Source organism: Phyllobates terribilis, unplaced genomic scaffold (assembly GCF_046119375.1).
Source record: "Phyllobates terribilis strain yellow unplaced genomic scaffold, ASM4611937v1 Scaffold_12__6_contigs__length_324123572, whole genome shotgun sequence".
In the NCBI taxonomy this organism is placed as follows: domain Eukaryota; kingdom Metazoa; phylum Chordata; class Amphibia; order Anura; family Dendrobatidae; genus Phyllobates; species Phyllobates terribilis.
The window spans coordinates 155,879,365-155,951,453 of NW_027362772.1; the positions used below are offsets into that span (position 1 = coordinate 155,879,365).

The window sequence follows — 72,089 nt, forward strand, 5'->3', positions numbered from 1 at the left end:
ACGTCTTTAAAGGGAACTCAGCTGACAGGTTCCCTTTAAAGGGAGTCTTGTCAGCACCAGGGCTGTGGAGTCGGTAAGCCAAACCTGCGACTCCCGACTCCTCAATTTCCCTTACACCGACTCCGACTCCCACATATATTGCTTATATTTAAGTGAAAAATTTATTGTAGTACAATGTGAACATCAGTCATTTAATCATTTTTGATACAATAATCAAGATATTTAGATAGAATATAATATATATTTATTGGAATACAACTTTAGAACACAAAAAACTGTAATAAATTGTAAATATTTAATACACTATGTAATATCGATTATATATTCACTGTGTTCCAAATTATTATGCAAATAATATTTTCTCAGATTTTCCCAAATTACCTATATGAATTGCAGTCATTGTAATTTTCCAGTCAAATAACTATTAGAGTACAATTGAAAGGTTTTTGTACAAACTGCCTATGATAACAGTATATTTTAAAAAAACTCAAACTGCACTCAAAATGCATGTTCCAAATTATTATGCACAGCAGAGTTTTCAACCTTTTCATTTTAATAAAGAACAAAAAATGGTCATTTTTGAAATTCTAAGCATTAGCAGGTTATTACAAACTGAAATCAAACAGTTTTCCACTCAAAATGTTATTCTAGATGATCTTACATTTGCACATAGGACAGCTTGTTCGAAAGGAGCTTCTGAACTCTCTCGTTCATTGAATTTGTCAGGTTTTGGATGGTTTCTGCTTCAATTGTTTTGCATGAGGACAGAATACCCTCCCAGAGCTGTTGCTTAGATGTGAACTGCCTCCCGCCATCATAGACACTCCTTTTGATGATGCTCCAGAGGTTCTCAATGGGGTTGAGGTCAGGGGAGCATGGGTGCCACACCATAAGTTTGTCCCCTTTTATGTCCATAGCAGCCAGAGATGCAGATGTGTTATGTGCAGCATGAGACGGGGCATTATCATGCATGAAATGATCTCGATGGTCCAGATGGATGGAGTGGAGGATGGCTGGTTGATGGACACCCCATGCAAACACGGCTACGGCGCTAACAAAGAGGAGGTGGAGTAATGTTTTGGGCTGGAATCATGGGGAGAGAGATTGTCGGCCCCTTTAGGATCTCTGAAGGGGTAAAGATGAATTCCATAATGTATGTTGAGTTTCTCAAACAGCACTTCCTTCCATGGTTCAAGAAGAAGAACCGTGCATTCCACAGCAAGATCATTTTCATGCATGATAATGCCCCGTCTCATGCTGCACATAACACATCTGCATCTCTGGCTGCTATGGGCATAAAAGGGGACAAACTTATGGTGTGGCCCCCATGCTCCCCTGACCTCAACTCCATTGAGAACCTCTGGAGCATCATCAAAAGGAGTGTCTATGATGGCAGGAGGCAGTTCACATCTAAGCAACAGCTCTGGGAGGGTGTTCTGTCCTCATGCAAAACAATTGAAGCAGAAACCATCCAAAACCTGACAAATTCAATGGACGAGAGAGTTCAGAAGCTCCTTTCGAACAAGGGGTCCTATCTGCAAATGTAACATCACCTAGAATAAAGTTTTGAGTTGAAAACTGTTTGATTTCAGTTTGTAATAACCTGCTAATGCTTATAATTTCAAAAATGACCATTTTTTTGTTCTTTATTAACATGAAAAGGTTGAAAACTCTGCTGTGCATAATAATTTGGAACATGCATTTTGAGTGCAGTTTGAGTGTTTTATTTTTTTAAAAATATACTGTTATCATAGGCAGTTTGTACAAAAACCTTTCAATTGTACTCTAATAGTTATTTGACTGGAAAATTACAATGACTGCAATTCATATAGGTAATTTGGGAAAATCTAAGAAAATATTATTTGCATAATAATTTGGAACACAGTGTATATATATATATATATATATATATATATATATATATATATATATATATTGTATGTGTATATATATATATATATATATATATACAGTGCCTACAAGTAGTATTCAACCCCCTGCAGATTTAGCTGGTTGACACATGCGGAATTAACTTGGCATTGTGACATTTGTACTGTAGATCAGCCTGGAAGTGGGAAATGCACTGCAGCAAATATTGTTTTTTTTTTTTTTTTTTTTTTTAAAACGTTAAAAGTTAATTCAGAGTGTCATTTATTATTCAACCCCTCAAACCACAAGAATTCTGTTTGGTCCCCCTAAAGTATTAAGAAGTAGTTCAGGCACCAAGAATAATGAGCTTCACATGTGTGGATTAAAGATCTCTTTTGCCAGCCTTTTCTGACTATTTAAGACCCTCCCCAAACTTGTGAACAGCACTCAGACATGGTCAACATGGGAAAGACAAAGGAGCATTCCAAGGCCATCAGAGACAAGATCGTGGAGGGTCACAAGGCTGGCAAGGGGTACAAAACCCTTTCCAAGGAGTTGGGCCTACCTGTCTCCACTGTTGGGAGCATCATCCGTAAGTGGAAGGCTTATGGAACTACTGTTAGCCTTCCACGGCCTGGACAGCCTTTGAAAGTGTCCTCCCGTGCCGAGGCCAGGCTTGTCCGAAGAGTCAAGGCTAACTCAAGGACAACAAGGAAGGAGCTCCGGGAAGATCTCATGGCAGTGGGGACATTGGTTTCAGTCAATACCATAAGTAACGTACTCCACCGCAATGATCTCCGTTCCAGACGAGCCTGTATGGTACCTTTACTTTCAAAGAATCATGTCAAGGCTCGTCTACAGTTTGCTCATGATCACTTGGAGGACTCTGAGACAGACTGGTTCAAGGTTCTATGGTCTGATGAGACCAAGATCGAGATCGTTGGTGCCAACCACACACGTGACGTTTGGAGACTGGATGGCACTGCATACGACCCCAAGAATACCATCCCTACAGTCAAGCATGGTGGTGGCAGCATCATGCTGTGGGGCTGTTTCTCAGCCAAGGGGCCTGGCCATCTGGTCCGCATCCATGGGAAAATGGATAGCACGGCCTACCTGGAGATTTTGGCCAAGAACCTCCGCTCCTCCATCAAGGATCTTAAGATGGGTCGTAATTTCATCTTCCAACAAGACAACGACCCAAAGCACACAGCCAAGAAAACCAAGGCCTGGTTCAAGAGGGAAAAAGTCAAGGTGTTGGAGTGGCCTAGTCAGTCTCCTGACCTTAACCCAATTGAAAACTTGTGGAAGGAGCTCAAGAATAAAGTCCACATGAGACACCCAAAGAACCTAGATAACTTGGAGAAGATCTGCATGGAGGAGTGGGCCAAGATAACTCCACAGACCTGTGCCGGCCTGATCAGGTCTTATAAAAGACGATTATTAGCTGTAATTGCAAACAAGGGTTATTCCACAAAATATTAAACATAGGGGTTGTATAATAATTGACCCACACTTTTATGTTTAAAATTTAATAAAATTCAACTGAGCAACATTACTTTTTGGTTTGTAAGATTTATGCTTCTGTTCATGAATCCTACTCTCGTTTGCAGTTTGAAGGCTCTAACTTATTTGCATCTTATCAAACCAGCTAAATCTGCAGGGGGTTGAATACTACTTGTAGGCACTGTATATATATAAACACTGTGTAATAAACTATGTAAGTGGCAAAAAACAGTTTTCAACAAAAACATACTAAATAACATTTGTGCAGTCTATGAAATTGTTCTAAGAAATAGTATCGCCTCCATCAGATCCTCCTTCATAGATGACCTCAAATCTGACCTAATAATTTTAAGGCTAGAGAACAACCTCTCTACACTAACTTGGGTTGGAGGCAAAGCCGTAACCACATGGGCAACATCTCTAACAATTTCCGGGTATAAAGGAATTGCCTCATGCACAGTCAGTTTTGATGAATGGTTGAATTTTTCTATTTCTTTGAGAGCAAGTGAAATATTTTGCTGAAATATGGTCAATCTGCTTGCTATAGGAAACGGAGTGAAATCTTTTTCCTTGCGGCAACGCTTTGCCTGCTCCATGTCATCCAAATACTTGTCAAAGTCAAACTCCTCATCTGATGAGGATGAAGATATGGCAGCAGTAGCACTGTCAGGACCCAAGTCCTCTTGCGCCTGGCAGTCCTCCTGTAGGCCACTCATCCTACCTGCTACCTCAGTCAGAGCTTCTTTTCCTTTAGTAAGCTGTTGATCGTCAAGCAGTATACGATGACTTGGGTCCACATAAACAGCTGCCAGAAAAATGTTATTTTCCAATAGCTGTCTCTCTCTCCGTTTCATTGAAGCAGAAATGCCCTCTGCGATTAAACCTCCTCTTTGGGACAGGCAAAATAGCAAGTTCTTCCACTCCCTTATGAAAATGCCAGGAGTTAAATCCTCAGCTTGTAATTTTTTAGTCACGGTAAATGGGTGATGAAGCAATTCCTTCAATTCAGCCACCTGTGTCCATTGACCTTCATTTAGGGTTACCTGAGGGTCCGCCATATCTATAAGAAACGGTTTTAGTTCAAGCAATCACTCAATCATTAAATAAGTGCTGCCCCACCGAGTGGCTTGATCGACAATTGCCCCTTTCCCAGCACGTCTCTTCAAGATGGAATCAATTTTAGGGGTTCTGGCGGCAATAACCAATTTCCTCACTTTTCCAATCAGATTTCCAGCATGTCTCTCTTCTCTTGCAGACTATCTCTTATTGCCAGCTGCAGCGTGTGCACAACACAGCGCATGTGATGAATAGGAAAGAGGTGTGAAGCAGCATCAACAAGATCATCTATTTCTAAAGTATAATTTTGCTGTTCTTCTGTTGTAATATCAGTTTGTTCCTCAGTTACATGAACAGCACTGTCGCCTTCCATCTCAAACATACTGAATCCTACATTTTCTTCTAGCTGTTGTTCATTACTCTCGTTCATCAGTAATTGTACTTATCATGTTTGAAGCATTGTCCGTTACAATAGCAAGAACCTGTTCTTTTTGAGTTTGTAATCTTGCAGAACTTTTTCCACTAAGGCCTGGAGAAACTGGCTGCTGTGATGAGCTTTAGGATCTTTTACTGCCAGTGTCTTCCTATCTATCTAAATGATGGTGCATTGCAATTATTAATGATCGCTGGGGGTCCAACCTCTGAGACCTCTCGGAAAATCTGAGAATGAGTTTTTTATTTTCTCTGCACAGGGGCACTTTCAGCAACAGTTTCACACACATAGGTACCCATTCATGAAAGCTTTTTTTTTGCCAAATTCTAGATTAAAAAGCTTTGAAAAGTTGCAAACTTGAGGTTGCAAATTTTTTTTGCCACTTTTAGAGTTTTTCGACAAGTTCTGACAAAGTGGGCGTAGCAGAGACATTACGAGGTGCATCGTTTGCCACAAATCTTACTCCAGCAGGGATCGGAGTAAGATTTGTGGCAAGGTGCACGTCACTTTGTGCCTAAGCCTGGAACTAGCGGACATCTGTCAGACTCCCCAAGAACAGCATTTATCAGGACGGGTGAGGATGGGAGTCTGACCGCTGAGAACATCATTTTACATGAGAACAGTGATTCCCATGTGCACATTGTAAAAGGAACGATTGTGCACATGTAAGGTCCCATGAACAGAGCAGTAATCCTACACGGACACCTCTACTTCGTTCACAGGGAACTTCGGGAATCCCACTCTCTGGGGGTCCTTGCGGTCAGACCCGATCATATATCACCTATTCTGTTTGCCCCCCTTAGGCCATGTGCCCAAGTAACGTTTTTGTAGCGTTTTTACAGCTGCGAAAACACTTGTAAAACCGTCTGCTATGCAAAGCAATGTGAATTTGGATGTGCTGTGCACATGATGCACTAATTAGCGTGCCGAATTTGCATTTCGTTCCAAAACGCAGCATGACCATTTCTACCGCGATTACGCAGCAAATTTGCGGCCATTGAGGAACATTGAAACGCAGCAAACCCGCAGGTATATGTGGATTTGCTGCGTTTCAATTAAATTCAATGGCCGCGAATTTGCAGCGTAATCGCGGTGCGTGTGGTACCCAGGATGAAGAGGAGACTACAACTCCTCTTCATCCCGGCTACCACGCGGTGAAAAAAAGAAATAAAGTTAAAAATAAAAAAAAACCTGTATACTCACCTCTCCAGTCTGCTCCCAGCGGCGTTCTCTCTCCTCGACGTCCCGCGGTGTACTGCCAGGACCTGCGGTGACGTCATTTAGTCAGCTGATGGTCACGCGACAGCTGACGTCAGCGGTCAGGTGATGGTCGCGTGACCATCAGCTGACTAAATGACGTCACCGCAGGTCCTGGCAGTACACCGCGGGACGTCGAGGAGAGAGAACGCCGCTGGGAGCAGACTGGAGAGGTGAGTATACAGGTTTTTTTTTATTTTTAACTTTTTTTTTACTATAGATGCAGCATTTAAAGCATCTAAGTTGGTCACACAATATAAAGCCACGCCGATTGCATGGATTTATATTGTGTGACCTACTTGTCAAGCACTTTCCAAGTGATGCTCAAAATCACTTGGATAGCTGCTTGAAAAAACGCATGCGGAAACGCATGTAAAAATGCTGAAAAACGCTTCTCTCTGGCAGAAAAAACGCATGTAAATCTGCATGTAAATCTGCATACGTTTTTTTCTGCCAGAGAGAGGCAAAAACGCTCTGCATCAAATCTGCTATGTGGGCACATAGCCTTAAGGAAGTTGCAGGAGATGCATACCGCCCCCTCCCTCCATCCCGTAGCCTAAAACCCAGTCTTCTTGATATTCCTGATGACGGCACATTGTCAATGTGTTCCATTAGGAATCTGTGAAAAATTCAGGTTTTTTTTCTAATCTGCCGAGAAAATGTTCCAATGTTTATTAAGTGCCTGCATTAAGGGGGAACATATTTGAGCGATCTCAAAAGCTTGTGCGCGAGCCAAGGAATGAATCATGTCAAGAAGACATAAGGTGTCATTCAGTGCTGTAATTGAGGGTCAGTCCCGGTAATGGCTATAATCACTTCCATATTAATAATAACAGCGATTCTTTTTGGATTGGATCATTATATTTATTCATCAATAAGAACAATGAGGATTAGAAAAAAAAACAAACATCAAATTCTGCAAATCAACGGCGCCGCCCAGTGGTAAGACAGTGCAATCACGTGGCCCTGATTATCCAAGGAGCAAATAAGGGTGCTTACATGTAAACTAAAAACGACGGCTGCTCCCGTATTGTGGGAGACGAATCTCAGCCCTCTGAGAACTGATGATACAGCGCTTTGAGATCCGGATCCTTGAAATTTGGCACAAAATTGATTTTGAGAATTTCACTGAAACCTTCGGTCGGAGAGGGAGCCACAAATTTACTTCTGTGCGGACATAAAAAAACAAACAAAAAGAAATATGGAGTAAATAAAAAATAAAAGTTTTATACGGCTTATTTAAAGTGCGAAAACGGAAAGTCTACCTATAAAGGGGTTGTTCGGTAAAAGTGGATTTTTGGTACTCACTGTTTTTCGTAGTCTTCATTGGGGGACGCAGACTATCCCATGGTTTCTGTGTCCACCAATGAATATATTTGGTATTTCAACTGAGCCCCATCACTCGGCTACAATATCATAAAATATGGAAATTACTGGCACAGTTACTAGTGTTCTTATTATTAACTTACTTGTAGCTATTCATGACCATGTCGTTTACTGACACGTGTCCTTTACTGGTCATCTCCCGGAACTGTGAAGAGATAAAAGAATTGCTATGTCGAGCCTTAAAGACAACCCATCGCCAGGTCAAAAGTGAACAGAGGTTGCTTTTTATTTTATTCCCGCTGTTCCTCTGAGTAATTCCCTTTTTTCTTTTTTAAAATCCGCCATACAGTCCCAGAGATATGAGCCTCCTTTTATTTATTGCTACCAGAGGGGCGGGGCTCAATAGCAGAGGAGCCAATAGACACGCCCCTGAGGATTCTGAGCCACACCCCTTGGTAAATACCGTAAAAATTGGAATTGAATAAAAAGGCCCATATCTCAGGAACCGTAAAGCGGATTTAAAAAAAACAAAAAATGGAATAATCAGGGGAGAAGCAGAAATAAAATAAGATTAAAATACTGGCCACTTAAGACCAGGTGACAGGCTCTCTTTAAGATATCTGTGAGACTAAGTACTCACACCTACCCGATTGTTGTGCTTAGCCAACTCGATGGGTGCTACGAAGAAGAAGCAACGGACCGGAACGCCTGCATTCTTTGCACAGTTGATGTACCTGAGAGATTATAGGGGTAGATCACCTTACCAATCTGCATGCAGGCAATTGCATCTTGTAACTTAAAAATCACAGCTTTACTCTCCTGACATGTATCTTTCGGTAAAAAACTTTTTATTCTTATGGTAAAACAATGCTGAAGCATCTCTTTTAACACTTCTGGGCAGTACTGTTCCTCTGTTATACCTCCTGGAAATGTAAGCAAGGATTTTATAGTTTTCCTTATCAATATGTCGGCAAGAACTGTACAGTATCTGAACGTGCCTCGTGAACCAGGGTTGTCACTCATTTCCAGGAGGAACAGCAGAGGGATAACATAACGCAAAGTTTTAAGAAAATGAATAAATATACATACTAAAAGAGTGAAAATGCATTACTAACCGGCCGCGAGATTCCAGGTCAGGGTTGGTGTTATCTATTACTATACTCTTTTTGTTTTTCAGAGCTTCCTCACAGGCCGCGACACACTTCTGCCACGTTCCAAGGGTGTCCTAAAACAGACATAAGCCAGTCAGGAAAATCAGTGAATGAATTTCTACTTTCTCCTACAACATAGCAAGCGATATACTCATTATTACACAATTTCCTGTCTACTCACCCTGTTGGCATAGACATAACCTTTGGGCACCAGGTTTTCTTTAATAAAAGTCGATTTTCCAGCTAGGTAAAAAATAAAAGTTTTTTGACTTGTCTTGCCAAGAGTTAATCTTTTAACGTCATTTTTAGGATAAAAAATTCTGTGTCGATGCAGTTCCGCACCATGAAAAAACTGCAACTCCTACACTATATGAGTAGTCAGGACCCAATATATTTTAGCCCCTTAAAGGGGTTGTCCAGCTCTATTTTTTTCTACTTAAATGCATGTGTTTGTGACTACAAATTAGTTTTGCAACTGGGTTTCATTACAAATTTTGCACCATTTTGCTTTGTTTTGATGCAGATTTAACTTTGATGTGGTCTGTGGTCATCAATCAGATGCGAGGCACTCAAAAAAAAAGTTTTTAACTCTCCCATTGGACCTTCAGATTGAGTTCACTGATGGATTCTCAGTTAACCCATTCTGCAGCCAGCAATATAGTGCCAATTTTTTCTTCAAAAGTATTAGAGTGGAGTCCTAATTGTGCACCCTCATAGTGAGGGCCACATAGCATTTTTGTCTCAGCAATATACAGTGCAACACGGGAGCTATAGAAGGCTGAATGTGCAACATTTTTAACATAACCCAATTACAAAAATGATTTTTAGCAAAAAATACATAATACAAACAAAAAAAAAAAATAGTCCCCAAAAGGTGGACAGCTCTAATAACCGGACCTGAAAAAGTCTCAATGACAGGCGTTTTTTTTATTTTTGCCTGTATACTTTTCAGCGGTCATAACTTTTATAATTAGACATTATGTAGAAAGGCTCAGACAGCAAGAACAACTCATTTAAAGGGGTGATTCAGCACTTAAAATGTATTTTCTAATTATCTATCTTTACACCCAGGTGGCAGCACTGCTGTCATTAACCATGCTCCCATCACTGCGCCTGATGACATCTTCTTTAACAGAAGCTACTGCGGTGGCAAAGATAGAAGCAGAGAGCCAGCGCTGCACTCATCTCTCACACAGCGTCCATCATCCTTGATGTCTTAAGAGGGGGCAAGAGACTAGTGGGTAACAGATAATTTTGTGACAAAAATGTATAATTAGTGGAGAAAGGTTAAACTTGATAGACCTAGGTCTTTTTCAACCTATGTAACTGTAGAACTGCCCCATGTCTTGTTCTAGGAGGGGTGGTGGATGCTGCAGGGAGTGAGTGCAGCCCCAGCTTCCTGTGACAACATGTTTGAGACTCCTCGCAAACAAAATGTCACAGAAAGTACAGTAAAAAAACACACATTTAGAGATTAGATAGATATTGGAAAAGCATATGGTGTTATGTAATAAAAGAAATTACAAAAGTGGTTAAGGATAGTTAGAGATGCCGGACCATCCCTTTAACTCTGTCTTCGCAGGGAACTTGGAGCTCTGTCTGCTGAATAGATATATAAACCCTGTTCTTCCAAGAACCCCACTGACTGCTTCTTAGCTGGACCACAGCAGATGACCTCTGTCCTGCCGTGTCATACAGCTGTACTAGTGTGTGCACTACTACTCACACATCGCACCCTACAGTCTATTGAAAATATACAAAATGCATAAACAACATATTGCAGAAAATAATACTGTTCTGCCAGATGGAATTTCATCATTACCACTTCAATTAAAGTTGTCAGTATTTTCTGAAATATAATTTGCTCATAGTATACCTCATCGCTGGCCGGCGGCCCAGAAAGTGTCTCCATATTTAATTTGGAATTACATCACGGGTCCGTCCTGCAGGAGCATGGCCCCTGATGTCCCATGATCTCATTACATCCACACTCATGATAGCCACTATTAGCCAACTCTATACACCCCACCAGTCCTCCTAATGTATGTGCAAATCACCTCTACAGAGAGAAAGAAAACAGGCACTCTAGCGCCATCTACTGGAAAGTTCATAGCTACACTTTAACGAGCTTTGCCACATGATTTAGGATAAAAAGCACACCAGACACGGGTTTCAGGTTTCTTGCTCCTCATCAGTGCAAAGCAAGAGATCTAACTTGGCTACAAGAGCAGCCTCTTGCTTTGTACTGATGAGGGGCAAACATACTCGAAACATGTATCTACAAATGGCAGTGTCTGGTTTGGCTTCTTATCCTAAGGCATGTTGCAAGGCTCGTTAAAGGGTCGACATTGACTTTTAGGACTTCTACTTCCAGTAGGTGACACTAGAGTTCAAGTCCTTTTAATTAAAAGTCTCCTTACAAATCGTTCTCAACAAGGAGACACGAACCTCCTTAGACCCTAATGTATAGCAACGGCACCTCCGCTTCTCCATGAGGCGCAGTAGTGCTGGTGTGACATGCAGAATGGTTTTGTGATCTTATTTCACTAAAAACAAAAAGTCCTACAAACTTATGCAACCATGACCCTTCTCTGCAGAGGACATAATATAATAATTACCTGCAGGAAAGCCAACTGTTACTACAACTTCTACAGATGATGACACCAGCGAGGAAGATGCCGGCTCGTAGGGCGGACCATTGGGATCCAGAGCTTTCTGTAGGCAGAACAGGAGACGATCAACATATAGCAAGAACAGAAAATGCAGTTCCAATGAACACCTGACCTGTCAAATCATGGATGGATACTAATGTCTCTCCACTTATAGGGGGCTCCCGGCCATCTATATACCCCAATAAGGAACATGTACAGAGGTTGGATGCTGATAAAAGTGACTTTATGATTTGTGATCACTATTAACTGACCCAGCGATTTATTCCTAGGCCAGATGAGGTGGAATTGCTGAGGATTTGCAGTACGCATTATGCACCACAAATCCTCTGTAATTCACAGTACAATATATGTAGATAAGGATTTCAAAGCACTGTCCCTACCCATTGAAAAAAAAAATAGGAGCATATGTTGTAGATTTTCACCACAGATTTCAGTCTGGGCAGTTTTATTTAGTTATTATTTTTTGTAGCTGCAGATAGACAGTATGTAGAAAGGCTCAGCCGGCCAGAATTAATCATTTAAATGGGTGATCCAGCACTTAAAATGTATTTTCTAACTATCTAGCTTTACATCCAGGGAGAAGTGCTGCTGTCACTCACCCTGATTCTATCACCGCCCTTGATAACCTCTTGAACAGAAGCTACTGCAGCGGCAGAGATAGAGGCAGAAAGCCAGCGCTGCACTCACCTCTCACAGAGTGCACAGGGTGAAATCCACATGTAACACATATAGATTTTGTTGGGCACTTACGCAGATTTTCAGTGAATTCAGGGGCAGACAATGACATTGAAAATTGAATTATGGAAAAAAAATACATACTCCCCCCTCACCCAACTTACAGGATCAAAGGTCAGTTGTTGAAATGTAGCTTTTTTCCAACCAAGGAAAAACTCTTCTGGAGTGTAGAAGTTTATGCCGATGTTCACTGCGAACTATAGAATATTACACGTTACTATACACACACAACACGTCAGCTTACCCGTGATATCTATGTCATTAATCTCAAGGAATTAGAACGTTGATCCATTAAACAACATTAAAAGGGTTTATCCGGTGCTAATGACGTTACGCCCCACACACCTACCGAGACACATCAGGTATCATCCTATCCTAATGAACAGGACATGAACAAGCATCTCGGTAAGTGTGTTTGGTAGCAACATCATTAGCCCCCCTCAGATCTGATGAGGAAGTGAGCAGCACTCGATATGAAGATTTTTGGTACTCACTGTAAAATCCAACCATGGGTTATTTTGCTGAATCCTGGAGGCTGACACTAAAAATATATCTTAGAAAAAAAATAAATCTGACTCTTCGCTACCAGGCTACACCTTGGTGGCAAACACAAAATCAAAAAAGTAAAACAAAGGAGGATTCTATATCCCCCAATGAAGTGACGGAGAAAGAGATTTTACGGTGAGTATCAAAAATCATTATTTTTCGGTTGCTACATTGGAGGACACAGGAACCATGGAACATTGTAAAGCTGTCCATGCGGTGGGAAAACTAAGAAAGGAGAATAGCCATCACTCTGCTAAGACTTGCATCCATAGACGCAAAGGTAAGAGCTCCACAAAGAGAGAAGGTTAACTCCTAATCAAAGCTATGACAGTTCTGAGACTAAGGCTATGTGCCCACGATGCAGAAATGAAGCAGAAAATTTCTGCAGCATTTCTGCATCTCCCTGGCAGAAAAAAACGCATGCAGATTGTGCATGCATTTTTCCAGCAGAATATATGCGGATCCACATGCGGGTTCACATGCGTTTCCGCATGCAGATTGACAAGCGCTTTCCAGGCGATAGCATCACTTGGAAAGTGCTTGACAACTAGGTCACACTGTATAAATCCATGCAAACAGCATGGATTTATACAGTGTGAACCGTAAAAATGAAAACAAATAAAGCTATACTCACCCCCGATGCCCCGGCGTGGCTGCAGCAGCGCTCGTTCCTGTCTGGTTCCCGGCTGCCGGCATATCGCGAGACAGAGCGGTGAAGGGCCTGCGGTCACATGACTGTGACGTCACCGCAGGTCCTCAAGCGATGCCGGCATTCAGAGAGAAACCTTCGGACAGGTGAGTATAAACTTTATTTGTTATTTTATTCTTTTTTTACAGGTACAATGGTACCCAGGTCTCGATGAGAGTCTCCTCTCCTCCAGAACTGGGTACCATCCGCACAGAGACGCATAGAAGCCGCTTGTAAAAATGTACAGTCGCGGTTTCTATGTGTCTCAATGCAAGTCAATGGCGGGAGTTCCGCTGCGCTTCCGCAAAATTAAATGACATGCTGCGGATTTTTGTACGCTGCATAAACGCTGCGGAAAAATCCGCAGCATGTGCATAGAACATGCGGAATCCCCTTGGGGACCATGGGGTGCGGATTACCTAGCGTTTCACAAGCGTTTATGCTGCGGAAATTCCGCAGCATAAACGCTTGAAAAACGCTACGTGGGCACACAGCCTTAGACCTATTTCTGCCTCCGAATGACACTAAACTGAATAACTGGGGGCGAGCTTCCAAGGAGTAGTGTAGGGCGCATTTTCTAAGATGTATTTTTACTGTCAGCCTCAAGGTGGCAGGATATTAACCCGTAGCTCCTGTATCCCCCAATGAAGCAACCGAGAAAAATACATAACTGTTGCTAGATGTGGATGTCCTGAGGAAGGAGTCAGATGGACTCTGAAACGCGTTGACATTAAATTACTGTTTCTTGAGATCTCTCGGATCGTGTTTAACCCCTTAATAACATCTGACGTACTAATACGCATCTGTGCCCTGTGACTTAAGAGCCAGACCCGTATTAGTACGTCATCGCGATCGCGCGCGCACACAGGCTGTGCGGGCGCGATCGCCGCCGGGTGTCAGCTGATTGTCACAGCTGACACCCGGTACTATGTGCAGGGAACGGTCCTGCACCGCTCCCAGCACATTAACCCCTGCGATCGAAGTCGATCGCGACATTGCGGGGGCAAGGGGAGGTGATCGCCGATACTCACATCCTCTTCCGGCTTCCAGCGCAGTCTGCAAAGGCTTCCTGGGTGTTGCCATGACGACCCGATGTCGTCATGACAACATCCGGGTCACCAGACAGCAGGAAGATTGTTTGGACATGCGCAGTGCATCTCCAAACAATCTTCACACTGTGCACCGCTGATAGCCTGCATGGCATAGGGATGGTGCTGCATTCCTGTGCCATGCAGGCGATCAGAAAAAAAAAAAGTGAAAGTCCCAGAGTGGGACAAAGTAATAGAGTGTATAAACTGTCTGAAAGTGGAAAAAAATAAAAAAAAAATTGCAAAAATATAAAAAAAAAATAAAAAAAATAATCCACCAAAAATAAAAATATAAAGTACCCATCAATAAATATTATTATAAAAAAAAAAAAAAAAAAAAAAAAAAAAAAACAATAAAAGTACACATATTTGGTATCGCCGCGTCCGGAACAACCTGACCTATAAAACTGTCCCACTAGTTAACCCCTTCAGTGAACACGGTAAAAAAAAAAAAAAAAAAAAAACGAAGCAAAAAACAATGCTTTATCACCATACCGCCAAACAAAAAGTGGAATAACACGCGATCAAAAAGACGCGTATAAATAAAAATGGTACCGCTGAAAACGTCATCTCGTCCCGCAAAAAACAAGCCGCCATACAGCTCCATCAGCCGAAAAATAAAAAAGTTATAGCTCTCAGAATAAAGCGATGCTAAAAAATATTTTTTTCTATAAAATAGCTTTTATTGTGTATAAGCGCCAAAACATAGAAAAATGATACAAATGTGGTACCGCTGTAAACGTACTGACCCGAAGAATAAAGCTACCTCATCAATTTTACCACACGCGGAACAGAATAAAAAAAAAAACAAACAAACAATTCCTGAATTGTTGGTTTTCGTTTATTCTGCCTCCCAAAAATCGGAATAGAAAGCGATCAAAAAATGTCACGTGCCTGAAAATGGCACCAATAACAACGTCAAGTCATCCCGCAAAAAACGAGCCGCCACATGACTGTCTGCCAAAATCTGGAAAAATTATAGCTCTCAAAATATGGCGATGCAAAAACTAGATTTTACAAAAAATGCGTCTTTTAGTGTGTGACAGCTGTCAGTCATAAAAACCCCATATGATTCTGGTATTGCTGTAATCACACCGACCTGAAGAATAAAGTCGTCTAATCACTTATACCGCACAAGGAACGGCGTCAAAAATAAACTCTTGGGTTAGGATTGGGCTAGGGTTAGGGCTGGGTTTGGGGCTAGGGTTGTGCTGGGGCTAGGGTTGTGCTAGAGCTAGGGTTGTGCTATGGTTAGGGTTGTGCTAGGGTTAGGGCTGGGGCTAGGGTTGTGCTGGGGCTAGGGTTGTGCTGGGGCTAGGGTTGTGCTGGGGCTAGGGTTGTGCTGGGGCTAGGGTTGTGCTGGGGCTAGGGTTGTGCTAGGGCTAGGGTTGTGCTAGGGCTAGGGCTGGGGTTGGGATTTTTTTCAAAAGTAAGAAAAAAAGATGACGATATGGCGACTAGTGTTGAGCGCAAGTGCTCGCTACTTGAGTTTGCATCGGGTGCTCTGGTATGCATTGAGTATCATGGGTATTTGAGTGACATGCTCGAGTCTCTGCCCCATATGCTTCGCGGCCAAAAAAACTTTACGGGGATTGCCTGCCATGCACGAGCGATCCCCGCATGTTTTTTTTTGGGTGTCTAATAACCGTGAAATATGCGGAGCAGGGACTCGAGCATGTCACTCGAGCACACGCTGTACATGGTGCATACCTGAGTACCTGATGCAAACTCAAGTAGCGAGCACTTGCGCTCAAGAATAATGCAACTTATTCAATATGATGACCAAATGTAAACAAATTCTGTGCCGTACCTCTGGGTTCAAAATGTTCACTATACACCTTAATAAAATCCTTGAGGGGTATAGTTTCCAAAAGGGGGACACTTGTGGGGGAGCTCCACTGTTTAGGCACATCACGGGCTCTCCAAATGCAACATGATATCCGCTAACAAATTGTCGGCTCAAATTGTTAGCGGACACCATGTTGCGTTTGGAGAGCCCCTGTGTGCCCAAACTTTGGAGCTCCCCCACAAGTGACCCCATTTTGGAAACTAGACCCCCCAAGGCACCTATCTAGATTCATAGTGAGCACTTGGAACCCCAGGTGCTTCACAAATTGATTCATAAAAATGAAAAAGTGTTTTTTTTTTCACTTTTTCATTTTTACGAATCAATTTGTGAAGCACCTGGGGGTTCCAAGTGCTCACTATACATCTAGAAAGGTGCCTTGGGGGGTCTAGTTTCCAAAATGGGGTCACTTGTGGGGGAGCTCCAAAGTTTGGGCACAGAGGGGCTCTCCAAACGCAACGTGGTGTCCGCTAACAATTTGAGCCGATTTTCCATTCAAATTTGTTAGCGGATACCATGTTGCATTTGGAGAGTCCCTGTGTGCCCAAACATTGGAGCTCCCCCACAAGTGACCCCATTTTGGAAACTAGACCCCCCAAGGCACCTATCTAGATGCATAGTGAGCTCTTGGAACCCCCAGGTGCTTCACAAATTGATTCGTAAAAATGAAAAAGTGTTTTTTTTTTCACTTTTTACGAATCAATTTGTGAAGCACCTGGGGGTTCCAAGTGCTCACTATGCATCTAGAAAGGTGCCTTGGGGGGTCTAGTTTCCAAAATGGGGTCACTTGTGGGGGAGCTCCAAAGTTTGGGCACACAGGGGCTCTCCAAACACAACATGGCGTCCGCTAATTATTCAAGCAAATTTTACAATCAAAAAGTCAAATGGCGCTCCTTCCCTTCCGAGCCCTGCCGTGCGCCCAAACAGTGTTTTTTCCCCAAATATTGGGTATCTGCGTGCCCAGGGGAAATTGCACAACAAATTTTGGGGTCCATTTTTTCTTGTTACCCCTGTGAAAATAAAAAAAATTGGGTCTAAAGTAACATTTTTGTGAAAAAAGTTAAATGTTCATTTTTTTTCTTCCACATTCAAAAAATTCCTGTGAAGCACCTGAAGGGTTAATAAAGTTCTTGAATGTGGTTTTGAGCACCTTGAGGGGTGCAGTTTTTAGAATGGTGTCACTTTTGGGTATTTTCTGTCATAAAGACCTCTCAAAGTGACTTCAAATGTGATGTGGTCCCTAAAAAAATGGTTTTGTAAATTTTGTTGGAAAAATGAGAAATCGCTGGTCAACTTTTAACCCTTATAGCTCCCTAACAAAAAAAAATTTTGGTTCCAAAATTGTGCTGATGTAAAGTAGACATGTGGGAAATGTTATTTATTAACTCTTTTGTGTGACAGATCTCTCTGATTTCAGGGCTTAAAAATTCAAATTTTGAAAATTGCTAAATTTTCAAAATTTTCGCCAAATTTCCGTTTTTTCACAAATAAACGCAAGTGATATCGAAGAAATTTTTCCACAATCATGAAGTACAATATGTCACGAAAAAACAATCTCAGAATCAGGGGGATCCGTTGAAGCGTTCCAGAGTAATTACCTCATAAAGTGACAGTGGTCAGAATTGTAAAAATTGGCCTGGTCATTAACGTGCAAACCACCCTCGGGGCTTAAGGGGTTAAATCAGGAGCGCATATCAAAAATCCACCCTAGCCTGGTATAACAATTAGTAGGACACCCATGTACTATTAACTCTGGCTATATTGGTTAAAAATAAAATATATATACATATATATATATATATCCTTAAAGGAATTTCTGACTAATTTGTCAAAGTGGATAAAGTGTGATAATCTACTAAAAAGGCTGTGTATCCATTGTTCACCATCTTTTGCCTATCCATCCCTGCCGATTCGGTGTTCAGCGTTTCCCGGAGGCCAGTGACTGACTGCAGCGGTCATGTAAGCGTGTTATTGCTGCAGTAATGGGAAGGGAAGACCAGAATGAGAGCGCTGGAGCTGCAGGTTAATTAAAACAGGGTGTAAATTTTCTTTTATTAGTTTTTTCACATTTCATTCATTCTTTTGTGAGGAATTGTAGCAAAATATAGTGAAATGCTGGTTGGATAAAAAAAAAGGCAAATTGACCTGCGATGACTTACCAAGCGGTCGCTGCAGGAGAAATCTTTCTTTTTGCGGTCTGGAGCCCAGTTTGCAGGTCTTCCAGCAGCGTCTGTGCGGATGTAATAAAGTTATTAATAAAAACATATTAACGACCTCTTAATTGTGGGAAAAACTCAGTATGGGCTTAATATATCTAATCGCACCATGAACGCACTAATACAATGGTATAAAAGAATATGTTCCCGGTCCTGACATCCAGTATTGGTATATGTTTACCAAAAGAATTTGTAAGTAACATTTATTAAAAAAAATAGATGAAATTACATTTTTACATTGGTTGCAAATGTAACCAACCACGAGTCACATTACATTACTGAAGTATGAGACCCCTTGCTTCTAAATAACTTTAGTGAATAAATGTTTGAGATCTTGACGATGCTCGAGTAAAATACTGCCGATCATTACCTCCGATGTAGACACAATCTTCTTTCTTAACTTCAATCCCATCATTGGCCTATTAAAAAAAAAGCAGAAAAACAAGCCGACATTATAAAACACATAACGGGTATTTGTTGCAATAGTCCCCCCTCCCCACATGGACTGGTAATAAACCAGATAGACGTGCCTCACCTTATCACACAGGTAATCCCACATTCCTGTAACAGGTTTACGATAGATGCCCATACCGGTCGCCACAAAAATCTGCAATGAAATACAATATAAGAGGGTTAAGGAAGGTTAAACAGCAACCTAAAAATGTATTCTTAAAGGGAATCTGTCAGCAGGTTTTTGAGAGCAGCATGATGTAGGGGCAGAGACCCTGATTCCAGCGATGTGTCACTTACTGGGCTGCTTGCTGCAGTTTTTATAAAATCAGAAGGAATTTTCACTAGAGGACTAGTAAACCTGCAGCCAGGTAGTCCAGCCACACCCCCCACCACTGATTGGCTTCTTTCTGTGTACACTGTACATAAACTACCAATCAGTGGTGTGGGCGGGGTTATACAGAGCTCAGCATTCCGAGCTCTGCTAGATCTGCAGCAGAGAAAACTGTGATTTTATCAAAACTGCAGCAAGCAACCCAGTAAGTGACACATCGCTGGAATCAGGGTCTCAGCCACTACATCATGCTGCCCTCCACAGCAGTGCTTGTAATTACTAGCAGGGCAGAACTGAGTTTGTAGACAGATGAGTGATGTGCAACTGTAAACGCTGCTCCATTGATGCATATGGCAGAAGATTGTCCTTGCCCACTGTGGATAGAGTAACACATCCTAGAAGGAAAACTTGCTGTTTCTGGATCTAGTAGATTAGTTTGCCTGCATGGGTGCCAGGAAGGAGTTGGCTTAAAAGTCATTCTTTTCTTGAGGAGCATGTGAACTGAGCTGTCCAAAGCAGACAATCCCTTTAAAGCAGACGGGTCTACACTAACCTGAACGGGTATTCCCAACTCATCCAATATGGCTTCCGCTTTGGCTTTGAAAACTTCAGGCCTCAGCTTGCCGCGGCTAATTCCCAACTGATTTGTGAAGAAGATGACCTGACAGAGCATAAAAAAAATTAGAAAAATACACTACCACCTTCACATTAATAAAAGCAGCTGAAAATGATCCGATTTTATTTTTATTCTTCACCACGTTCATCTTTTATGATAACTCCATATTGTGCCCATACTATACTACACTCTATGTATATATATCTATCAATATATTATATATATAAAAAATATATATAATAATATAATTTGATAGATAGATAGATAGATGATAGATAGATATGGGATAGATAGATGATAGATAGATAGATAGATAGATGATAGGTAGATGATAGATGGATAGATAGATATGGGATAGATAGATGATAGATAGATGATAGATGGATAGATAGATAGATATGGGATAGATAGATGATAGATAGATAGATACAGTGGCGGAAATAAGTATTTGCTGTTTTTGTAAGTTTGCCCACTGACAGAGACATGAACAGTCTATAATTTTAAGGGAAGGTTAATTTTAACATTGAGAGATAGAATATCCCCCCAAAAAATCAAGAAAATCACATTGTATAAATTAGGTATATTTATTTGCATTTTGCTGTGAGAAATAAGTATTTGATCCCCTACAAACCATTATGAGTTCTGGCTCCTACCGACCAGTTAGACTCTCCTAATCAACTTGTTACCTGTATTAAAGACAGCTGTCTTACATAGTCACCTGTATAAAAGACTCCTGTCCACAGACTCAATCAGTCAGACTCTAACCTCTACAACATGGGCAAGACCAAAGAGCTTTCTAAGGATGTCAGGGACAAGATCATAGACCTGCACAAAGCTGGAATGGGCTACAAAACCATAAATAAGACACTGGTGAGAAGGAGACAACTGTTGGTGCAATAGTAAGAAAATGGAAGAAATACAAAATGACTGTCAATCGACATCGATCTGGGGCACCATGCAAAATCTCACCTCGTGGGGTATCCTTGATCATGAGGAAGGTGAGAGATCAGCTTAAAACTACATGGGGGGAACTTGTTAATGATCTCAAGGCAGCTGGGACCACAGTCACCAAGAAAACCATTGGTAACACATTACGCCTTAAAGGTTTAAAATCCTGCAGTGCCCGCAAGGTCCCCCTGCTCAAAAAGGCACATGTGCAGGTCCGTCTGAAGTTTGCCAATGAACACCTGGATGATTTTGTGAGTTATTGGGAGAAGGTGCTGTGGTCAGATGAGAAAAAAACTGAGCTCTTTGGCATTAACTCAACTCGCCGTGTTTGGAGGAAGAAGAAGGATGAGTACAACCCTAAAAACATCGTCCCAACCGTGAAGCATGGTGGGGGAAACATTATACTTTGGGGGTGCTTTTCAGCAAAGGGGACAAGACGACTGCACCGTAATAAATAAATATATACATATAACTATACCATAATATTAACGCCATATTCACCCGCATCAAGGGCACACAACGCATTTCACTAGAGCTTTTCTGTGGGAAATCAGTAGTGTAAACTGTGATTTACCTACCGGTCAGCATGAGACTAGCAGCCTAACTCACCTTATATCCATCTGACAAAAGCGCTTTCAATTTTTTGGGAATTTCAGGAAATAAAATTCTGCAGGAGAGAAAAAAGAAAAAAAAGGAAATTTTAGGCAAGAAGAGAATCATCTTAATGGTAATATAAAGAGCACTGAGAAGATTAAACCAATTTGAATAATTCACTTCATTATTCTAGAATATAAAAAATACAATATAATATCAAATAAAAAAAAATAGGGAAATGAACACTATGTGGATACGTTATATTTGTGCTTAGCAGACTCAGAAATAAGGGAGCAGCACAAACCGATTTGATGAATTAGGGATAACTTGCTATTTTGGGATTAACCCTTTAACTCCAGTCCCCAACAGAATCACAAAAAAAATGGAAAAATAAAAGCAGCACTCTGGTTCTGTTTTCATTTTTCCCCATCCTTTTGTGATTATATCATATGTTGATTTTAATAAATATTTAAAAGAGCTGTCTTATTAGATACCACTCCCTTCAGAGTGCAGTCACACTGGCTTTTCGGTGGCATTACATGTCAGCCATTAAAATAAATGCTTCATCGATGGATACTTTCGGATAGAGCTTGTAAAAACAAACAATTTAGCAATTTACTGCTTATTAAAATTTGCAGCCGTTCTCGAGATATTAACACTTTTCTTTTGTTTACTGCTCGTTACCTAGGAGACCGACCACCTTTTTCTGTCTAGCTTGGAAGGGCTGCACTGAAGATGGCCCAGGATTAGGAGGTAACAGCGATCCTGGCCAGGGTTAAAACAGTGTGTACTAGTCTAATAGGAAAGAGCTCGTAAGAAGTGCATATGTTCTGCTTATTAGCATATTAGCAGTGGTGGTCGGTGTCCAAGGCAACGAGATATAAACAAAAGAAAAAAGCGTTAATATCTCAAGAACGGCTGAAAATGTTAACAATCAGCAAATTGCAAAATTGCTCGTATTTACAAGCTCTATCTGATGATGCACATTTGTGAAGATGGAAATATTCCCTTTAAGAAACAGAGGATCTGTTTTAGCGTCAAAATAAGAAGCAGGATAAGCACTTTACGTAAAAGACATAATATGTCCCTTACCTCCAGTCATCTGCACTGGTCGGGAAGACCTTCCCTGACTTAGTGGTTATAATAGTTCCATCAATGTCAAACCCGGCGATCTGCAATCAATACAATATTGGTGACAGTTTCTTGACTGATCGCGGGCGTTTAATCCAAAAATTACATATATTTATGTAAAAACAAAAATAAATCAATAAAGCACACACACATTTGGTATCACCACCTCCGGAATGACCAGATCTATAAAACTGTCCCACTAGTTAACCCCTTCAGTGAATACCGTAAAAAAAAAAAAAAAAAAAAGTGTCAAAAAAGGATGCTTTTTCATCATAAAGCCAAACAAAAAGTGGACTAAAATGAGACGAAAAATACGAGTGTAAATAAAAATGGTATCTCTGAAAACGTCATCTTGTCCCGCGAAAAAAACAAGCCACCATACAGCTCCGTCAGCGGAGAAATAAAATAGTTATAGCTCTCAGAATAAAGCGATGCAAAAATAATTATTTTTTCTAGAAAATAGTTTTTATTGTGTAAAAGCGCCAAAACATAAAAAATGATATAAATGTGGTAAAAAGAAATGAGGCAGATGGAGGCACCATGGATGCCGTCTGGCCTGTGATCAGGCGGTGTCCACAGAGAAGAACAACACTGAACAAAGGACAGACGGAGTCCAGAGTAACTCTGCTTCCTCATTATAGTGAATGGATCCACTGGGGGTTTCATCTGAATCACGTCACTCAGAGATTTAGATAGAAACCCTAATGAAAGTGCTCAGCATAGAGCACAGGATAAATGTTATGTAAAATCTTCCCAATAAAAACTTCAACTTAATCCACAAAAAAGCCCCAACTCAGGTCTGTCATCTGTCAATGGAAATATAGGGGGCTTCCACGTTACGGGTAGCACAAAGGCTCTGGAAAAGCGAAATGGCTCCTCGCCCCCCCCAAAAGAAATTCAGCAAATTCTGTTCTCCCAAATCCAAATGCCCCCCTCCCTACTGAGCCCCACAGTGTGCCTAAACTGCAGTTAGCATCCACATGTTTGGCATTTCTGTAGCGATGAGAGCCTGCCTAATTTACAGGTGCGTGTCTCCAGAAGCACGAGCTGGGCACAATGTTTGGTCACTACAGCGTACTGGTGACTACAGGATACTGGTCACTACAGGATACTGGTCACTACAGCGTACTGGTCACTACAGCGTACTGGTCACTACAGCAGCAGTTTGCAATTTTCACTCAGCAACATCCACTGCTGCTAGTTTCTGAAAAACACCCATGGAGTCAAAATCCTCACCACACTTGTAGATAAATTCCCAAAGGGGTATAATTTCCAAAATGGGGTCACATGAGGGGGGATTCTGCTCTTCTAGCACTTAGGGGCTCTGTATGTGGAGTCCACAAACTATTCTAGGAAAATCTGCGCTCCAGGAGGCAAATAGCTTTCTGTCCCTCCCGAGTCTCGCCGTGTGGCTAAGCAGTACTGTACAGACACATATGGGCTATTTCTACAATCAGCAGAAATTGTGGGACACATTTTGGTGCCATTTTTACCCATTTACTTATGTGAAAATGTAAAATCTGGGGCTAAAACTAAATTTTTGTGGTAAAAATGTAATTATTTTTTTTTTACTGCCCAATGGTATAAAATTTTGTGACACACCTGTGGTGTCAATATGATCACTTAACCCATAGATGAATTCATTGAGAGGTATAGTTTGTAAAATGGGGTCTCTTATGGGGGATTCTGCTGTTCTGGCATCTCAGGGGCTCTGCCAATGTGACATGGCACCCGCAAACTATAACAGTAAAATCTGCCCTATATTATGGCGTTTCTTCCCTTCTGAGCTTTCCACGGTTTCCTGTGTCCCCCAATGAAGCGATAGAGAAAAGTAGTTTTCAACCACATATTGGCGTACTCAGGAGAAATTGTGCAACATATTTTGACAGTCAATGCATAGGCAGAGAAGGAAGTTGGCTTAGCGATTGATATAAGCAGCACGGTGGCTCAGTGGTTAGCACTGCAGTCTTGCAGCGCTGGGGTCCTGGGTTCAAATCCCACCAAGGACATGTTGTATGTTCTCCCCGTGTTTGCTGGGTTTCCTCCGGGTTCTCCGATTTCCTCTCACACTCCAAAGACATACTGATAGGGAATCTAGATTGTGAGCCCCAATGGAGACAGTGCCCATAATGTCTGTAAATTGTTTGAATTGTAAAGCGCTGCGGAATATGTTGGCAATTTATAAATAAAAAGATTATTAAGCAGCCAATCAGGCCTTTTTACAGATAGGTCTAGTCACGTGCCGACACAGAAAACGGTGTCCTGTGTGGGACAAAAACAAGAAACTCTGCAAACCGCATACAAATCAATTGAGTACTTTTTGATCAAAATGCATGAGCCCAACTGCCAGTGACAAGGCCACCTCTAAACCTAACAGCCTAACCCCTCTCTGCACCTAGACCTTAGCTATACCACGCTCTGATTAATACGTTTTGGAAAGATGGGTGGATAGGGAGCACGAACCATGGAGGTAGCCACTCCGGCCTTGCTGCTGGCAGATGGGCTCACACACTTTGATCAATATGTGAACTAAAAACCTCATTTCAATGATAACCCTTCGATGTCATGACACTAGCACGCAGAGGTAAATTATGCACTGCTGTACCTTAGAAGACGCCTGCACCCCCTTCTTGTTAAACACCAGAAGCTTGCCATGCTCTTCCCAGCTATCTCTGCTGCAGGCAGCGCCTCTCTGGGAGTCATTGGATGCTTGAGTACTCATTTTACTCCCTTTTGCTGCCGTTTCCTGTAACTCTCTAAGTTTATGAGAAATATCTTCCTCCTCTGAATCCTCGCTGTTTTCTTCAGGTTTGGGCGCAGACGCTTGAAGCTTTGTCCTCTTGCTGCTCGGCTCGGCCTTGCCGTCTTCCTCCCGTTTGGTCCTTTTGCTGCTTTCTGATGTTGATGCATTAAAAAAGTCAGTAATAGTTTTCTTTGGGGAGGCGGTGGCAGCCACGGGCTTTCTGTTCCCCGGTCTTGCGGCTTTGGGTTTTCCAGTGCTTCTTGGACTTACATTACTGAACACGACGGTGTAAGGATGCAAGGAATTCACCACATAGAGGGTCTGATTCTCATTCATCAACGTGCTCTCTCCCTGCTTCAGCTTCACCTCGCCGACTGAGGTGGGATTAGAACCCAGCTATAAAAAAATAAATAAAAACCAGGTAATTAATGAGAGCGATCTAATATAAATATTCTCATCCACCGCAGGCTTGGACACTAAGTAAATGGAAGTAGCCACGACACGGTGTGGTCTCCCAGCTTCGTGTAGTGTGGTCTACCTTCGATTCGTTGGGTTACCACCAATCTGATGACCAATCCTAAGTATCTAAGTCCTGGACAACCCCTTTAATTATTAGCCTTTCAGAATAATTATCTCTGGAGCTGTTCTTAGATTACGAATACATCAACCAATATCATTTCTTGGTGGATTTCCGGTCTTGTGAGTTCCTTACCTGAGTGACACGTACAACTTTCTTCTCGACGTTGGCCACAAGCTCCACTGTAAGACAAGGAGTTCACATTAGATTCATGTTCATTATAATGAATTTTATCAGCCATTATAGAAAAGGAAATTTGCACAGACAGAAATTATATGGCTTATTTGACCTCCTTCCTCACATGTGACATGCACCACACAACTGGGTTCAGGTGTATGGAGCCCGTACCAAACTTGTCAGATGCCGACTGTAGCATGTAGCAAGCATCTGCATGTAAAAACAGCCTTAACTCTGTGACAGCATCATTCAAGATGAGCAGTCAAGGGGAGTATGAGCAGTCCCGGAGCGACTGCGACCGAGCAGTCCCGGGGCGACTGTGACGTCCTGGGGAAACTGCGACTGAGCAGTCCCGGGGCGACTGCGACGTCCTGGGGAAACTGCGACTGAGCAGTCCCGGGGCGACTGCGACGTCCTGGGGCAACTGCGACTGAGCAGTCCCGGGGCGACTGCGACGTCCTGGGGAAACTGAGCAGTCCCGGGTAGGCCCCCGTTCCCCAATGACGCAAGGTGTCGATGATTTGCTGGTTCCTGCCCCTTAGCTGCCATGTTAGTACTCCTATGAAGCCAAGTCATAGGTTGGTATTCATAGGAGACTGGTAAACAAAACAAGTGATCAGATTATCACAGGCTCATGTTCCTAAAAAGACAACAAAAAATTTTTTTTACAATTATTAAAAAAAAAAAATAATAATAATAATAAAAAAATGGAATTGAATGCCCCCATTTTCCTGCATTAAAAATAGACACTGAAGAGAAAAAAACAAACAAATCACATTCGATAACACCATAAAAGTCTGCTGTATAAAAATGTACAAGTATTTAATACATCTGATAAACACTGTAAAACAGAGAAAAGAATTAAAAGTGCCAGAATTACAGGTTTTCAGTCACCCAAAACATCAAAATAATGAAAAGCGATGTAAACACTGTTTGTACCCCAAAATGGTATCGATAAAAACTACACCATGACATGAAAAAAACAAGCTTCATTGATGGAGAAATGAAACAGTTACCGGTCTCCAAAAAAATGGCGACGCAAACCTCAATGTTTTATTTTTATTGCAAATATGTAAATTATTTTCTTTTTCTTTTCGGCACCAATTCACAGCACTTTGAATTTTTTTCCTGGCTTCCAGTACATTATATCAAAATTCCAACTTGTTCCACAAAAAAAACAAGCCCTTATATGTGAACAAAAAAAATAAAAAAGTTATGGCTCTTGGCCATAAATGAAAGATGTCTGGTTGCTTAAGGGGCTAATGACTACCTATGTTCATGAATCATGCATTGCCCCCAACATGAGGATAGAAGATGGAGGAGACGGACCTTGCTGCTTGGAACATTTTCGGTCTTTGATCCCGGTTTCTGGTCCTCTTCCCAGGAAGACTCCTTCTCCATCTGGAAGCTCGATCGGACTGTGTTTGCCGCCTGTGCTGTGAATGTGGCACTTCATCTCTGCGCAATCATGAAAGAGAGAAAAGGCTATTAATCCAGAGACTGCTACATATTCCAAACCTGCACTTTGCACATCTCCTTTAAAGGGGTTGTCCGAGCTTATGATATCGATGACCTAAAGGGCAGATCAATAATATCACATTAGTAGGAGTCCCCACCTCCACAGGACGTAATGTGTAGTGGCCGCTGCTGCGTACTGAGGATCAGCTTCAATTTTCTTGAATAATAGCTGATCTGCAGTACTTGGCAGTGGGCACTACACATTGAACAGAATTGTGCAGTCAGTAACAGCTGATTGGTGGGTTGTGCAGTGTCAGACATCAGCACCCATACAAGAGAACAGGAGCAGATCTGCAGTACTTGGCAGTGACAGTGCTGTGCTGTACAGCATTCAATGTTTTCATCTGGCAGCCGGCAGAGCTGAAAACATCTATCTGGGGGCTTCTATCCCTGGTCAGGACGTGCTCATACTTGGAATCGTTACAGAAATTGGTGCATTTCGCCCTCTTAAAGGAAACACTTTCTACTGGAGGACAAGAGTTGACCATATCTCTTAATTTAAAGTAATGGTTAGAGTCCGGGTACGAACATTCAGTTTCATCCCATTCCTTCTAGTCTTTCTTTGTGCAAATGAGAATAAAGCTGATCCCTCTACAGTGTGACAGCCCTTGAGATATTTGTAGGCAGCTAAAAAGAAGACAGAGGTCTACAAATATCTCCAGGGCTGTCACACTGTAGAGCAATCAGCTGTATTCTCATTTGCACAAAGAATGACTAGAAGCAATGGGAGAAGATACAGATTAGATATTAGAAAACACTTTTTGACAGTGAGGGTGATCAATGAGTGGAACAGGCTTCCATGAGAGGTGATGAGTTCTCCTTCAATGGAAGTCTTCAGAGGCTGGACAGACATCTGTCTGAGATGGTTTAGTGAATCCTGCATTGAGCAGGGGGTTGGACACAAGGACCCTGGAGGTCCCCTCCAACTCTAACATTCTATGAATAAGTAAATACATCTCTCAGGAGTGAGCATCAGGAAGAGAAGAGCAAGAAGAGGGGATTTGGGGAGAAGAGGGCACTGAAGGGGACACGTGTGTGTGTGTGTGTGCGGAGGGGAAAGGGGTACTAAAGCACAGCAGCCTAGTTCCCTTCTGTGATCTACTGATGGGTCTGACAAACTCCAAAGTAGAATATCGGGGGTGGTCGTGGTAAGAGGCAAGCATATCTGTGTCTGCCTCCTCCGTGACACTAAGCTAGACTGGGTTAATATTGGTGTCTGCCTCCTTTGCGACACTAAGCTAGACTAGGTTAATATCTGTGTCTATGCCTCCTCCGTGACACTAAGCTAGACTGGGTTAATATCTGTGTCTGTGCTTGCTCCGTGACACTAAGCTAGACTGAGCTAATATCTGTGTCTGCCTCCTTCGCGACACTAAGCTAGACTAGGTTAATATCTGTGTCTGTGCCTCCTCCGTGACACTAAGCTAGACTGGGTTAATATCTGTGTCTCCTCCGTGACACTAAGCTAGACTGGGTTAATATCTGTGTCTGCCTCCTCCGTGACACTAAGCTAGACTTGGTTAATATCTGTGTCTGCCTCCTCCGTGACACTAAGCTAGACTTGGTTAATATCTGTGTCTGCCTCCTCCGTGACACTAAGCTAGACTGGGTTAATATCTGTGTCTGCCTCCTCCGTGACACTAAGCTAGACTTGGTTAATATCTGTGTCTGCCTCCTCCGTGACACTAAGCTAGACTGGGTTAATATCTGTGTCTGTGCCTCCTTCGTGACACTAAGCTAGACTGGGTTAATATCTGAGTCTGTGCCTCCTCCGTGACACTAAGCTAGACTGGGTTAATATCTGAGTCTGTGCCTCCTCCGTGACACTAAGCTAGACTAGGTTAATATCTGTGTCTGTGCTGCTGGTAGGTGGCTGTAGCCTGCGGAGGACCCGACTTTTTTGTTATATTAGTGTCATTATCTTGGTGGTTTCTGACCGCTGGGAACTGCGCCAGTCTGCAGAACGGCACACTTTTATCCCAAGCAGAAAGTAGTGTTGTGGGCATGCCTCTATTCATTCTCTTTGGGGCTGAAAGAAAAAGTCCAGGGCAGCCAATAAAGAATGGATGCAGCTGCAGTTTAAAGGACAAACTCTTTAAACTTATCGGGATTAATTTTAGCTAAAACAAAGGAAAAATAAATAAATTAAATTTATATATATATATATATATATATATATAAATTTAAAAAAGAGATTAAAATTGAAAGTAGTTCATACTAAAAAAAAAAAAAAAATCAGATTTTATTTTTGAGCAAAACTGTCACCTGAGTCACCTGACCTAGCCTGCAGCCAATCAGTGGCCTCAGCATTTAGGTGATTGGGGGGGGTGGGATTATCATCACTTGCAGGAGAGACCATCAGTAACTCGTAGAGGTAACATTGGATTCCTTACTTCCCCACCTACTCTTCTCAAGTGAAGTAAATTTGCAAGTTTTTAACAAAATTTTGGGAATTTTTAATGCAGAAAAACTGGCAAAAAATAAAGCTTTGATTGATCACCCCCCCCCTCCCCCCCTCCCCCCCTTGTGTACATTCACACTAAGGGGGATTGTTTGCAAGTTTTTTTTTCCTAATGGGGTGGGGGAACTTTTGGTGCATTTTTCTTTTTTGGGGTGGTATATATGCAAAAAAAAGAAAATCTCACTACAAACACATTCTAAAAAAAAATAAAAAAAATTAAAACTTTAATGCAAAACAAACAAAAAAAAGACATAAAAAGTGTATTAGGAGGAAACCTTACACCCTGGAGGATGATGGGAGTTATGTGCAGTTGCTGCAGGGGGTTATGAAGCCAATCTGCAGTGAAGCAGGACATGTCAGGACTTACTACTTTCAGGTTCCACAACTTTCTAACACATCGCTGTGAACTACATTTCCCGGAATGCACCGCAGTCTGACAGACAACAGCGCTATATAAGGCGGTCTGTGAGCAGATATCGCACAGACCGAGCCCGACCGAGCTCCCCAGATACTGACCTGAGCGACGCCGACCTCTGCAGCCCGGCGCTTCTCTTCACTTCTGCGTCTGGCCGCTGTGTGGCGCTTAGGGTGCAGCATAGTAAACATTCCGCCACAACTGAGGCGACGCGCGATGGTTCCAGGGTAGAAGCAGCGCACGGGTCCATTCTCTTCACAATTATTATTTCTACTAATGCGACTTCCCGTGGTATTTTCTCCATAGTAATTACTGGTTACCGTCTTCTTTGAGCGTTTTTTTTCTACATTTCTAAAGTTAGCTAAAAACCAACATGGCGGCCGTCATGGTTGTCACCCAGCTTTCCAAGAAGTCTGAGTGACGATTATGCCTTTGTGAGGGGAAAAATAATCCAGTGTCCTTTTTTTGGTGTTTAGAAGTATGGGAAACTGAACAGCAAAAAGGTGCTTCAAAGACGGCCATTCCTAGGAAGGTATTGGCTGTAAGACAGGAAAGAGGGAGAAAAAAAAGCAGCGCACAGATTTGTTTACACACTTCTAATCCCGCTCATTTTAGGCACCCACATAGAAATAGTGCTTTTAGTGAAGCCCCTTAAGCCGTGTTAACACAGCGTTTGTTTCCGGTGCAGAAATTATGCAATAACAACAAAAAAAAAGCCTGAAAAAAAGGTCCTATTCCTTTTTATCGCAAAACGACTTGCTAAGCGTATGTTCAGTCTTTTGACCACCGTTTAACCACTTAGGTGTTTTCCGCTAGGAAGATGCTTTGTACTATACAGTACAAATCATGGGACAGCTAAAAAGACGTCAGGGATGAGCCTGGACGTCTTACCGAGCATTTTAACAGGGTTTTCGCTTTAAAAAAAAAAAAAAAAGAAATGCTAGCGTTTTATTCATTGGATGTCAAAAGGCATCTGAAAACCACCCGAAAAAAAGCAAAAAAATGTTCAAAAAACACCAAGAAAAAATGTTAAAAAATGCATTAGCAAATATTACAGAAACACGTCAGGCCACATTCACACATGGCGTAAATGATGCATTTTTGATTTTTTTTTTTGTGTAAAAACCTTTAATGGTACAAGTAAAGTGGATGTGAGTTCATGAAAACTATGACTGTGCGTCTAAAGACGTTGCTGAAATGTTCAGTTGTTGCTGTTTTTTTTTTTTTTAGTCATTGGCTTCTCTGAGAAGCGTGGAAACAAAATGCATTGGGATTTTTAAAGTTCTTCAGTACTGAAATCACTGCTTCAAATCTGCACCCAAATAAAGGGAAAAATGCAATAACCAGATAAGATTGTTATAGCGTAGTTTGGCGCAGACACCTGCAGAGACCACCCCACTCTCCACGCAGCATTTACGTTATGTGTGAACACGGCCTAAGAGTAAAAAAGTGGTTTCTGCTTGAAAACCTCGTCATTTTCACCTACATGAAAAAACGTAGTGTGCACAAGCGCTTAGTATTATCGGGTCCCTGACCAGCGCTGAGCTCAGAGAGTGACAGGACTCCACTGCAGCGAGTCATTCTCCCCTGCTCCTCTACGTGAGCGGTCAGGTGGATTACATCGGGGGACATCTTCGGACTGGTGAGTATAAGGATTTTTTATTTTATCCATATTTTTACACCAGGACACAGCGGAAACAGAATACTACTCTCATCATTGTCCCTTGCTCGCGCTGATTGCAGTTCAAGCAGGGGACAATGATGAGGTCAGCTTTCAGCACCCGGCACTTGGGAACAGCTCTAACTGTACCGCTGATTCCCAAGTGCCGGTACGTGTCACACTGATGACACACGGATGTCATCTGTATGTTATCAGTGTGCATGTGTGGGGACGTTTTGCGGACATGTCAGTGTGTTTTGCCCACGGACACACGTTCTGTGGAAGCACACTGACATGTGCACATCTAGGTGTGTCAGTGTCTCCGGTACGTGTGGAAACATTCACCCCACGTACTGGACACTAACGCGTGAAAGAGCCGTCAGACAGCACAAGTAAATGATGGAGAGAGGAGCTGACGGCTCCCGGCTCCACCATTATATTTAACTGTATCTGCATCCTAATCGTTGACTACTGGACAGTTTCCCAAATCAGGGACTGTCCCGCTGGATCCAGGACATTTGGGAGGCATTCTTGTGTACAGTCATATGTTCCAACTCTCCGGTAGTGTGCGGTATGCTCTGGGAATAGTTAGCATGTCTCCAGGGGGGCACACTGAGGTCTCCCGAACCCCCCCAAGGTCTTTTGTGTGTAATGCTTAGTTGCTCCATCTAGTAATTAAGCCCAAAGGTACATCAGGAACTTAGGAAAAGTCATGGAGTGGGCAATAAAGGTGTTTGGAGGATGCGGAGGTATAGAAAAAGTGGAATGGCTATGGCTGCAGTGTGTATGTGAGACCGCCGCTCCATTCATTTTCTGTGGGGCTGCACTGCTTTTTCCAGCATACCCATAGAGCATGAATTGAGTAGAAGTCATTTAGTAACGGAGGTAAAAGTGCCTTATCAAGGGTAAAAATTCCTCATTCTGCCTGTCGGTGCAGGATGCACCGAAATGTGTGTCGGGGTGAGCGCCAAGCCAGCGGGAGGATCACTCAGCCCAGGGCATGTGTAATACGTCTGTGTCTCACCAAATAGGTACGAACTACTACTATATTATACAGATACATATATAGGTATAGTCAGCCCACAGTATGATTAGTGACCAACTCTGGACGGTACTGCCACACTGATTTATAATCTCTTTGATAAATTGAAAGTTTAAAATCGGCCTAGGGATATGTGCATGTATTTACACTTACCATTCTTTTACTCATAAACTTATATATGGCCTCTTTCTTTACCTGATGCTTCTTTACAACTTTAGATTGATGTTTAAGTCTATTGTGTGTATACTAGTTTGAATCTATTTATTGACATCCACACTAATATTACACTTATCTGACTTACTTATCGGATATTTTTTATTGGGTGTTGCTTCTTTCCGATTGGATAGACCAATCTAATTAACAGATATACATTTTCACTATGTGGGTGATTCCTACTAACAACATTGTGTATAGATTGAAATGTATATCATCTGCTGGTCCTCTGCATTCTTTGTTTAACTATCGGTGCAGGTTGCAGCGGTCGCACCGCCACCAATCCGAGGGATAGGTGATAACTTGTTTTTACAAAACAACCCCTTTAAGCTCCATGCAATGGTTTAATAAGTGAGTGACTAATCCATTTGGTTTTCAATGCAGAACCTGTATGACAATTAGCAGCATAAGGGAAGAGTCAGACGGCTGTATAATTCAGATGTGGATCGCAACACACTGCTCGGACTGGCCGTCATCTCTCCCAGCCAGAATGTGACAGTATGTATTTCTAGGCAGCTGTAGAGAGACCCACCACCCAGTCCCAGCATTATGTTGCGATCCTCGTCTGAGTTATACGGCCGTCTGACTCTTCCTTGAGGCCACAGCCCCACTATCAGTATTCGGTCAGTATTTTTTCTCAGGAGTGGGAGCCTAAACCAGGTGAGGAACAATCAGAGAAAAGGTATAAGGCTATGTGCCCACGATGCAGAAATGAAGCAGAAAATTTCTGCAGCATTTCTGCATCTCCCTGGCAGAAAAAACGCATGCAGATTGTGCATGCGTTTTTCCTGCAGAATACATGCGGATTCACATGCGTACCCACATGCGTTAACGCATGTGTTTCCGCATGAGGACTGACAAGCACTTTCCAAGCGATTTTAGCATCACTTGGAAAGTGCTTGACAACTAGGTCACAATATATAAATCCATGCAAACGGCATGGATTTATATAGTGTGACCGTAAAAATGAAAAAATAAAGCTATACTTACCCCCGATCCCCCGCCTCGTGTGCTGTCGCGCTCGTCCTGGCTTCTTCCGGGTTGCCGGCATCTCGCGAGACAGCCTGCGGTCACATGACCGCGACGTCATCTCAGGTCCTGGAAGGAGAAGCGCTGCAGGGGCCGCCGGACAGGTGAATATAAACTTTATTTATTATTTTATTCTTTTTTTTTACAGGTACAGTGGTACCCAGGTCTGGATGAGAGTCTTCTCTCCTCCAGAACTGGGTACCATCCGCACATAGAGACGCATGATATCCGCTTGTACAAATGTACAGACACGGATTCTATGCGTCTCAATGCAAGTCAATGTCGGCGCTTCCGCAAAATTAATGAACATGCTGCGGATTTATTTGCGCTGCAGAAACGCTGCGGAAAAATCCGCAGCATGTGCATTGACATTGCGGAATGCCATTGGGGACCATGGGGTGCGGATTACCATGCGTTTTTGATGTGGTTCCGCTGCGGATATTCCGCAGCATAAACGCATGAAAAACGCATCGTGTGCACGCAGCCTAATAGATACAAGTCACCAATTCTGCATTTATCACCCACTCCTGGTTATGGCTCCCACTCCTGAGAAAAAATACTGACCAAATACTGATAGTGGGGCTGTGGCCTTTATTCTTGTGGATTTTTTTTTTTTGGACGACATAGGGCAAAAATATGTTAAAAATTGTTCCACAGAGTATGAAAGATACAAAGATACAAAGGCAGGAAATCTGGACCAAAATCTACATGAAATCCTGAATTTATTGTATGGTAATGTGCCCAGAAGTTTTTTTGATGCAGTCAAAAATGAGGAATTTACTAATGGAAATCACTTCAGAAAATCCAAATTTTTTGGGCTATGTGCATACAGCTTCTTTTTTAGGCAGATTCCGCCTGAAAAAACACTGCAAAAAATGACCATAGTGCACAGTAATGTCAAATCGACATTGCTGTGCACATGTTCTGTCTTTTGTTACTTCTTTTAACCGCTTCACGGTGCAGAAACCCAGGAGTGGTTAAAAGAAGTAACATGTTCACACTTTGGGCGTCTTCGTTTGGAAGCCGCTCGTTCTCTATCATAGAAAAAATTAGAAAAAGACTTTGGGAGAACAACTGCAAAACCGCCGCTGCTGCTTGTCCAGGAAAAAAGACACCGGCTTTTTCCTGAAGCGGATTTGCTCCGCTAACTGATTAAGGACCTCAAGTGCACTTACCCTTGGTGAGTTTTTGGAGGAGTCTTTTGATTCCTGAAGAAGTTTTAGGGTATGTGCACATGGCATTTTTTTCAGGCGGAATCCGACTCGAATTTGTATGTAAAAGCGCCACAAACCCGCTTCAAAAATTAACATAATTGCACAGCAATGTCAAAACGACATTGCTGTGCACATGTTCTGTCTTTTGTTTCTTCTTTTAACCGCTTCTCGGAGCAGAAACCCTGGAGTCTTTAAAAGAAGTAACATGTTCACTCTTTGGGCATCTTACTTTGGAAGCCGCTCGTTCTCTATCATAAAAGAAATTGTCAAAACAACATTGCTGTGCACATGTTCCATCTCACAATATCTGTTACTTATTTTAACCTTTCCGTTCTTTATACACTGTGTGCCGAATTATTAGGCAAATGAGTATTTTGATCACATGATACTTTTTATACATGTTGTCCTACTCCAAGCTGCATAGGCTTGAGAGCCAACTACCAATTAAGTAAATCTGGTGATGTGCATTTCTGTAATGAGGAGGGGTGTTGACTAATGACATCAACACCCTATATAAAGTGTGCTTAATTATTAGGCAACTTACTTTCCTTTGGCAAAATGGGTCAGAAGAGAGATTTGACAGGCTCTGAAAAGTCCAAAATTGTGAGATGTCTTGCAGAGGGATGCAGCAGTCTTGAAATTTCCAAACTTTTGAAACGTGATCACCGAACAATCAAGCGTTTCATGGCAAATAGCCAACAGGGTCGCAAGAAGCGTGTTGGCCAAAAAAGGCGCAAAATAACTGCCCATGAATTGAGGAAAATCAAGCGTGAAGCTGCCAAGATGCCATTCACCACCAGTTTTGCCATATGTCAGATCTGCAACGTTACTGGAGTATCAAAAAGCACAAGGTGTGCGATACTCAGGGACATGGCCAAGGTAAGGAAGGCTGAAAAACGACCACCTTTGAACAAGAAACATAAGATAAAACGTCAAAAATGGGCCAAGAAATATCTTAAGACTGATTTTTCAAAGGTTTTATAGACTGATAAAATGAGCGTGACTCTTGATGGGCCAGATGGATGATGGGCCAGAGGCTGGATCAGTAAAGGGCAGAGAGCTCCACTCCAACTCAGACGCCAGCAAGGTGGAGGTGGGGTACTGGTATGGGCTGGTATCATCAAAGATGAACTTGTGGGACCTTTTCAGGTTGAGGATGGAGTGAAGCTCAACTCCCAGACCTACTGCCAGACCTACTGCCAGTTTCTGGAAGACAACTTCTTCAAGCAGTGGTACAGGAAGAAGTCGGTATCGTTCAAGAAAAACATGATTTTCATGCAGGACAATGCTCCATCACATGCACCCAACTACTCCACAGCGTGGCTGGCCAGTAAAGGTCTAAAAGAAGAAAAAATAATGACATGGCCCCCTTGTTTACCTGATCTGAACCCCATAGAGAACCTGTGGTCCATCATAAAATGTGAGATCTACAGGGAGGGAAAACAGTACACCTCTCGGAACAGTGTCTGGGAGGCTGTGGTGGCTGCTGCACGCAATGTTGATCGAAAACAGATCAAGCAACTGAGAGAATCTATGGATGGAAGGCTGTTGAGTGTCATCATAAAGAAAGGTGGCTATATTGATCACTCATTTTTTTAAAATTTTTTTTTTACATGTCAGAAATGTTTATTTCTAAATTTTGTGCACTGATATTGGTTTACCTGGTGAAAATAAGCAAGTGAGATGGGATTATATTTGGTTTTTATTAAGTTGCCTAATAATTCGGCACAGTAATAGTTACCTGCACAAACCGATATCCTCCTAAGATGGCCAAATGGGTTGATTGAGAACATAGTTGTTGATCAATAATAAAAATAATCCTCTAAAATACAACTTGCCTAATAATTCTGCACACAGTGTATTTGAAAGTAGAGCGTAAAAAACACGGGCAGCGGAGCCACGGCAAAACTGCTTCTGGAAAGAAATCGCTGGCATTGAACGGCATACAGACATGTGAAAGGGAACGAGTATAATGGGAACGAGTCCTATCCATGAAAAACACTGATACAATGTCTATGTGAAAAATGGCCATTGACTGAGGTCTTGGGGGATAGAAAATGCTCTTCTTGCTTTCTAGCATAGAATGGGTATTCCGGGCTCATTCATTCTTTACAAATTAGAGATACCAAAAAAACTTTTGCTCAGACCTATAGCGCTCATTGCCCCCATGCTTCTGATCAACAGCTCAACATAGCTCCAGCTTTGCACTGCTAGGCAGCGGCCGCTCCTGAAGCCTGTGCTGGACAATGGAGTCACCAATCTCATGAGGGTTTATATTGGAAATATACTCTATTTCCCATCTACTGGTGACCACAAAAATTGGAACGTTTCTATAAATTGTTTTTAAACCCTGAACTTTTGCAAGTTAGTGCCAACACCCTGTATTGCATTATTAGTAATTTTACACGAGAGGGCGCCAAAGCTTTAAAAGTCAAAGCTGAATTCTTGCACTATGACAAGTATGTGTCCACAGGGAAAGAGTGATTGAAGCCAATGGGTGGTAACTGTGTTACTGGACAGATGTACCCACACTCCCATATGGTGAACATTACTGCATAGAAATTCAGATGGAGGCATGAAGCTATGCTGAAAAATAGTGACTACGAACTGGGGACTTGGATGCAAGTAAAGCGTTACACAATCTCATCTACACCTTACCCCTTATAGCATTTACACTGCAGATTATTTATTTTGCGAGTGTTGCTATTCCCACAGTTTCAGGATATTTATCCTCTGTAATTTGTGCTGTCGTGAGAACTTCGGTAACTCTTTGGTCTCTACGTTTTATTTCACTGCTATCATATATTCCGGGGGTCCACAACCTTACTCACCTTGAGAGTCAGCTCTGAGAGATGTCGCAAGCCACGTCCTATTCAAACACATTGTAGAAGCCTCCTGTGTGCCCCCTTATAAAATAATAATGCCCCAAGTGCCCCCTTATAAAATAATAATGCCCCAAGTGCCCCCTTATAAAATAATAATGCCCTGAGTACCCCCTTATATAGTAATAATGACCCGAGTGCCCCCTTATAAAGTAATAATGCCACAAGTGCCCCCTTATAAAATAATAATGCCCAAGTGCCCCCTTATATAGTAATAATGACCCAAGTGCTCCCTTATAAAATAATGATGCCCCAAGTGCCCCCTTATATAGTAATAATGCCCCGAGTGCCCCCTTATAAAGTAATAATGCCCCGAGTGCCCCCTTATATAGTAATAATGACCCGAGTGCTCCCTTATAAAGTAATAATGCCCCGAGTGCTCCCTTATAAAGCAATAATGCCCTAAGTGCTCCTTTATAAAGTAATAATACCCTGAATATCCCCTCATAAAATAATAATGCCCAGAGAGCCCCCTTATAAAATAATAATCTCCTGAGAGCCCCCTTATACACCGCGTGCAGAATTATTAGGCAAATGAGTATTTTGATCACATGATACTTTTTATACATGTTGTCCTACTCCAAGCTGCATAGGCTTGAGAGCCAACTACCAATTAAGTAAATCTGGTGATGTGCATCTCTGTAATGAGGAGGGGTGTTGACTAATGACATCAACACCCTTAATGGCTTAATTATTAGGCAACTTCCTTTCCTTTGGCAAAATGGGTCAGAAAAGAGATTTGACAGGCTCTGAAAAGTCCAAAATTGTGAGATGTCTTGCAGAGGGATGCAGCAGTCTTGAAATATCCAAACTTTTGAAGCGTGATCACCGAACAATCAAGCGTTTCATGGCAAATAGCCAACAGGGTCGCAAGAAGCGTGTTGGCCAAAAAAGGCGCAAAACAACTGCCCATGAATTGAGGAAAATCAAGCGTGAAGCTGCCAAGATGCCATTCACCACCAGTTTTGCCATATTTCAGAGCTGCAACGTTACTGGAGTATCAAAAAGCACAAGGTGTGCGATACTCGGGGACATGGCCAAGGTAAGGAAGGCTGAAAAACGACCACCTTTGAACAAGAAACATAAGCTAAAACGTCAAGAATGGGCCAAGAAATATCTTAAGACTGATTTTTCAAAGGTTTTATGGACTGATGAAATGAGTGACTCTTGATGAGCCAGATGGATGGGCCAGAGGCTGGATCAGTAAAGGGCAGAGAGCTCCACTCCGACTCAGACGCCAGCAAGGTGGAGGTGGGGTACTGGTATGGGCTGGTATCATCAAAGATGAACTTGTGGGACCTTTTCGGGTTGAGGATGGAGTGAAGCTCAACTCCCAGACCTACTGCCAGTTTCTGGAAGACAACTTCTTCAAGCAGTGGTACAGGAAGAAGTCGGTATCGTTCAAGAAAAACATGATTTTCATGCAGGACAATGCTGCATCACATGCATCCAACTACTCCACAGCGTGGCTGGCCAGTAAAGGTCTAAAAGAAGAAAAAATAATGACATGGCCCCTTGTTCACCTGATCTGAACCCCATAAAGAACCTGTGGTCCATCATAAAATGTGAGATCTCCAGGGAGGGAAAACAGTACACCTCTCAGAACAGTGTCTGGGAGGCTGTGTGTTGATCGAAAACAGATCAAGCAACTGACAGAATCTATGGATGGAAGGCTGTTGAGTGTCATCATAAAGAAAGGTGGCTATATTGGTCACTCATTTTTTTGGTTTTTGTTTTTGCATGTCAGAAATGTTTATTTCTAAATTTTGTGCACTGATATTGGTTTACCTGGTGAAAATAAACAAGTGAGATGGGATTATATTTGGTTTTTATTAAGTTGCCTAATAATTCTGCACCGTAATAGTTACCTGCACAAACAGATATCCTCCTAAGATAGCCAAATCTAAAAAAAAAACACTCCAACTTCCAAAAATATTAAGCTTGGATATTTATGAGTCTTTTCAGTTGATTGAGAACATAGTTGGTGATCAATAATAAAAATAATCCTCTAAAATACAACTTGCCTAATAATTCTGCACACAGTGTAAAGTAATAATGCCCCAAATGTCCCCTTATAAAATAATATGCCCCAAGAGTCCCTTTATAAAATAATAATGCCATGAGTACCCCCTTATAAAGTAATAATGCCCGAGTGCCCCCTTATAAAGTAATAATGCCCCGAGTGCCCCCTTATAAAGTAATAATGCCCCAAGTGCCCCCTTATAAAGTAATAATGCCCCAAGTGCCCCCTTATAAAGTAATAATGCCCAGAGTGCCCCCTTATATAGTAATAATGCCCCGAGTGCACCCTTATAAAATAATAATGCCCCGAGTGCCCCCTTATAAAGTAATAATGCCCCGAGTGCCCCCTTATAAAGTAATAATGCCCCGAGAGCCCCCTTATAAAGTAATAATGCCCCGAGTGCCCCCTTATAAAGTAATAATGCCCCGAGAGCCCCCTTATAAAGTAATAATGCCCAGAGTGCCCCCTTATAAAGTAATAATTCTGCAAGTGCTCCCTTATAAAGTAATAATGCCCGAGTGCCCCCTTATAAAGTAATAATGGCTTGAGTGCCCCCTTATAAAGTAATAATACTCCAAGTGCCCCATTATAATATAATATTGACCCGAGTGCCCCTTTACAAAGTAATAATGACCCAAGTGCCCCTTTACCCCCTTATAAAGTAATACTGCTGCAAGTGCCCTCTAGTAAAATAATAATCCCTTGATAGCCTCATTACAAAGTAATAATGCCTCGAGTGCCCCCTCATAAAAAAGTAAAGGCCTGAATGCCTCTTATAATGCCCCCTTAAATAACAATATTGTCTCTAAGTGCCCCTTATCAAATTATAAGTGCCTGCTTAAAAATAACAAGGTCACCAGGCGACATTGTGGCGACTTTATTGTGCTGACTATATTGAGGTGCTGACATAATTTTCCGGCCTCCGCTCCTCTTTTGGCTACAGCGTGGTAGAGCGAGCCACACATCTCCCCAAATCAAAAAATGGAGGCAGGACTCCAAAAATAAAGTACAAAATTACTGGACCTTTTTGGATCATGTGGCAACGTTTAGGATCACAACCTCATGCCTGAAAAAGCTTTGGCTTCTGAACCAAAAAAGGTTCGGGTTGTGAACCAAATTTTTTTTCCCACATTTTTTTGTCCCTGTTTATATCTGTTTTCTTTTCTTATTTTGCTGTATTTTAGCATCACTCATACCATTACTGCATATATCCGCTTGTATATCTTTCCTAGATGAACTTTTCTTTCTTCTGGAAGGACCAATATTGGGATAAACCATATGACTGTTTTGTGCATTAAGAAGCTTCTAAAGGAAATCTATTATATCCAGCTTGGAACCGGCATCGATATACAGAACCAGAAAATACCGGACTGTAACTGGCAGCTGGAATTCCTTTGAGCGGTGGTTCTTAAAATATTTTGGAACACCGATCCTCTAAAAAAAGTTGAAGAACTTCCAGTGGAAACCCAACATATCCAGACAGAAGTCACTGGTATACATCGTACGTATCAGGAGCTTGTACGTACAGAATATCAGGACTTTCAAGCTCTTGACCCCCAATGCAAAATCAATAACCGGGCCACCAAGTACTATATGCCATTAATAATATTGGTGTCTTCTTCTATAAACGAAAACGCGAGAGTCAATAAAAAACAAAGGGCATCCACCAAATCTGCTTTCTACTCATGACTTTATTGTATCTAACCTTTCTTTCACATATACATAGTTAGAAGGGTTGTTAAAACTTGCATTTCCCCTGTTAGAATGCAAGACAATATTTTCCAGTTGGAATCATTTAGACATTGCTTCTTTGGTACTTGATACCGCACCCACTGGTGTTCTTCTGATTCCCTTTTCGAATGTCCATTTAAGTAACTTCTAAATGGAACAAATTTTAAAATAGACATTGAAAAACTGGAGCAAGTTCAGAGAAGAGCTACCAGGATGGTGAGTGGACTGCAAACTATGTCCTACGAGGAACGGTTAAAAGGATCTGGGAATGTTTTGCTTGCAAAAAAGGATGAGACTTAATAGCTGTCTACAAATATCTGAAGTGATGTCACAGTGTAGAGGGATCACCCTTATTCTCATTTGCACATGGAAACACGAGAAGCAATGGGATGAAACTGAAAGAGAGAAGATACAGATTAGATATTAGAAAAAAATGTTGATAGTGAGGGTGATCAGTGAGGGGAACAGGCGGCCACGAGAGGTGGTGAGTTCTCCTTCAATGGAAGTCTTCAATCAGAGGCTGGACAGACATCTGTCTGAGATGGTTTGGTGAATCCTGCATTGAGCAGGGGGTTGGACCAGATGACCCAGGAGGTCCCCTCCAACTCTAACATGCTATGATCCTATGATTCTAAATAAGGCTTATTGGCCGGCCTGGAGATAGAAATCACTTCACTCGTTGACAAGAGGATTTGGACATTGGGACTGAGCTACTAGGCAGTTAGGCAATTGTGTTTATCCTCTCACCATAGCGTCTAAGCTACCCTTCTTTAAATGATACTAATATTTCCCTACTCTTCTAAAAAGAAAACGAGAGGTTACCAGAATAAAATGGAGACCTCCGGGACTCCCATCTAATCTAACTGGTAATTATTGCATCCACTTCTATATTCATTCCTTCTGTCTCTGCTTCTGTTGCCATGCGACGCCTTTTTTACTGGAATAGCTGGGCAACAATACAGCTGTTTGGGTTGTTATCCTGGGACTAGTGCTGCCTCCCAGACAAGGAGCATGAAGGCTAACCCATAACTGTTGCCTAATTAATTCCCCCCTGCGAGCCCTGGTCAGGGCTCACACTATTTAATCTCCTGACTTTCCAACATTATATGCCAGTAGTAATTTCAGCTTGACCTGGTTTCACTTGATCTGCAGCCACTACCTTGCTTAGCTGATTCCTGTTGTTTGACCTCAGCCTGTATTTTGACAATCCTTTCACCTGATGTTTCTGTTTCCGATCTGTACCTCCTGGAATTGACGTGGCTTCGAAACAATCCTCTTCCAGTCTGCTCCTCTGGCCATTAGTCTTTATGTGAATGTACTGCCAGTCTACCATGCACAAAACCCCTGTAAAGCCCCATCGTATGATGGGTTTCCCGAAAGAGGAGAAGACCTCATTTTTGGCGATGTGCCTTTGGTGCTACACTCACGCGCACCTATAACACCAATTCTAAAAACTGGCATGTATTATCTTACTACGGAGCTTTCTATGAACGATAGTAAATCCCTTTCTTGCCACCAAATAGTATTGGACTGTCCAGCTCTCTTGAAGAATCCTTGAGACTCTTTGGCATAATTACCAACATCACCTGTCCTGACCTCAAGAACATGCCGGTAATGCCAGAAATCAGGTGAGACCACCTCTACTTAGAACATTCCTGAATTTGCTGGGAAAGCTGGGATTGTCACACCAAACTAGGCGCTGTTGCCATTGATGGTTTGTTTAGATTCTAAAAAAATAGAAGCAATGACCTAGAGTTTAGAAGCAATGGCCTGGAGAAATGTAGCTTTTCACACCTATGTTTATCCCATGAGGTTTATTTATTTTACCTACTGTATAGTGATCCCGTCTCACATGACAACAATGAGTTAACTCCACTTGCCACATGTTGGGAATATGTGAACAATTTCCTAATTTTTTTTTTTTATTATAGGTTCTGTCTATCAATGGTGAATGTTTCCGGAAGCCAAAAAGTAAAAGAGTTCAACTCCAGTGGAGACTGTGGTTTTTTTATTACTGTCGAAAATTCTATATTTAAGGAGGAAAACATCTGACAGATGAAACCAACTTATTCCCATTTTAGAAGCATGAAGTGTGTCTATTTATTCCGTGCTGTCGTTTATAGCTTTGAAGGAAAAAGTGGCACCTAGGTTCATGTGTTTTTCTTTCCGCCGGCCTAAATAATGTTTTTCTTTGCTTCCAAACCAGAATCTGGATGTGCATTGGACGTGTGCCAGTGAATCCAAAAATAAAAGAAGCAGCAATGTATAAATCGTCTTCATTTAAATAGTCTTCTACTGTTTTGTGTACGCAGCTCATGTGCTCACCTATGTATAGGTTAATGCAACTGTTGTGGTTACATTGGTCAACACCGGAAATGTTGTCTTAGGGCACTGGAATAAATAGTAAAATGTTATCTTACTATTTAAAATCATTTTGCCGTCATTTTTGTGGCACCCCATTAACAGAAGAAGACCCCTTCTTTAGGAATAGTCAAATTCTTAAGGTGGCCACACACCTTCATTAGCCATTGCCAGCACAATCATCCAGTTAAGATCTACCTGGCCCAACATCCTTCATGCTCGTTTTGGCTTAGCGTGCATATATGTTCAATGGGGAAAGGAAACACCATGGGGCGGCTTATCTCCCTTGTGAATAAAAGGATTGGGCTTTGAGATTTAATATACCTGATCCTGCGTCCCCCCAACATCAAATGTCAGGAGAGAGTCAAGAAAAGCCTCTCACAAATTGGTTGCCAAAAGAAGGGGAATTTGTCCGACTTTAATGCTTCTTATCTTGGTTTCTTCAATAAAAGAAAGTTTATTCAATAGGGGGGATAGAAGGGCTTGGCTTAAAATCTTTGTTCTAGATCATCCAAAAGCTATTGCTATTGGATGGGGTTGAGGCCTGGGCTCTGTGCGGTCAGTCATGTTCTTCCACCAAACTCCCCTCAACCATGTCCGTATGGATCTTGTGCACTGGCCACAGTCATGGGGAACAGAAAAGGGTTTTCACCAAACTGTTCCCACAAAGCCAGAAGATATAATTGTTCTCAATGTCTTGTGCTGAAGAATTAAAATTTTAGAGCTAAGGGGTCAAGGCTGATCCCTAATAACAGCCCATAGCATTATCCTCCTCCACCATCTGTGCAGCGGCACAATGCAGTCAGGGGGTAACGTCCTCCTGGAATCACCAAACCCAGACTCCTCCATCAGACGCCAGATAGAGAAGTGTGATCCGTCACTGCACAGAACACGTCTCCTCCAGAGTCCAGTGGTGGCAGCTTTACACCACTCCATCCGACGCTCGGCATTGGTGATGTACGGCTGCATGTGACGCACCCCCTGGGCCATATTCTTTAGGGGGAATATCCGGAGCCGGATCAGATGGGGGTTGTAGTCTTCCGAGTGGCTGTGACCCGGTCCGTGCCCAGGGTGTCAAACTCAGTTGTATGTGGCAGTCCTACAGATGTTAATAAGTTCTTAATGTCGACTACGCCACCCGTTGTATTGCGGTCACTGCGGCCGCCGCTGCAGCAGGGTCCGCTGAGGCTGATGGTGTAGGTGCAGCTTTGGTGATATAACCCCCAACGGGTGGGGTATAGCCTCAGGGGGATCAGGTGCAGAGGATGGGGGTTGTGGTGATGCAGTGTAGACGGCAATCAGAGACAGAGTCGGGTTATGCAGTTTAGGATGTTTACTCACTGCTGATGTTCCGGTCACTCCAGCTTCGAGTGACCTCCCGAGCCGTGCTGCGTCCACCAGGTTCTGGATCCAGCCAACCCCCAAATAAGTCCGGAGCGTGACCCTGAGCTCTCCTTCTGTCCTTTCTCTGGCCGTCCCCACTATTGATCCACCCAGGTCCAGCTCCCTCGGGCCTTCTGTTGGGAGACCCTTGGCCTTGGGTTCCCTGACCCTCCACGTGGTATGCCTTCGTGGTGGATGTGGTGGGTGGCCGTGGCAGACGCTGCCCACGGCCTCCGGTCTCTGGCTGGGGTGTGTTTTTGCCCCCACCAGCTTGGGTTCCGGTACCCTGATGCCGACTCTTCACCCGGGGATTTAATTTGGGTTCTTAGAGTCCTCTCTTCTGTTTCCCCCTCTGGGTCTCTCTTTCTCCTCTCTCACTCTGGGTCTCTCTTCTCCTCTGCTCGCTGACTTTCTCTCTGCAACTGACTCACAGCCTGACTGACTGTGGCTGACTGACTGACCCTGATCTTAGATGGTGCCCACCTTAAATACTCCCTCTATGTGTGAGCTCAGGTGACCAGCACCCAATGAGCTCCTATCTTTACCCAGGCTGCTCCCCCTATCTGCCCCTACACTACTTGGGATGTACCACCCCCCTCCCACTCCAGCCAGGAACAGACTCGGTCGTACCTGCACATTTCTAAGTGGGAGTACCGTCGGTCTGCTCCTCGGAAATGGGATGTATGTAATGCATGCAGCTTTCTGAGCTCAGTTCCACACTCCATCCTTACCCGGGAGTGGAATATCACACCTCTGGGTTGAGGTGCAATACCCCTGTAGCAGCCGAATCCTCAGGGTGCTACATTCCCCCCTGGTAAATCACAGCACGTCCTCGGGCTGTAAGATATAAAACAACACCAAAACATACAATTTTTTTTTTTGCATAAACATAAACATAATAAAACATATAAAACAACATATATATATAAAACATTCTCGTCACCTCTGGCTCCTCCTCCGGTCACTGTGCAACGTGTGACCGGGTAAAGTGCGACAGTCTTTCTGGAAAAACTGGTTTTCCTGTAAACCGGTAGGGGGCGCTTTAGGACGCGCAACTATATACAGGGATATGGCCGCTCTCAGTCCTCGGCCAGGTATTAGGGAGGAATGACCGCTCTCAGTCCTCGGTCAGTGGGATTAAGGGAAATACGGGTAACAGTTCACACTTGCTGGTCCCAACGGGGACTATATTAGCAACAACAGTTTCAGTTTCAGTTTACGGTTTCAGTTTACTGTGCCCCGACGGGCAACTATATACAGCTTCTGCTTCGCTGTCCTTAGCGACGGCGTCCTCCTGCTCTTGCTTTATGGTTACCTTTGGCTTCAGACCCGTCCGGGTCCTCTCCCAGATGCGGCACTCTTGGTCTTATGGGCGCGGTGGTGTTAGCGCCCGGGTTGCCCGGGCCTTGCGGCCAGGCCTGGGGTATCTGGAAGGTGAAGGGCACCGTAAGGACGGCGGCGCCCTGGGCTACTTGGCCCTGCGACCAGGCCGGGGGCTCCGCGGAGGTAGGGGGCGCTGTTGGTATTGCGGCGCCCGGGGGTACTAGGCCTTGCGACCAGGCTGGTGGTACTTCCTGCTTGGTCACGCTCGGGGTCGAGGCGTGTGACGTCACAGGGGTCGCGGCTCCCGTTTGAGGCCTAGTCTGCGGCGGTGACGTTGCAGCGACGGGCACGGCAGGATAGACTTCGGGCTCTGCGACGGGGAGCTGGGGCAGGTACGCGGTTTCCCGGTCTGGGGTATAGACGTCCCCTTTACCTGCCTCCACTCGTTCGGCTCCCTTCTCGGCGCCGTCTCCGGCCTTCAGTCCTCCCGCGCCATCCTCAGAGGCGGTCTGTCTCCTCATCTTGGGTGGCGTGCTCCGCTGACAGGTCTCGGTCTGCTGGGCCATCTCACGGCTCCACTCCGCCAACGTCTCTCGCTGCACCCGGGCCATCCTCCTTGCGAGGCCCTCCAGAGCGGTCTGTGCACACTCCCGGTCTCGGGGGAGCTGTGCTAGGACCTCCACTAGTCCTAGTGGGGTCGTTGTTTCCAGCAGGCTCCTGACCAACGGGTCGGTGCTGCTCTGCTCTCCTACAGTCGTCTCCAGCAGGCTCCTGGCCAGCGGGCCGGTGCTGCTCTGCTCTCCCTCCTCGGTTTCTAGCAGGCTCCTGGCCAACGGGCCGGTGCTGCTCTGCTTTCTCGCCATCTCCGGGTAAGCTCCTCCGATACTCTTCTCCAGGCTTCTTGCCTCCGGGTGCGCTCGCTCTAGACTGCTCCAGGCGGCACCCATCTTTTTTCTCTCCTTTCGTCTCCTCCCACCTCGAAGGCGGTCTCGGGGCCACTTGGTGACTGTCAGCTCCAGGGGCAGTTCTTTCACGCTGACAGACACCTCTAGCATCACAGTCTCTGTTGGTGGGGGCGGTTTCCACTTTTGGCGCCATTTTCGGTCCTGGCCCACGATGGGAGGTGGCCTCTCGCCACCCTCTGGCACGCCCATAATGGCGTCCGCTCTTCCAAGGCGGGAAACCTTTGGAAATGGCGGGAATCGCTTCCCAGTGGCGGGAAACTCTGCAGATGGCGGGAAAACGCTGTTAATGGCGGACAACCGGCGGGAATCGACTGGTGATAGGGTCCGATGGCGGGGACCCTCCGGAACCGGCAGGAGACTTCTTTTTGAGGTAAACTCGTTCTTTTCTTCAGGCACGCAGTACCCGGGTGTTGCGGGCACGTAATCCTGCCGACTACGCCAAAGTTGACGCACCCCCTGGGCCATATTCTTTAGGGGGAATATCCGGAGCCGGATCAGATGGGGGTTGTAGTCTTCCGAGTGGCTGTGACCCGGTCCGTGCCCAGGGTGTCAAACTCAGTTGTATGTGGCAGTCCTACAGATGTTAATAAGTTCTTAATGTCGACTACGCCACCCGTTGTATTGCGGTCACTACGGCCGCCGCTGCAGCAGGGTCCGCTGAGGCTGATGGTGTAGGTGCAGCTTTGGTGATATAACCCCCAACGGGTGGGGTATAGCCTCAGGGGGATCAGGTGCAGAGGATGGGGGTTGTGGTGATGCAGTGTAGACGGCAATCAGAGACAGAGTCGGGTTATGCAGTTTAGGATGTTTACTCACTGCTGATGTTCCGGTCACTCCAGCTTCGAGTGACCTCCCGAGCCGTGCTGCGTCCACCAGGTTCTGGATCCAGCCAACCCCCAAATAAGTCCGGAGCGTGACCCTGAGCTCTCCTTCTGTCCTTTCTCTGGCCGTCCCCACTATTGATCCACCCAGGTCCAGCTCCCTCGGGCCTTCTGTTGGGAGACCCTTGGCCTTGGGTTCCCTGACCCTCCACGTGGTATGCCTTCGTGGTGGATGTGGTGGGTGGCCGTGGCAGACGCTGCCCACGGCCTCCGGTCTCTGGCTGGGGTGTGTTTTTGCCCCCACCAGCTTGGGTTCCGGTACCCTGATGCCGACTCTTCACCCGGGGATTTAATTTGGGTTCTTAGAGTCCTCTCTTCTGTTTCCCCCTCTGGGTCTCTCTTTCTCCTCTCTCACTCTGGGTCTCTCTTCTCCTCTGCTCGCTGACTTTCTCTCTGCAACTGACTCACAGCCTGACGGACTGTGGCTGACTGACTGACCCTGATCTTAGATGGTGCCCACCTTAAATACTCCCTCTATGTGTGAGCTCAGGTGACCAGCACCCAATGAGCTCCTATCTTTACCCAGGCTGCTCCCCCTATCTGCCCCTACACTACTTGGGATGTACCACCCCCCTCCCACTCCAGCCAGGAACAGACTCGGTCGTACCTGCACATTTCTAAGTGGGAGTACCGTCGGTCTGCTCCTCGGAAATGGGATGTATGTAATGCATGCAGCTTTCTGAGCTCAGTTCCACACTCCATCCTTACCCGGGAGTGGAATATCACACCTCTGGGTTGAGGTGCAATACCCCTGTAGCAGCCGAATCCTCAGGGTGCTACACATGCAACTGTTCAGCCATGAAGATCCCGGCGGGGGCGCAGTGTTTGTGCTGATGTTGATACCAGAGGAGGTCTGGACTCTGCAGTTAAGGAGTCAGTGGCTCCTATTACAGGACTGCGCTGGAATGTCAGGGGGACCTAATGTTATACCCCGGGGGCGAGGGTCCTAATGTTATACCCAGGGGGCGAGGGTCCTAATGTTATACCCAGGTGGCGAGGGGCCTAATGTTATATCAAGGTAGGCAAGGGGCCTAATGTTACACCCAGTGGGCAAAGGGCCTAATGTTATACCCAGGGGGCGAGGGGCCTAGTGTTATACCCAGGGGGCGAAGGGCCTTATGTTATACCCATGGAGAGAGGGGTCTAATGTTATACACTGGGGGTGAGGGGCCTAATGTTATACCTAGGGTCCCGAGGGGCTGGATGTTATACATCAGGGGCAATGGGGCTGGATGTTATACACCAGGGGCGAGGGGCCGGATATTATACACTGGGGGGGTGATGTGATGGATATTATACACAGGGGGGTGAAGGGACAGATGCTATACACTGGGACAATTGGTGCTGGATGTTATACACCAGGGGTGAGGGACCAGAAGTTATACACCTGGGGCGATGGGAGTCAATGACAAACCTGAACTCAATGATTAAGAAGTGGGGGACAATACTTTTCTCCATAAACTACAGTGTACGTCAACTTAAGATCCTCCAGCCCCATAGACCCTACCGTGTTGAATAATTTAAATAAAATCGGAAGGATCCTCCAAAATGAACTCCATCCAGTTCACGTCTTTCCTGTGCGCTTGCCATGTATCATTCTTTATGGCGAACAATTATTGTCTAGAAACAAGCCCAACATGGGCGAGTATTGAGTATCTCTCCCTGGAGGGCCACTGATGTCTGTACATATGTTTGCATGTAGACATGCGTTTGAGTGCTAAGCTATCCCTACAGGTCAGAGAGCAGTCAGCCAAAGTTACATTGCGACCCAACACGTGCACCGCGGTTCAGAGAGGTCAGGGCAGCTGTAGCCGCTAGATCCCTTGATAATATTAACACAGCAAGAAAACACAATAAAACAAGACAGCGAGAGGAGAGAGAATCAACACAACGAGGCCGAATGTAACCGACACCTGCAAAATTATTAATGGGATTTTTAAGGGGATCTATCAACAAAAACACATGGAAAGAATATTGTGCAGCTGTTCTCCACTCATAGTGGGGGGCTACATACCACTGGAACATAACCTCAAGAACGGATCACTCGACTAAATATAGTAAAGACAATTCGGACCACGAAAAATAAAGGAAATCATTTTTCCATACAATTGGTGATCTTGGGGTGAGCTTGTGCTTACACACAGAAGCCAATCAGAACAAGCTGAACTTTGTTACAAAGCTTCACTATAGATCATACAAAAATTACAGAAAATAAATAGCAGATGATGGCTAACAAATTAGTAAAAATATCCATTTTTCTTTCTTGGCAATTTAATCACCCCATACACTTGAGCTATCGACAGGTTTGACTGATGTTGGTCTAATGTGTATAGGGGCCTTGAAACTTGAAGTGTTGAAGGTTCTTTAGCAGAAAAAGTCATCATTCACAACAAGTTTTTACTCTATCACTATGGTACTGTTTCTTCTTGTTTGCAGCTGACATAAGAAGACTTAAAGAATATTTTTTTTTTGTCTTAAATATACATTTTTGCTCCCTGGTGTAAATGCCACTGTTCTCCTGAATTCAATGTAGTTATTTTTTTGTTCCTGCGCCTCTCCATTCCTGAGATATGGCCTCCTCTTTCCAGTATTCAAATGTAGTCTTTTAGCTAAGTAGGTGTGGTCCTCAAGAAGATGCCCACGAGGAAGACTTGAGTACAACGCCAACTTGGCTAACAAGACAAGATTTATATACAGGGAAGAGGAGGCCATATCTCAGGATTGGAGAGGCATAGAAAAAAAAGAAGAACAGCGCCGGATTCAGGAGAACAGCGGCATTTATGCCAGGTAGAGAATGGCAAGTGACAGGTTCACTTTAAAGGCCAGGAAATGCTCCCCGAGGAAAGGTTAGGCAAATCGTCTCTTCTCCCGAAGGGAGAAAGCTAACCCTCTAGTGACACCTTTAGGAGGTAGTCTACCCTAAAACATAATGTCAGACTTTTTAACAGGTGTCTTCTGTGAAAAGAAAAGATGCCCCTCTACAGACAGCTGGTTCAGAGCTCTTGCCGTCTATCAGTGCAGCGCAGTATACTGGTGAAAGGTCTTTCATGTTGGTCTGTGGGGTATTCTTTCACTTTGGGGATGTATGCATCTAAGGCTATGTGCCCACGTTGCGGAACTGACGCATATTTTTTACGCTTCTCCCTGGCGGGAAAATCGCATGCAGATTTTACATGCGGTTTTCCCGCCAGGTAGAAGCGTTTGTGAGGCGTCTTTGCAGCGTCTTTGCATGCATTTCCGCATGCGGGTTATCAAGCACTTCTCCAAGTGATTTAAGCATCACTTGGAAAAGTGCTTGACAACTTGTTCACACTATATAAATCCATGCAACCGGCATGGATTTATATAGTGTGACCAAGTAATAGTTAAAAAAAAGAATCAGAATGGTAAAAAATAAAAAAATAAAGTTTATACTCACCTACCGATGCATTCTCTGCCCCGTCCGGAGTCTTGAGCTGCTCACGCAGTTGTGTGCAGGACCTGCGGTGACGTCATTGAGTCATGTGATGGGTCACATGACTCAATGACGTGGCAGGTCCTTCACACAACAGCGCGACGGAGGGAAAACATCAGAAGATAAGTATAAACTTTATTTTATTCTTTTTTTTACAGGTTCTTTGGTACCCAGGTCTGGATGAGAGTCTCCTCTACTCCAGACTTGGGTACCATCCGCACATTGATTCTGCATGCGGAAACGCAAAATTAATGAACATGCTGCGGATTTTTGACCGCAGCATATACGCTGCGGAAAAATCCGCAGCATGGGCATTGACATTGCGGAATGCCATTGGCACTCATGTGCGGATATACATGAGTTTTACAAGTGTTTACGCTACGGAAATTCCGCAGCATATACGCTTGTAATACGCAACGTGGGCACGCAGCCTAAAAGTAACTTTGTTCATTGGAGCTGTAGTCACAAAACAGTAGGAGATTTTTCACAAGAGTTGTAGTAAAAGCGTCTGGGTCCTATTACAAACTTTGTGCTGTTATACTACTACTGACTTCTTCAATGACAAAGAGCACCCATGTCATCCTCAGCATCCCTTATAGTATAATTGCCACGGGTGTGTCAGAAGTGACAGACTGTCGCCCTGCAGTTGGTTGCAGGAGATCTCTACGTTTGGCATTACAGACACCTTCTTAGAGGCTGTCTCTCTAGGACCCAGTGGCTACCTTCCTCTGGCTAATTAACACCCTTGTCAAAATTGTTGGTACCCCTCGTTTAATGAAAGAAAAACCCACAATGGTCACAGAAATAACTTGACTCCTACAAAAGTAATAATAAATTAAAAATCTATGAAAATGAACGAATGAAAGTCAGACATTGCTTTTCAGCCCTGCTTCCGCAGAATTTAAAAAAAAATTAATCTCATGAAATAGGCCTGGACAGAAATGATGGTTCTTCTTAACTTAATATTTTGTTGAACAACCTTTTGAGGCAATCACTGCAATCAAACGATTCCTGTAACTGTCAATGAGACTTCTGCACCTCTCGACAGGTATTTTGGCTGACTCCTCATGGGCAAACTGCTCTAGTTCTCTCATCTTTGAAGGTTGCCTTTTCCAGACGGCATGTTTCAGCTCTTTCCAAAGATGCTCAATAGGATTTAGCTCAGGGCTCATAGAAGGCCACTTCAGAATAGTCCAATGTTTTCCCTTAGCCATTCTTGGGTGTTTTTAGCTGTCTATTTTGGGTCATTATCCTGTTGCAAGACCCATGACCTGTGACTGAGACCAAGCTTTCTGACACTGGGCAGCACATTTCTCTCTAGAATCCCTTGATAGTCTTGAGATTTCATTGTACCCTGCACAGATTCAAGACACCCTGTGCCAGATGCAGCTAAACAGCCTGAACATAACAGAGCCTCCACCATGTTTCACAGTAGGGACAGTGTTCTTTTCTTGATATGCTTTATTTTTCAGTCTATGAACATAGAGCTGATGTGCCTTGCCAAAAACGTCCATTTTTGTCTCATCTGTCCAGAAGCTTTGTGGCTTGTCAACATGTAGTTTGACAAATTCCAGTCTGGCTTTTTTATGATTTTTTTTCAACAATGGTGTACTCCTTGGTCTTCTCCCATGAAGTCCACTTTGGATCAAACAACGACGGATGGTGCGATCTGACACTGATGTTCCTTGAGCTTGAAGTTCACCTTTAATCTCTTTAGAAGTTATCCTGGGCTTTTTTGTTACCATTCGTATTATCCATCTCTTTGATTTGTCATCAATTTTCCTCCTGTGGCCATGTCCAGGGAGGTTGGCTACAGTCCCATGAATCTTAAATTTCTGAATAATATGTGCAACTGTAGTCACAAGAACATCAAGCTGCTTGGAGATGGTCTTATAACCTTTACTTTTAACATGCTTGTCTATAGTTTTCTTTCTAATCTCCTGAGACAACTCTTTCCTTTGCTTCCTCTGGTCCATGTTGAGTGTGGTACACACCATGTCGCTAAACAGCACAGTGAGTATCTGTAGCACTATATACAGGCCCACTGACTGATTACAAGATTATAGACACCTGTGATGCTAGTTAGTGGACACAACTTGATTAAATATGTCCCTTTAGTCACATTATTTTCAGGGGTACCATCATTGCTGTCCAGGCCTATTTCATGAGCTTGATTTTTTAAAAAATTCCGTGGAAGCAGGGTTGAAAAGCAATGTCTGACTTTCATTTGTTCATTTTCATAAATTTTTAATTTATTATTACTTTTGTCAGATTCAAGTTATTTCTATGACTATTGTGGGTTTTGCTTTCATTAAACGAGGGGTACCAACAGTTTTGACCACGTGTGTACCTGCTGTCTGCTAGAGAGAGGTGCCGGCGATACTCATTACCATTTGTGAAGGCTCAGAGAAAATGCATTACTTCATCCTCTCTGGAGCTTTGAGGATGGGTGATCATCTCTCTGTCGACTAAAAGCTAAGCTATCTTCCCTTGTTTGTTCCCCCTTGTTGTCTTTAGTGGTCAATGGGGATCGACTGGCACTCATCCCCTCCCTTCCCTAGCCAGGGCTAAACGCCAGGAACAGACAGGGCGAGGTTCACGTGCGGCGATTGGTGAAGAGCCAATATAGGGACGTTAGTGGAGACAGGGTGATACTAGATCAGCCTAGGAGGTCTCCACTCCCCCCTTTCCCTAGAGTCTGGGCTCCCTTTCCCTATTCCCTTTGTGTTGCACTAACTCTTTCCCACACCTTGCGTGACAATAATCTTTTATGTTTTATAAAAGGTCTATGATATTTTAGCGGTAACGGACTGCTCCGACTTACAATGTACAACAATATGAGGGAACAGTACAGATATCTTTCTAATGTGGTTTTTACAATTAGGTCTGTGATGTGACAAGGGGGCATCCTCTACGTAGAGTAAAAAAGGTTTAACCATAATCACAGATACAGATTCTTTACTGTAAGAGCCGTGAGACTATGGATTCTTTACTGTAAGAGCAGTTAGATTATGAATTCTTTACTGTAAAAGCAGTGAGATTATGGATTCCTTACTGTAACAGCAGTGAGATTATGGATTCTTTACTGTAAGAGCAGTGAGATTATGGAACTCTCTGCCATATGATGTAATGTTATGTAATGGTTGATTCACTACAAAAGTACAAGAAGGGCCTGGATGCCTTTCTTGAAAAATATAATATTACAGGTTCTTGGTACTGATGGGACTTTGATCCTGGGAACTAGTTTGATTGTCGTAGATAGAATTGTGAAGGAATTTTTCCCCTAATATGTGGCAATTAGTATTTCTTTCATGGGGTTTTTGCCTTCCTCCTCTGGTCAACATGTTAAACTGTAGGTTGAACTCGATGGATTTAAGTCTACCTTCAACCATAAAAACTATGACATGGAACCTCTTATTCAATGGTGCTGATTTTGTCCAATATGTAAGTTATCACCTATCCCATGGACAGGTGATAATAAATCTCTGGATAATCCCTTTGAGGCCCCCATACGCATTAAATAAAAGTTGGCCGAAATTGCCGTTTTTGGTGGGACCGACTGACCACCTAATGTGTTTCTGGGCTTTGTGACCCTCACTGCGATTGATGATGTTGGGAGAGAGAAGGACCAACGTGTAGAATTTAAGCGGCCATTACTTTTATTCACCGTGTAGATAAGACTCCAACAACTCATTGAGAACACCGGAACGGTTGGCCGAGCTGAGCATTAATATTAAAGGGGTTATCTTATTTGACATTTGGAGGAAGATACTATAATATTGTCTATAAATGGATTTACTAATAGATTTGTGGGGTCGTTCCAGCATCGATATGTAACGTAAAGTTGGGCGTCCAACCTTGTCAATGGTTTTTCCGTTCAGTTCTTTAACATGGGATGAGCGTTCCTGGTCCTTTATACATATAAAATACAGGGTTACAGAGTAAATACAGCACAGAGGGATGTTTCCCTGTGTATTTGAGGAGTCAGACGTGCGCTGACACAGAAGCCTCCCCTAAAATAACACACAAGGGGCAATGAACTATAAACAGACCACCCAATAAATCACCCACGCTGAACACACAATCATATAATGGAACAATACATCTGCGCTGACGTTTCAAAAGGCCCAAAATAAAAGAGTGAGATGGCAATTCAAGTGATACGCGTCCTTCACTAAAGGAGCTCACGAGAAGCAAACATTCCAGAGCCGAGCTAGAAAGCCAACGACACTGCGAGTAATAAATGGGATTTAGTCGTTTTTCATAATAAACAGTGTTTTCTTCACTGTTCAGTCACTTTTCTTAAAGTAATGGGGCCTGCTCAGGTTAAGAAGGCTTCTGAAAGTGAATACAGATGTATAACCGGTCAAATATGGATATTGCAAGAGGAGAGGACTTTCCTTCTGGAGCTGATGACAACACTTCTGCTCCTTTGCTCTTGTTTGTCACCATCTGTATACAGATGTGGGACCAGGAGTTGTATTTCCTGTGCAGATTCCTGGATGGATCATAACCATGGGACTTTTGGTAGCCATAAACTGGAGGCAGCCCTGGAAGGAGGAAGAACGACTAAACCACCACATGGAACTCCAGGTCAATAAGATGTTTCCAAAATCAACAAGCTCAACGGCCAGACTGGTTCCCAAGGTCTTGTCGTCACTTTGAAACACCAATCCGGTTGGAGTTTTACATGGCCAATGCTTTGTTTTTCCTGAGATAAGTAACGTCAGGAGTGTTTGATGGATGCTCATCACTCTCACGCTATAGTAATAACCCTCTGATTGACCATTTACCCAACTTACCTTACAGTATGACTATCATCATCCAAAGACTTTGAAAATAGAAAAAAACTTGGGTCAAAAGCTACATTTTTAGCTTTTGATTAATTATAATTATTTTATATTGATTATCTCACTTAATATTTTCTAAATTAAATATACTGACTGTCCCCATATGTACCGTATGAGGCCCATAGAGCCCCCCTATATGCAGTATGAGCCCTCATACAGTCTCCTATATACAGACACATATCCCCACACACAGCCTCCCTATATGCAGTATGGGACCCCGCATAGCCACACTATATACAGTATGGGCCCCCACATAGCCCACTATATACAGTATGAGCCCCCACATAGCCCTCCTATATACAGTATTAGCCCCCACATAGCCCTCCTATATACAGTATTAGCCCCCACATAGCCACACTATATACAGTATGGGCCCCCACATAGCCAACTATATACAGTATTAGCCCCCACATAGCCCACTATATACAGTATGAGCCCCCACATAGCCTCCTATATACAGACAAACATTACTGAAAAAAAACAAAAACAAAAAACCCTTGCTCCCAGTCCCTTGGTGCCCTACTTTGGATTGTTCTGTGTGCACTAAGGCTCCGCATAGTAGATGTGTTGTAGTGACGCCATTGCGTCTGTGTCACACATGCTGAATGGTGGAGGAAGGAGCTGGTGGCTCCCTCCTCCACCATTATATTCCCCGCTATTTGCATCCTGAGGGTGCAGATAGCGGTGAAATCAGGATGCCGAGAGGGGAAGGATTGCCTTATGGTGTAGGTCACTGTTTTCAGCCCTTTGGCTGTCTCCGTTGTCCCGGTTGGAACAGCCAGAGGGCCGGATGTGGCCCGCGGACTGTACTTTGCCTATGTCAGCCACACAAAAAATTCCATAGTTATTGGACATAGAAATACATAAAGGGCTCAGGAAGATGCCCAAGCATGGACCATAATGCACCGACTGGCCGCAGGTCTCTCTATCTGAGTGTGACAGCTTCATATATATCTATAAAGTCATAACGCTCAGGTCAGGAGAGCCGTGGTCAGATCGTGTATTGAGGCCCATGCTCGGACCGATTTGCACGGAAGTCTGCATGAGGCCTAAGGGAGTGATTTCTGAAATGTTTCTGACTCGCCCAGGGGGATATGGGGGACTCGGTACCCGGGCCTTTACCTTCTTGGGATGTCACGGCGGTCGGCTCCCGGGCCCGTACCCTGGGGTCACTCTTAAAAGGGGGGTTTGTTACTTGAAGGAACGAATAACAGTTTTGTCTCGTGATGCCACCTGTGGTTCCCGGTAATGGGTACCGGCGCTGCTGCAGACCTCTGGGGCAGATGTTAGGGCAGCTGAGTTGGTGCGGCTCTCCACAGGCAGAGCGCAGCTCCAGGGCAGTGTAGGTGCAGATGGTGATGCTGGGCGTTGTAGTGCAGGAGGGATAACGTGGTAGAAATAACTGACAGAAACAGTGGGCTGCAGTCATCCGAGTTTACTCACAGTTATTTAGGTTCCTCAGGCAGCACTATACAGCTGACAGTCTCCCATGTCGCGCTGCGTTTACCAGGCAGGGGTTCAGCACTCCCTCAAGTATCTCAAGAGCACTTAACGGGACCTCTCTCTGTATGTTCCTTTCTTAGCCGACTTCCCGCGCTGGGTCTCTCCCTCCTGCCCTGCTCCCCGCCACACAAAGTCCCGATCGGGTACCTTGAGATCCCTCTGGGCAACTTGAAGTTCCCGGACCTTGCTTGGTGCCCTTCTCGGCGGCTTAGGTGCGAATGTGGCAACTGCACCTTGAAAGTTCAGAAGCCTCCGGTTTTCTAGCTGAGACTTAAAGTAACTCGCCTAGTCCAGGAACCGGTGCCCTTCTTGCGGCCTGATCCCTCTGATGCCTTCCAGATTCGGGCGTACGGGTGCCGTCCTGCACTCACCGTATCCCCTGGGATCCCTTCAGTTCCTGGAGCCTTCCTCCCACTCCTCTCTCAGTCTTGGCAAAAGGGGGGATACGTGGCACTCCTTAAACTTATGGGTGCTCAGATAGGATTCCACTCCAATTTATGAAAAGTAAGAATCTGGCACTCCCAATTTCAGTGAAAAGATTTCAAAAACAATGTTTTATTATCATGATTCATTAGAGTTAACATTTCGGCCTCATTCGGCCTTCATCAGAACCAGGATCTGCCCAGTGGATACAAGGGGAGTCAACCAGTGGCAGGGTTATACGGAAGAGAAAAATATCAATGCTCAGCAAAGCGCTTGGGGAAAAGCACTACCGTGCTGTGTGTGATACTCAGTCTTGGGCATTAGAGGCCGAGCCTGCCTCCCGAGCAGAGCTCCTGAAGAGCCTCTGCTCCTTTCACCTCTCCTCTTCTGACTCACTCTTACTATTTCCTAAAAAGATGGCTTCCCCTATAAATATATATATATATATATATATATATATATATATATATATATATATATATACAGTACAGACCAAAAGTTTGGACACACCTTCTCATTTAAATATTTTTCTGTATTTTCATGACTATGAAATGAAAATTGTACATTTACACTGAAGGCATCGAAACTATGAAATAACACATGTGGAATTATATACTTTACAAAAAAGTGTGAAACAACTGAAAATATGTCTTATATTCTAGGTTCTTCAAAGTAGCCACCTTTTGCTTTGATGATTGCTTTGCACACTCTTGGCATTCTCTTGATGAGCTTCAAGAGGTAGTCACCGGAAATGGTTTTCACTTCACAGGTGTGCCCTGTCAGGTTTAATAAGTGGGATTTCTTGCCTTATAAATGGAGTTGGGACCATCAGTTGTGTTGTGCAGAAGTCAGGTGGATACACAGCTGATAGTCCTACTGAATAGACTGTTAGAATTTGTATTATGGCAAGAAAAAAGCAGCTAAGTAAAGAAAAACGAGTGGCCATCATTACTTTAAGAAATGAAGGTCAGTCAGTCCGAAAAATTGGGCAAACTTTGAAAGTGTCCCCAAGTGCAGTTGCAAAAACCATCAAGCGCTACAAAAAAAACTGGCTCACATGAGGACCACCCCAGGAAAGTAAGACCAAGAGTCACCTCTGCTTCTGAGAATAAGTTTATCCGAGTCACCAGCCTCAGAAATCGCAGGTTAACAGCAGCTCAGATTAGAGACCAGGTCAATGCCACACAGAGTTCTAGCAGCAGACACATCTCTTCAACAACTGTTAAGAGGAGACTTTGTGCAGCAGGTCTTCATGGTAAAATAGCTGCTAGGAAACCACTGCTAAGGACAGGCAACAAGCAGAAGAGACTTGTTTGGGCTAAAGAACACAAGGAATGGACATTAGACCAGTGGAAATCTGTGCTTTGGTCTGATGAGTCCAAATTTGAGATCTTTGGCTCCAACCACCGTGTCTTTGTGCAACGCAGAAAAGGTGAACGGATGGACTCTACATGCCTGGTTCCCACCGTGAAGCATGGAGGAGGAGGTGTAATGGTGTGGGTGTGCTTTGCTGGTGACACTGTTGGGGATTTATTCAAAATTGAAGGCATACTGAACCAGCATGGCTACCACAGCATCTTGCAGCGGCATGCTATTCCATCCGGTTTGCGTTTAGTTGGACCATCATTTATTTTTCAACAGGACAATGACCCCAAACACACCTCCAGGCTGTGTAAGGGCTATTTGACCAAGAAGGAGAGTGATGGGGTGCTACGCCAGATGACCTGGCCTCCACAGTCACCAGACCTGAACCCAATCGAGATGGTTTGGGGTGAGCTGGACCGTAGAGTGAAGGCAAAAGGGCCAACAAGTGCTAAGCATCTCTGGGAACTCCTTCAAGATTGTTGGAAGACCATTTCCAGTGACTCTCTCTTGAAGCTCATCAAGAGAATGCCAAGAGTGTGCAAAGCAGTCATCAAAGCAAAAGGTGGCTACTTTGAAAAACCTAGAATATAAGACATATTTTCAGTCGTTTCACACTTTTTTGTTAAGTATATAATTCCACATGTGTTAATTCATAGTTTTGATGCCTTCAGTGTGAATGTACAATTTTCATAGTCATGAAAATACAGAAAAATCTTTAAATGAGAAGGTGTGTCCAAACTTTTGGTCTGTACTGTATATCTTCAAGTGCTCCCCTGTTCTGCGTCCTCCACCCACACCCACTACTTGGTTCCCCCTCACTTTTGGTTCCCCCCACTCCAGCCAGGGACGGGGCAGCAGAAGAAGTGCATAATGCCCTTCCAGCCGGCTTGGAGTAGTGTAGTGTTGAGTGCAGGTGTTGGGGTCCCGGGCAGTACTCCATCCTTACCTGACAGAAGGAGATGCCACACCTCCGGGTGAGGTGCAGTACCTCTGTGACGACTGAACCCTAAGGGGCGCCACATTTCAGGTCAAAATTTAGAGCCCTCACTGGTTGATACCTTTTTAATGGCTAACTGGAAAGACAAAAAATGGCAGCTTTCTGTCACTGTTGCCCATAGCAACCAATCTCAGAACCACTTTAATTTCATACTCTTTTAAAAATAAATTCTGAGCTGTGATTGGTTGCCAGGGGCAACAGTGACAGTTTTTTCTTTCAAACAGTTCCGGAATTCCGCTAAGCTTCACATTAACGAGTCTTTGCTTCCATTTTTCTATTGCGTTTCCATTGGCCTTTCCTTTAATGAGCCGACAAAGGGCAATCCTACAAAGCGTTGCCCGTTTTTTTTTCCATCTCCTTTTCCCTTTCAGGTCTGTCTGTCTTTACGTCTCTAATGAATATTCAAGTTTGCTGGTTAATTGTGTTTTGGGTTGTTAACACTTCATTGTCCATGTTTGCCGAATGACTCTGATATAAGCCGTAAGGCTGATGCCATAAACGCCATATAACAGAGGGCACCCACTGAGCCATTTTTCTGGGCTTCTTTGTATATTTCAGCAGTTACTTTTATCCTAGCTGCGGAGTGGAGACCCTTCAATACTTAGATGGACAATGCAAATACACGTTTAGGAAACTTGTGCTAATTATCATGCGATGTAAATGATCCGTCCCCTCCTCTTTGAATGAGGAAGATCATTCTCGGTGTTAAAAGCATCTGGGATTTGGGACTTGAGACTGGAACATCTGGGACGTGAGACGTGAGCCTGGTCCTACTAGTGCATGTCAATTACAGGCGACTCCTGCAAGCGTCCACCATGCGGACATACTGTAACTTGCCATTGTTTTTGTACATAGCAACGTAGGTTGAATAAAGACCTAGGTCCATTAGGTTCAACCTTTCTCCCCCAATTGTACTCCCTACACTAACACACTAGCTTGCTGGGAAAAATATTTAAATAACTAATTCTTCTCTCTTCTTTTATTCTGACCTCCCTGGGATTCGAACCCCCAACCTGTATCATTGAAGGCAGCACCAAAAGGCATATGCCACAAGCTGCACATCATGAATCATAAAATTGCGCCATTTTGGGGTTAGATTCCTTTAAAAAACAGCATTCAACACATCGCCTTCAATCATTTTACTATATAATGTACTGAGAAATGGGGAAAAAAAATCCAGTGCAGTGAAACTGTAAAAAAAAAACCCCACACCATTCTTCCTTTTTATTTTTAGTTCATTTTAACAGCACTTATTGTATGATAAAAAAAAAACTTGCCAATGTGAATCTTCAGGTCAGAAGGATTACGGCGATACCAAGCTTATATAGGTTATTTTCTTTTAAGGATTTTTTTGGCTTAAAACAAATTCTGAACTTTCTTAAAAAAAAGTGGTTTGTCACCATTTTTCGAGATCATAAGCTTTTTATTTTTAAATGGTTGAAGCTGTGCAAAGAATTCTTGTTTGCAAGTCCCATGGGAATTTTTATTCACACCATTATAGGATACATATGACATTTTGCATTTTTTTGGAGGAGGTCCTGGGGTCACGCCAAACACCCACATCCACTGCATGATGTCACAATATTTGAATGGGGGCACCTTGTCCACCAGTTGACCTTCTAAATGTGTATGAGGGTGTAACGTTTTTCCTTGTGGAGAGTGACAAGACAAGCTTCCTAGAGGAGCATGCATGGCGTATAAGTCTCCTCACTCTGACATGCCAGGCCTGGAGTATATCTTGAGCAGAAGAATAGCAAATAAATTAGACCTAGAAGAACACCTATATGGTTGAAACGCGTAGTCTGTTCCTAGACAGCTGTGTCCTCTACACTGCCATAAAGTGCCCACTGTATCTACATACCTGGTCCGAAAAGGAATGATGTTCTTTTAAGGATTGTTGAAGAATAAGAAGATTTTAAGAAAAATGCCGAAATTTAGGGTTCCTCCGCTGGACTTTATTTGTTTTGGTTATTTTCATTTATCCCTGTCTGTCTTCCCTTGTTTGTCTGGTTACTGTATTCCTATACACTTTGGATTCCACCTCCCTAGATGGGGGGAGAGGACAGATAAGGGTTGATTTAGGTTAATAATAAGGTATGTGAACCCGGCGTCTCCACCTTTAGGAGTAATCCAGGAGATAGGGATAGACTAGGGCGCCCCTAGTTCTAGGGTCCTGGTTAATGCCCAAAGGCATTGTGTGAGAGGAAGATGACTTGAACTTTAGCGCCACCTATTGGAAGTATCAATCCTAAAAGTCAATATCGACCCTTTAATGAGCTTTGCCATATGACTTAGGATAAAAGCCAAACAATTTGCATATTTCATTTTCCAGAGGAGTATGCATGGTGAATAAGTCTCCTCACTCTGACATGCCAGGACTGGCTTGTCACTCTCCACAAGGAGAAACGTTACCCCTTAGATCCTATACGTATGTTGTAACTTATGAAGTTATACATGCATCATACTAAAAGCACATTCTGGGGAACTTTGAAGTTATAGCTGGTAAGGGATGTTGACACCAGATTTAGCCCTCATTCAGACATCCGTTTTATTCACGTATGCAAAAAAGTACCCATTTTTTATAAGTGTTTTGGATTATATTTTCATCAATATGTGTTTGTTTTTACCATCACCTGTTATTTCTATCATATGCAGTAAACCCCCCCTCCCCAAAACAATCACTTTCTTCTACCAATTCTAAGCGGATAGCACACAGACCATGCTTTTCAAAGAACCATAGACCTAAATGTGTGATTTTGATCCATGACTCCATGACCGAAAATAGACATGTGTCCGTGATATTTTGCAGACACATAGCTAAAAAAAACCCCACTGAAATGTTAACAGCTCCATAGAAAATAATGGGCAGCTGTATGATCTGTGATAGAACATATATAGGTGCTTCTCATTAAATTAGAATATCATCAAAAAGTTAATTTATTTCAGTTCTTCAATACATCTGTTAAGTCAGCAGTCTTCCCCAAGATTTTGGAGCCTACTGAAACGGACTAAGGGACCTTTTTAATTTTTGTTAATTATTCTAATTTATTGAGATAATGACTTTTGTGTTTTCATTGGCTGTAAGCCATAATCATCAACATTAACAGAAATAAACACTTGAAATAGATTCTTGAAATAGATTCACTTGTAATGACTCTTTATAATATATGAGTTTCACTTTTTGTATTGTAGAACTGAATTAAATTAACTTTTTGATGATATTCTAATTTAGTGAGAAGCACTTGTATGTGTGAATGAGGTGTAAGAATTTCATGTCGGTATAATTACTTATAAAGAAGTGATATGGGTACTGTGTACGATATATTAGAACTACCATATATAAATTTACGTTTAATTTGCAGTCCATAATTAATGATGATGTTCTGATTTTTCTTAAAAATATTGAAATAGAATTTAGAACCCCCAAATCTTTACGTTCCTGAACTCGGAAGGAGCAGAATTAATGTTGCGACCCTGCGGGTTCAGTCACCACAGAGGTACTGCATCTCACCCATAGGTGTGGTATCTCACTCTCAGGTAAGGATAGAGTGCTGCCCGGGACCCTAACACCTGCATCTAACATTACACTACTCCAGACCGGCAGGAGGGGCAAGATGCGCTGCTCCTCTGCTGAGCCCTGTCCCTGGCTGGAGTGGGGGGGGGCGAAAGTAGGGGGAACCATGTAGTGGGTGTGGGTGGAGGAAGTAGTTCAGGGGAGCTCAGTAAGAAGCGATATAAAAGAGAGGGTTGAACATTCTAGAGGGAGTCAGAGTCTGAGGAGATTGAGTCAGAGGAAGAGTTGGGAGCAGGAGCTCTGCGGGAGCTCTGCTCAGGGGAAGCGCGGGCCTGAGTGAGGAGGCCCAGGAGAAGGAGAGGAGGAAGGAACGGGAGCAGAGGGAAGGCTCCAGGAGTGAAGAAGGGATCCCAGGGGTACGGGCAGTGCTGGAGGCCACCCGTACGCCCGAATCTAACAGGCGGTGGAGGGATTGAGCCGCAGAAGGGGACCGGCCCCTAACTAGTGAGAATTACAACGTTCAACTAGAAACCGGAGGCTTCTACTCTTTCAGGGAGTAGTTGCTGCATCCGCACTCGGGTCGCCAAAAAGGTAACCACATAGGATCCAGGGAACTCCAGGTTGCCCAGAAAGATCCGAAGATACCGACTTGGGACTCTGTTTGCGAGGCGCAGGGCAGGAAGGGTGAGAGTCAGCGCAGGAAGATGGCTGAGAAGGGCATATAGAACGGGGTCCTGTCAGGCACTCTGGAATTACCTGAGGGATTGCTGAACCCCTTCCTTGGTGAACGCAGCACGACGTGGAAGGTTATAAGCTGCCAGCTGTAACCAGGAGCAAAGAGACAACTGTGAATAAACCCTGAAGACTGCACACCACTGTCTCTGTGAATCATTGCTGCCTCATCATCCCCTGCACCACACTGCACAACCACAGTTACTTCATCATCTACCATCACCGCACCGCCCTGGAGCTAAGCTCTACCTGTGGAGAGCTGAACCAACTCTGCTGCATTAACATCAGCTCCAGAGGACCTGCTCCACAGCGGTGGCTCCATATAGCCGCATACCACAGGTGGCGTCACGAACCTTATATAAAAACTATAATCCCCTTTCCCAAAGATCCCTTTTATTGACCGCCCTGGGTCACGGACAGGGTCACCGCCACTGTGACATCTCCCCTAGCAACGACCGGCCCGGCTACCAAGTACTCCACGGCCCAGGGGGCGCGTCATTAACACATTTAGTGGGAATAGTATTTTATAGCATTTTAGAACTTCTTTATTGCATTTGGCAATGGAAGGGCCGTATAGGAAGTGTAATATTTATAGACCAGAGAAAAGTTAATGTTTTGTTCCTTTAATGTAAAGTGACTATAATATGAAATGATACTTATTTAAGTCAATAACAATGATTTTGGCCAATAATTGCCAAAAACAATGGAGGGTGCTGGCCCCTGTAATGCAGCGCCTTGCTTGGCATTACTGTATGGTCCAGGGTATGTTTTGGACGACCAGGTACCTTCCCCTCAGCTGACTGGTCACATGACTGTGACATCACACAGGTCCTTTTGCACACAGAAGGTCTGAACACATGACTGTGATATCAGCTAAGGTCCTGTCTGTGTATGTGTGTGTGTGCTACAGCAGTGGTCCCCAACCTTTTTTGCACCAGGGACCGGCTTGAAGCAAGATCATTTTTCCATGGCCCAGCAAGGAGGGGGTGGGGTGGGCGGGGCTTTGGTCATATGGGGGCGGGGTAATGGAGGGATTTGGAGTTTAGTGCATACTTATCATATAGTGTAGACCAGGTCCCCGCCAGGAGCTATGCCAGGAGCCCCACATAATGTGCTGTGCCAGGAGCCGCATCACTGAGGCCCCATCACGCCCTGCAGCAGGACAGGGCAGCTGTCCTGACAGCTGCTGTTCAGCTGCATTTACTTCATCCCAGGGGCGGACACAGACTGTAGTGGGCCCCTGTGCAAGAAATTTTTGGGGGCCCCCCCCGCCCTTCATAAGGCAACAAAGTTATGTAAACATAACCCCCCCCCCCATGTGTATCTCTCACCCCCCCATGTGCAGCTCACCCCCCGTGCATCTCTCATCCCCCTCCGTGCATCTCTCATCCACCCCCGTGCATCTCTCATCCACCAACCGTGCATCTCTCATCCACCCCCCGTGCATCTCTCATCCACCCCCCGTGCATCTCTCATCCACCCCCCGTGCATCTCTCATCCACCCCCCGTGCATCTCTCATCCCCCCCGTGCATCTCTCATCTCTCCCCTCCCCCCATGTGCATCTCTCATCTCTCCCCTCCCCCCCATGTGCATCTCTCATCTCTCCCCTCCCCCATGTGCATCTCTCATCTCTCATCTCTCCCCCCATGTGCATCTCTCATCTCTCCCCTCCCCCCCATGTGGATCTCTCATCTCTCCCCTCCCCCATGTGCATCTCTCATCTCTCCCCTCCCCCCATGTGCATCTCCCATTCCCCCCACTCCTAGTTAATTGTATTTAAAAAAAAATAAAACTTGTTATACTTACCCCCATGCGATCCCTGCAGAATCCTGGCGCTCGTCCAAATTGCTGACACCAGGTTCTCCTGCCTTCCGGTCATGTGACGGCGCCGTCACATGACTGGAAGTCAGAGGAATTAGGAGATGTCCTGGACCGGGCGCTTTGCATGGGGCCGGGGGCCCCATGAGGAGAGAGACGCACAAGAGGGGGGCTCCGAGGGGGCTCCTACCGGCCGGGCCCCATACTGGAGTCAGGGCAGTCATGCCCTGATGGCGGCCCTGCTGGAGGCTGGAGGGGCCCCCTTTCCCTCGGGGCCCCCGTTCAATGAACCGGCTGCACGGGCGGTAGTTCCGCCCCTGCTTCATCCTGCTTCAGGACCTGTGGTGACATCACAGTTATGTACCTTGATGTCATCACAGGTCCTCTACAGGTCTACCCTGCTGGAGTCTAGAACAGCGGGCAGCATCCACCCCACACAGTGTGCTCTGAGCCACCGCAGACCAGAGCACACTGTCAATCTTTAGTGATTGTCTGTGGAGGTGCCGCGGACCGGCTGAAAAACCCCAACGGCCCGGTCCTGGTCCGCGGACCGGCAGTTGGGGACCTCTGTGCTACGGGATATATAAACCCTGGTAGTCTTGAGACAGTGTGATAGGCGTGAGGCCTGTTCCCCGTGTGTGGGACACCCTTCGTGTGAGGCCTAGTGAGGCCGAGTGTGTGTGGATGCTAGTGGCCTTGCAGGGAAAGCCGACTTGGTGAAGAGTCCTGAAAGGCGCAGCCTGGATGTCAAGTGTGAAAGACATACCAGTAGCCTTTGAGGGAGCGACGGCTAGAGACCCCCCATCTAGGAAGCCGCAAAGCCACAGTGGTGGCAAACCAAATGGACTGAAGCAGCTAAAAACCCGCAAAGGTAATACACTGCGTTATATGGACATTGATATGGACATTGCTATATTATTACTTTGCTGAAGGCTGTACCTGGAGCCAAGTGGGCCTGTCTGCCACTTGGGGCTCGTGGACATTATATGTGTGAACTGCGGTTTATGATAAAATAATAAACGGCTGCATTCTGAAATACTGAAAAGACATTGCTGGTGTGCACTAATTGACCCGCTGCAGCGAGTATCCCTCAGTATGATGACTAGCACTGCCTTACATATGGTTCGAGAATGCGGGCAACTGCAGCCCGGTTGCTAGGGGCAACTGCAGCCCGGTTGCTAGGGGCAATGGCACAGGTCGACGAGTGTGGATACAAGCATCTTGCTGTGACTCGGCGAGGTCACGAAGATTAAAGCATCTTGCTGTGACTCGGCGGGGCCACGAAGATTAAAGCATCTTGCGGTAACTCGGCAGGGGTTACGAAAATTGTCCTCGCACTCAAACCTGGTTTGCTGTGGCTCGGCGGGGCCACGAAAATTTTTCCGGGGAAAGCGGTGAAGTGTCTAGTGTGAATAGTGTACCATGATGGCTGTGAATGGTGCAGTACCTCCAGACGGAATGGAGAAGGGGTTAGATGACTGGCTGCAAACGTCCTGCAGAAAAATGGAGTGTCCTGAAGAAATGCAGGAGCAGATAAAGATGGCTGTGAAGGGAGCAGCAAATGAGTCTGAAGCTATTGAGCGATTAAAGTGCCTGTTAAAATCGCAGCAGCAGGCATTTGAGAAACAACAGCAGGTATGGGAGAAACGCCAAGAGGTCGTGGTGCAGGAAGGGCAGGAGCTGTTGGCCTGTTACAGAGAGGCGGCAGCGGACCATTCCTTGAACTCTCCGGGGGCGCCTTGTTGTCCCAGAGTGCCCGGGGAGGTGGTAAGAGCTGTTGTGAACTGAGTCCTAAGACTATTGTTGATTTTTCTTGTAAAAATTCCCCTACCGGTGTGGTTGTTAAAAAGGGGGTGGAGTCAAAAAAAGGGGCGGTTGTTCAAAACAGCGTGGAGTATAGAAAATCAAAAAATTTTACTGGTGGTGGGTTGGTACCGCCTAAAAATGTGACCATTGATAATGGAGTAGCTCCAGTGGAAGGGGGTGACGTCAAGGTGGGAGGTGACTTGTTGGTCCACGACACCGTAGGGAGTGACGTAGACCCCACAACTGACGGTGACACTACAAAAGTAGAAAGAGAGTCCCCCTCTTGTCGTCGACGGCGCAAGGGCCACAAAAAGGTTGCTCCTGTAGTCTTGGCTGAAAGCGGAAATAAAGAAAATGCAATGTTATGTGCCTTTATTCCAAGTGTGGATCCTCCTTTAGAAGCAGATGAGGAGGTAACGTTGCCTATTGCAACCTCCGGTACAGTACTAAATCAGAAGGATCTGACCGCCCTAGACGAGGAGGTTAACCAATGGAAGGAAGCGTTCTACGAAATAGAGGAGGACCGCCGCAAAATCAAGGAGGAGGTTTTTCAATTAGAGATTGACAAAGACAACACACAAAAATTTCTTGTCGAGGAAGCCGAGAAGATGAAACAGGTAGCAGAGGAGGCTGCCCGACTACGCAAGCTCGCCGAGGACAACCTAAATGAGCAGCGAGCCTTAGCTGAAAAGATGCTCAAAGAGAAGATGCAAGCTGTTCAAGAAGCCACCCGTCTGAAAGCCGAAGCGAAGATGCTGCAGAAACAGAAGGAACTGGCCATGGAGCAAGCTAAGAAACTCCAAGAAGACAAGAAGCAGATGCAGCAGCAACTAGCTGAGGAGACCGAAGGCTTCCAAAAGACCTTAGAGGCCGAACGTCGACGACAGCTTGACATAAGTGCTGAAGCCGAACTCCTTAAAATGCAAGTGGTGGAAATGGGTCAAGCCCAAGCCAAAGCTGAAGAAGATGCCAAGAAGTTCAGGAAACAGGCGGAAGAAATCGGTGAGAGGTCACACCAGACAGAACTGACGACCAAAGAGAAGATGACTGCGGTGCAAACCCTGGAGATACAGAGACAGCACAGTGAGAAGGAGGCGCTGCAGAATGAAGTTTCTGGGCGTGGCCAAAACCTAAAACGGCTGCGCGAACAGTTCAACCAGGAGCTGTGTGACTCCAAGAAGGAATATGGTGAACTCATGAGGGAGCTGCAGCAATGCCAGGACCAAGTAAAGCCTCTAAGGCAGGAGAAGGAGCGGCTGGTGGACTCTCGGTACCAGCGAGACTGGGAGCTATCCGCCTGGAAAGAGGCAATAAAAGATGAAGGGTCTGGTCACGACCGTGAGGCAGAAAAGAGGCATGAAAAGTTCAATAGGGAACTGCAACAAATCAAGAGAGACTATGAGGATCTCCTCAAGGTTAAGGAAAAACTAGAGGATGATAAGGCGGATGCAGAGCACATGCGCCAAGTGGTTGAGACCACTCTGCAGGACACCTGTGATGAAAATGGTGATCTCCGCAGAAACACCCTAGGACTGGAAGCTCAGGTGAAGGAGCTGCAGACGTTCTGTGATAATCTCCAGAGGGCAGAGACGTGCCTTAAGGAAAGAATCAGCAAGATGGAAGCTGAGCAGAGAAAGATGGAGGAGTCTATCGGAGAAGCCACAGACCAGGGCCAGGAGTTGGCCACTGGAGATGGGAGATATGAAACAGATACCTCCTCGAATAATACGAGCTCGGGTGATTCGGTGGATGTAGGAGCCGAGATCAAGGAGCTCAAGGAGTCGCTACAAGCCCATTTGAAGCAAGAGAGGCTTGAGAGACTGGCTGTTGAGAGCCGAGTGGGCGCATTGGAGACAGAGAGTCTGAGAGAACTCTACTGTTAAAGGAGCAATTGAAGATGGAAGGGCTTCAGAGATGGGCTGCTGAGAGGCGAGTAGCTGAGCTAGAGGAAGAAGTTTTCGAGCTCAAAGGTCGCCTAGCAAAGTATCACTCAGTGAACGAGGCCTCCTTGGAGAAGGAAAAGGGCAAACAAGTTGCACTCACTCCCTTATACCATGAGAAGGTGGACCTGAGGAGAGCTAAGAGAGTGTTAACAGAAGATAATATGAGATGGAAGTGGTCAAGACGAAAATTCTTGAAGTTGTAGCTGTGAGTCAGCTCAGGGGAAGCATACAAGGTGAAGAAGCTGAAAGTCAGTTGTCCCTGAAACCTGAGCTGGTTGATCGTTTGGAGATCACTGGTGAGACAGAAACCTCTCAGTACAAGTGCCTCATAGATGTACCCGAGGATTTGAGAGAAGAATGCACCAGTGAGTCCGTGCATGAAGAGTTTAAGAAGGCCGTGGGAGCCTGTAAGGTGTACTCGACCTCAGAAGCTAAACAGCTGGTGGTCCTGTCCACGACCGAAGTCACAGTGAAGAGGGTGGCGATCCTAAGTGACATGCACTGGCGATGTATTCGCACGAAGCGGTTTCTCCGGTTGAAGACGGAACAAGCCAATAGACAACTGGAGATTATGAGAAAAGCTCACAGTCTGCGGGAAGAGGTCATCCGGGTGCCTCATGTTC

General features: G+C 44.2%; 1 protein-coding gene across 1 annotated transcript; it reads right to left on the bottom strand.

Annotated features, from left to right (window-relative positions):
* Nucleotides 1-6,960: 6,960 nt before the first annotated feature.
* Nucleotides 6,961-30,559, bottom strand: PNKP (polynucleotide kinase 3'-phosphatase). Its single transcript, XM_073657790.1, has 17 exons — nt 30,455-30,559; nt 27,289-27,417; nt 25,918-25,964; nt 25,068-25,601; nt 22,424-22,503; nt 21,347-21,404; nt 19,727-19,834; nt 18,925-18,996; nt 18,760-18,808; nt 18,333-18,403; nt 12,110-12,202; nt 11,217-11,313; nt 8,780-8,841; nt 8,563-8,672; nt 8,094-8,181; nt 7,591-7,652; nt 6,961-7,288 (listed from the first exon to the last, which is right to left on the bottom strand). Exons 2-17 carry the CDS (start codon nt 27,413-27,415, stop codon nt 7,168-7,170), a joined length of 1,779 nt encoding a protein of 592 aa, XP_073513891.1. The 5' UTR covers nt 27,416-27,417; nt 30,455-30,559; the 3' UTR covers nt 6,961-7,167.
* Nucleotides 30,560-72,089: the final 41,530 nt, after the last annotated feature.

Coding starts and splice junctions, on each gene's coding strand:
- PNKP (XM_073657790.1), bottom strand. CDS start 27,415: ATGAAGTGCCACATTCACAGCACAGGCGGCAAACACAGTCCGATCGAG. Junction 25,602..25,917: donor AAGTTGTACGTGTCACTCAG/GTAAGGAACTCA, acceptor ATTTTTTTATAG/CTGGGTTCTAATCCCACCTC. Junction 11,314..12,109: donor AACAACTGACCTTTGATCCT/GTAAGTTGGGTG, acceptor TTCTGCCTACAG/AAAGCTCTGGATCCCAATGG.